This window comes from Hirundo rustica, chromosome 15 (assembly GCF_015227805.2).
Source record: "Hirundo rustica isolate bHirRus1 chromosome 15, bHirRus1.pri.v3, whole genome shotgun sequence".
In the NCBI taxonomy this organism is placed as follows: domain Eukaryota; kingdom Metazoa; phylum Chordata; class Aves; order Passeriformes; family Hirundinidae; genus Hirundo; species Hirundo rustica.
Window position 1 is genome coordinate 13410528 of NC_053464.1, and position 56830 is coordinate 13467357.

At 50.3% G+C, this 56830-nt stretch overlaps 6 protein-coding genes across 8 annotated transcripts; 3 read left to right on the forward strand and 3 right to left on the reverse strand.

The window, feature by feature from the left end:
* Positions 1 to 249: 249 nt before the first annotated feature.
* ARPC1B (actin related protein 2/3 complex subunit 1B) lies at positions 250 to 7080 on the forward strand. Of its 2 annotated transcripts, none has more exons than XM_040078922.2 (10): positions 250 to 449; positions 2642 to 2715; positions 3460 to 3564; positions 4127 to 4349; positions 4609 to 4716; positions 5005 to 5211; positions 5727 to 5802; positions 5885 to 6081; positions 6547 to 6637; positions 6785 to 7080. In XM_040078922.2, the coding sequence occupies exons 2-10, from the start codon at positions 2652 to 2654 to the stop codon at positions 6821 to 6823; spliced, it is 1110 nt and encodes a 369-aa protein (XP_039934856.1). In that variant the 5' UTR covers positions 250 to 449; positions 2642 to 2651; the 3' UTR covers positions 6824 to 7080. The 2 variants fall into 2 exon arrangements, with proteins under 2 accessions (XP_039934856.1, XP_039934857.1); XM_040078923.2 differs by lacking the exon at positions 250 to 449 and adding an exon at positions 2135 to 2271.
* Positions 7081 to 8297: 1217 nt separating this feature from the next.
* PDAP1 (PDGFA associated protein 1) lies at positions 8298 to 16567 on the reverse strand. Its single transcript, XM_040079549.2, has 6 exons — positions 16472 to 16567; positions 13315 to 13406; positions 11413 to 11520; positions 10933 to 11054; positions 9732 to 9883; positions 8298 to 9135 (listed from the first exon to the last, which is right to left on the reverse strand). Exons 1-6 carry the CDS (start codon positions 16479 to 16481, stop codon positions 9077 to 9079), a joined length of 543 nt encoding a protein of 180 aa, XP_039935483.1. The 5' UTR covers positions 16482 to 16567; the 3' UTR covers positions 8298 to 9076.
* A 132-nt stretch (positions 16568 to 16699) lies between these two features.
* On the forward strand, positions 16700 to 18855 carry BUD31 (BUD31 homolog). 2 transcript variants are annotated; one of them, XM_040078775.1, is made up of 5 exons: positions 16700 to 16804; positions 17208 to 17370; positions 17829 to 17951; positions 18141 to 18307; positions 18583 to 18855. In XM_040078775.1, exons 2-5 carry the CDS (start codon positions 17277 to 17279, stop codon positions 18631 to 18633), a joined length of 435 nt encoding a protein of 144 aa, XP_039934709.1. In that variant the 5' UTR covers positions 16700 to 16804; positions 17208 to 17276; the 3' UTR covers positions 18634 to 18855. The 2 variants fall into 2 exon arrangements, with proteins under 2 accessions (XP_039934709.1, XP_039934710.1); XM_040078776.2 differs by having other exon boundaries at positions 16729 to 16804; positions 17218 to 17370.
* Positions 18856 to 19295: 440 nt separating this feature from the next.
* On the reverse strand, positions 19296 to 23822 carry PTCD1 (pentatricopeptide repeat domain 1). Its single transcript, XM_040078773.1, has 8 exons — positions 23238 to 23822; positions 22572 to 22712; positions 22156 to 22374; positions 21745 to 21846; positions 20682 to 21428; positions 20333 to 20449; positions 19845 to 20027; positions 19296 to 19610 (listed from the first exon to the last, which is right to left on the reverse strand). The coding sequence occupies exons 1-8, from the start codon at positions 23694 to 23696 to the stop codon at positions 19431 to 19433; spliced, it is 2148 nt and encodes a 715-aa protein (XP_039934707.1). The 5' UTR covers positions 23697 to 23822; the 3' UTR covers positions 19296 to 19430.
* Positions 23823 to 24025: 203 nt separating this feature from the next.
* On the forward strand, positions 24026 to 29985 carry CPSF4 (cleavage and polyadenylation specific factor 4). Its single transcript, XM_040078774.2, has 8 exons — positions 24026 to 24247; positions 25166 to 25216; positions 25708 to 25860; positions 26026 to 26121; positions 26243 to 26336; positions 27036 to 27108; positions 27670 to 27762; positions 28936 to 29985. The coding sequence occupies exons 1-8, from the start codon at positions 24145 to 24147 to the stop codon at positions 29002 to 29004; spliced, it is 732 nt and encodes a 243-aa protein (XP_039934708.1). The 5' UTR covers positions 24026 to 24144; the 3' UTR covers positions 29005 to 29985.
* Positions 29986 to 30995: 1010 nt separating this feature from the next.
* ATP5MF (ATP synthase membrane subunit f) lies at positions 30996 to 32632 on the reverse strand. The gene is made up of 4 exons (XM_040078777.2): positions 32583 to 32632; positions 32386 to 32493; positions 31465 to 31581; positions 30996 to 31140 (listed from the first exon to the last, which is right to left on the reverse strand). Exons 1-4 carry the CDS (start codon positions 32596 to 32598, stop codon positions 31112 to 31114), a joined length of 270 nt encoding a protein of 89 aa, XP_039934711.2. The 5' UTR covers positions 32599 to 32632; the 3' UTR covers positions 30996 to 31111.
* Between the last annotated feature and the right edge of the window lie 24198 nt (positions 32633 to 56830).

Sequence of the window (56830 nt, forward strand, 5' to 3'; positions counted from 1 at the left end):
CTCACCCCGCGTGGGCTCCAGGCGCGGCTGTTCCCCGCTGCGGGCCAGCACAGGCACCGGGGAGTCCCCATCCCTCCGAAACGCATCGGGGCTGAGCAGCGCGCTCCGGGGATCCCTTCCGTTCTCCTGGCTGTGCCCTTCCCTGGAGCACCCAGGGAGCGTTGCCCACGTCCCGGAGCATCCCGGGGCCGCTCCACGTGCGGCGGTGCCGGAGCGGCCCGGCCCGCAGGCACAGGGGCAGGGCGGCCGCAGCGCTGCTCTGCGCTCCCCCAACGCCCACGTAAGGAAGTGGTTGCATTTCTCGGAGAGGAAAAGGGAAGTCGGGCTGCCTCGGCGGGGCAGGCACGGCTCCAGCCGCTCGCTCCGGGCTCCGTTCGTGTCGACTGCCCAGAGTCCATGAACGAGCCCCGCCGCCCAGGAACCGAGCCCAGCCCGCGCTGCCCCGCAAGGTAAGGACGGGCTCCGTCACCCTGCCGGGACCCGCGGCTGTCACCGCTCACAGCCTGCCCCAGGGTTCGGGGGGGTCCCCCGGGGTGGGCTCAGGGGGGTGCGGGCAGCCCCCCTTGTCCCCTGCCAGTTTCGCTGTCGCGTCTCCGATGTTTTGGGGTTTTCTCCCAGCTTTGTCAGCAAGTTTGAGTTGTTTTTTATTTTATTTTCCCCTCTTGCCGGCGGTCTGACAGTTCGGAGGGGGGTTGGAAAGAGTCCTCCCTTGGGGGTCCCGTCGGGGTTGGTGCCGGCAGAGGCAGAGCTGCCGCAATCTCTCCTCTCCTCGGGAATCAGCCGCTTCCCGCTTTGCCCGGTGCGAGGAAGAGGAGGGTCAGAGCCCCACCCTGGGACGGGGGTGTCCCCTCGGGGCCGGGCTGGCTCATGGGGTAACCCCCACCCTGGGGTGTCCCCAACCCGGCTGGCAGGAGCACGGGGGGGTGACACCGTCAGCTGCCGCAGGGAGCACAGGGGCTCCCGGGGGTCTCTCTTGGGGTCTTGGTGGTGCAGGGGCCCACCACAGTGTCCGGGGGAGCTTCAAGGAGTCCCAGCTCCCAGAAGGATCCTCACTGGGTGCAATCCCTCCTCCCGCCACCCCGCCAGGCTCGTCAAAACCCAAACTCCAGCTCCTCTGGTGTGCGGCTTCCTCCCGGGACTGGGAGGAGCCCCCGGCTCTGCCAAGGTTTGGTTATCTCCCCCGAGGATGTTTCCCAACTGCTTGGACTGGCCGGGGAGATAACGGAGCTGCTCCAGCTCCCAATCCCGCCCTGTCTGGCCTTCGGAAAATTCCCATTTTCCTCCCTCAAGAGCCCCTGGGTTGTGGGGGGGATGTGAGCACACCTCCTCTGCTGCTCTTCCCAGCTGGGGAAGGGGCGGCCGAGCCCCCGTGGGTCCCTCCAGGGCGGGAGCAGGACTCAGCCAGCGGGGCACCAGCAGGGAGCTGGCTGGTTTCCACCTGGAAAAAGAAAAGGTATCGCTGTTTTCTCAGTGTCCAAGCCAGACAGCCCCTCGCTGTGTCCTGCCTCCTGTCCCTCCTCCAGGGAGCCCTTTCAGCCGGGTGCCCATTTCAGCCCGATCCTTTTTCACACATTTTCCCTCTCCTGATCTCTTGCAATGCCGACAGCAGCGTTCCTGTCGCTGATGATTTTGTCTGTCCCTCGTGGTGCTGCTCCACCCTCAGGGCTCGAGGGTGGCCGCGGCTTTGTTCCCTCCTTGGGACACCCTGTGCTGCATCCCAGGGGGGTCTGTGGGGCTGCAGAGGGCAGCTGCCTCCTCTTCCATGCCGTGTCCTTGCCCAGGCTCGTGTCCTGCTGGAATCAGCGCTGGAATTCCTCCACACGCAGAAGGCAGGGGATGGAGCTCCTCAGATTTTCTTTTCCCCGGCCCAGGGATGGAGCTTTGCTAAGAGGGATTTTTTATTATTATTTTTTTTTTTTTCTCCTTCCCCTGTAACGTTTTTTAACTGCCAAAGAAAACGGGACGTGTTCAGGGAGTTCCCAAAATAGCCGAGAGCAGGCTGTGAGTAATTCCCGTCTGCCACGCCCTGGCGAGGTGTTTCCCTCCATCCCTGCGCTCCCGCAGGGCCGAGGGGCTGTGACGCTGCCGCTCCGAGCCCTTCCCGGTCCTGTGGCACCTGGAGGGGCCTTTGGGGCCAACTGCTCCATCCCAGCACAGCTGGGGACCAGCGGGAATGGTGGGAATTCAGCCAGGAGAGGGATTAGCCCTGGGGGCTGAGCACGGATGGGATGGAAGTGCCTCCATGGGGCTTTGCCTTTTCCTAAATGCGAGGTGCGGAAGGAGTGAGCGGATCTGGGGGTTGGGGTGGAGAGAGGAGGTGCTGCCCGTGGTGGGACCCCAGGGGTGCACAAGGGGCTGCTGGCACCAGGGTCCCTGTGTGCCCAGCCAGCTCCTGCCCAGCAAATTCCAGCCAGCTGGAGCGGGGTGACAGCAGGGTTTAGAAGTTCCTGGAAATGGACAGTCTCTGAGCTTGGAAATCCTCAGGAAAACCCTCTCCCCGGCAGAGGAGAGACATGGCAGGCTGCAGCACAGGACTGATCCCAGAGGGGAGGGATCATTCTGTGGGGCTGGGAGCTGGGATCTCGTCGCTGCGGCTGCGGCAGCGTGTCCTGACAGCCTGGGGGTCTCTCCCTGTCCCCAGCCCCTGAGCCATGGCCTACCACAGCTTCCTGCTGGAGCCCATCAGCTGCCATGCCTGGAACAAGGACCGCACCCGTGAGTACACCCAGAGCACCCCGAAATTGCCCAGGACATCCCCAGGCACTGTCCGGGCTGAGCACCCATCCCCGGGCTGGGTTTGGGGAAGCAGATGCTGCCAGGGGCAGATTTGGGGGGCTGGGACAGCCCATTCCTGTGTCCCCCGGTGCCAGTGCCGGGACAGAGCCTGGCACAGAGGTGCCACCACTGCGTCCTGCCCCGAGGCAGCGGCAGGGAGGGATGGACACGGAGCAGAGCCGGGTGATTCCCGGCCGATGGCATTTCCCGACCGCGGCCCGGGGGATGTGGGAGAACAAAAAGCGCTTTCTGTGCTGCGGCCGGAGCGCCGGGCGGGCGGGGCGGAATGGGGCTGGGTTTGGGAACTGTGCAGCCGCAGCCGTCCTGCTCCATCCCATCCCGTCCTGCTCCATCCCATCCCGTCCTGCTCCATCCCATCCCGTCCCGTCCTGCTCCATCCCATCCCGTCCTGCTCCATCCCATCCCGTCCTGCTCCATCCCGTCCCGTCCTGCTCCATCCCCTCCCTCCAGCCCCACGGGACCACACCGTAGGGAAGGGAGGACACTGGGCTGTGGGGCACGGGGCTCTCCTTTCCCATAGGGACAGTCTGCAGCATCAAGGCAGTGCAGGACCAGGGCTGGGGGCTCGGTGGGGAGCTGGAGCCCAGGAAGGGGTGGGTGGGTGCTGCTTGTCCCTGCCTGTGACCCAGGGGAGGGCTTCGCCCCGGCCACTGTCGCCCCCAGAGATCGCCCTGTGCCCCAACAACCATGAGGTTCACATCTACCGCAAGGATGGGGCCAAGTGGAGCAAAGTCCACGAGCTGAAGGAGCACAACGGGCAGGTGACGGGTGAGTCCTGGCCGGCAGAGGGGACAGGGACACGGGTGGGGTGTGGGGCTGTCCCAGAGCTGCTCCCAGCCCTGCTCCTGGCGCTGGTGCCCAGCAGATCGGGGTTGTGCAGGGGTGGAGGAGAAGGGAGCGGGCTGTGTCCAGCTGAAGGCAGCCGGGGGTGGGAGAGTTGGAGAGGGATGGGAAGGAGGGATGGAGGGATAAGAAGGGACATGAAAATAGAATGAGATGGATTGGGATGATGTGGGATGGATGGGATGGGGTAGGGTGGATGGATGGATGATGGATATATAGGAGAGATGGGCCGGGATGGAAGAGAACAGTGTGGGAGGCATGGGAAGGGATGGGGTGGAATGAAACGGATGAGAGAGATGGGCTGGGACAGGTGGCCATGGAATGCTTCGAGGTGGGAGGGATGGGAAGGGACGGTGTGGGGCCAAGAGGAACCGTGGAGCACAGACCACCCGGAACAAGCCTCAAACATCCCCCAGGCCTGAGTGCCACCTCCCCGCTCCCATTCCTGTGCCTCCCCGGGCCACCACCATCCCCCTCTGCCTTCCAGGCATCGACTGGGCCCCTGAGAGCAACCGGCTGGTGACGTGCGGGACCGACCGCAACGCCTACGTGTGGACCCTCAAGGGCAACGTGTGGAAGCCCACCCTGGTCATCCTGCGCATCAACCGCGCCGCCCGCTGCGTCAAGTGGTCCCCCAAGGAGAACAAGTTTGCCGTGGGCAGCGGCTCCCGCCTCATCTCCATCTGCTACTTCGAGCAGGAGAACGACTGGTGAGGCTCCGGCACGGCCCCCGTGGGTCTGTCCTGATGGATGGATGGATGGATGGATGGATGGGGAAATAAGAGACTTTAGGAGGTAGAGGGGTGGACTCCCCATGCCCAAGCTGCTGTTGCAGCAGCTGCCCTGGTGGCCCAGGGCAGCTCCTGGGGCACTTGGAGGCCTGACCAACATCAGCCAGCTCCCCAAAATCCCAGGGGGGCTCTGGGCATGGTGATGCTGCCCCTCTGCTGCCACCCCCTCTCCACACAGGTGGGTTTGCAAGCACATCAAGAAGCCCATCCGCTCGACGGTGCTCAGCCTGGACTGGCACCCCAACAACGTCCTCCTGGCCGCTGGCTCCTGTGACTTCAAGTGCAGGTGAGGAGCAGGGCGTGGGTCACTGGGGGGCCTCATGCAGGGGGAGCCCCGAGGATGGGCTGGGGGTCAGGCTTCACCCTGAGTGCTGTTTGGAGCAGGGAATGGAGCACAGGGGAGATGCAGGGAGATCTGGGGCTCCTCCCAGGGATACAGCACCCACGGGAGGTAAGGGGGCACCCCGCAGGCTCTGCCGGGGAAACCGAGTCACACAATTGAGGCAAGGGGCAGGGATGAATGTGGCACGGGTCCCGCATCCAGGGACACATGGCAAGGTTCTCCCTCTCCCAGGATCTTCTCAGCCTACATCAAGGAGGTGGAGGAGCGGCCCAGCCCCACGCCCTGGGGCTCCAAGATGCCCTTTGGGGAGCTGATGTTCGAGTCCAGCAGCAGCTGTGGGTGGGTGCACAGCATCTGCTTCTCGGCCAGCGGCTCCCGCGTGGCCTGGGTGAGCCATGACAGCACCCTGTGCCTCGCCGACGCCGGCAAGAAGATGGCGTAAGCAGGGCTGGGGACGGGAGGGGGCTCGGGGGGACTGGGGGTGGCAACAGGGGTTGACCCCCAAATCAACACGGGGATGGAGATATCTGGGTTGGGTTGGGCCAAGGACAATCCCAGAGTGTCCCTGCACGTGGGTGGAAGGGAGGTGGAAAGAGCTGGGTTAGCCCTGGAGCATCTCTGAGCATCTGAGTATCCCCTGAGCACCTCAGTACTGGGGTGGGGGAGGTAGAGTGGTTCAGCCCCAGGAGCTGGGATAGCCCTGGAGCAGCCCTGACCATCCGTGGAGTATCCCTGGAGTATCTCTGACCATCCCTGCGTATCTCCTCAGCATTCCTGTACATGGGTGTGGGACATAGAGGGCTCAGCCCCAGGAGCTGGGACACCCCCGGAACATCCCCAGGTCACCGTGGGTGGAGGAGGTGCTGTGTCCCCTTGTGGGTTCCGCCCGTGTGACGAGCTGTGCCGGCCTCAGCGCGGAGGCTGAAGCTCAGCTCTTTGTTCGCACCTCGCAGCGTCGCCTCCCTGTGCACCGAGACCCTGCCGCTGCTGGCTGTCACCTTCATCACTGAGAACAGCCTGGTGGCCGCGGTGAGTCCGGGCGGGGGCACGGGGTGCCTGCTGTGCCTGGAGCCGGCCGGGGGGTGCTGAGCACGGCAGGATTGTTCCCCAGGGCCACGACTGCTGCCCGATGCTGTTCACCTACGAGGAGAGCCAGGGCTCCCTGACCTTCGGGGGGAAGCTGGACGTGCCCAAGCAGAGCTCCCAGCGCGGCCTCACCGCCCGCGAGCGCTTCCAGAACCTGGACAAGAAAGCGAGCTCGGACACGGCCAACGCCAGCCTGGACACCCTGCACAAGAACAGCATCAGGTGTGGGCTAGGGCGGGGAGGGGACAGGCTTGGGGTCACCTCAGGGGCTGCCTTGGGGGTGATGATCCCTGAGCACCCCCTGGGTGTGCTGCTATCCAGCCCTGGAGCATCCTGGGATATTTCCAGAACATTCCTGAGCATCCCTGCAAGTGGGAGGGAGAGACTGAGGCTCCAGCACCAGGAGCTGCGACAGCCTGGGGTATCCCTGAGCTTCCCAGGGTATTCCCAAGCATCCCTGGGTATCCCCAGAGCATCATTGCATGTGGGAAGGGGAGACAGAGAGGTCTAGTCCCAAAAGCTGGGATGGTCCTGGAGCATTTTTGGAGCATCCCTGTCTATCCCCAGTGCCTTCTTGCACTGGTGGGGGGAGATGAAGGGGTCCAGCCCCACTCCCACCCCTGGCTGCCAGGCAGCTCCAAGGGCTCAGCACAGGTGCTGATTCCTGCTCCCTCCTTGCACCCACAGCCAGATCTCAGTGCTGACGGGCGGGAAGGACAAGTGCTCCCAGTTCTGCACCACGGGGATGGACGGGGGCATGAGCATCTGGGATGTCAAGGTAAGGAATCCACGTGGACCCCTCAGGCTGGGAGTACCCAGCGCTGAACCATCTTCCCTCCACTTCCTCCCTTTCAGTTCCCCAGTTCCTTCTTCCAGTTTCTTTGGGAAGCAACGAGCTGATGAACGCCCTCCTGTTTCCTTTCAGAGCCTGGAGTCGGCGCTGAAGGATCTCAAGATCAAATGAAGGAGCCATTAGGAAGGGCATCCCGGCTTCCAGCTGCCCCTGCTCTGCCGCCTGCCTGCTGCCCTCTGCCACCCCCTGTGCCACACAACCCGGCCACGATGCCACCAGTGCCTGTCCCCGCTGCCAGCCAGCCCTGGTGGCTGTTTCCAGACAAAGAAAACCATTTTTCTTACTATTTTTGTTACCATCCTTCCCGATGCTGGTCATACATTGCTTGGAGAAATAGCAAATAAAGGATTTTCCTGGATAAATCAAAATGGTTTTTTTTTCACTTTTTTAGAACAAGTTCAGTTCAAACACAGGTGTGGACAGGGCAGATCATGGTGCTCACCACAGGGAATGTCCCTTCCCTGCTTCAGCACCATTTCAAAACAGGGCTGGTGTTAGGGAAAAGGGAGGGCAGGGAGCACAGGTTTCCCATTCTCTGAATTCCCCGGTAAAGTCCTGTCAGGTGGGCAATTCCCAAACCTGGAGCCAGCTCAGAGACCTTGGCCTGCCCAACGAATCCTGTGCCTTTCCAGCCTCTAATCTCGGGAGCAGATCGGTCCCAACACCGCCCACGGCCTGGGAAGGGAGCACAGGCTGGCAGAGGGATGGTGACATTTGAGTTCTGCTCCAGCCCTGTTAGTGGGAGGTGTTACTCAGAGATTTTTCCATGTGTTCACAAGCCTCAGCCCTTTCCCCCTGTGGCTCTTACCCGGCTCTATCCCAGGCATCAGCCCAAAAACTCCCTCTGTCCTGCCCCAGGCAGCGCCCTGTGCTCCAAGGATCACCCAAACCTCCCGAGTCAGGCTGTCCCCACATCAGTTCCTCCCCCTCGGAGGTGACAGCGCAGGCACCTCTCCCGGCAGCACTTGCTCATCTTCCACAGCTCCTTGAGGATATTTCCTATCCCAAACCTTGGCTTTGAGCCAGCAGCTCAAGGTGACATTCCCTGGGCACAGTCCTGTGTCACACCCTGCTGCCCCAGCCCCTGCAGCCAGGTGTGGCCGGGGTGACACGGAACAAATTCCATTTGTCACCTTTCATCTCCACAGCTGCAACCCCTCTCCCAGTGACTCCCAGTGCTCCGAGCCCTGAGGCTGGATCTCCTCCAGCCTTCAGGAAGTGAGTTTGGGAAGCACTGGTGTCCCTGGCCAGGCTGGCAGCAGGAGTGCCAGACCCCCTGGGACACAGCAGGCTGGAGCATCTCCTCCCCGGAGCCATCTGAGGAGGTGACGGTGCGGTGACTGCCCTTCTGACAGGGGACTAGGCCAGACAGGGGCCTGAGGGGAATTGTTTCCTCCACCGTGGTAAACAGATTGTGCAAGACATCCATCAGAATCGGCAGGAAAAGCTTTTTCCCTCCAGGCTGTGTGAGCTGTCGGAGCTCCCGAACTCCACACCACAACCAGGAGCCCCCAGCTGCAGCTGAGCCTCCCGCAGGACCCCCCCAGCTGTGCCCTTCACACACACACACACGAGGCCACAGCAGTTCTGATAACTTACAGTTTAATCAGCCAAATATACAAGTTCTCTTGGTGGTTTTTAAACTTGATCAAGTTTTTTTTGTTTGGTTTTTTTTTTTTTTCTCCCATCTGGATCTGACACAATAAATGTTGTTTTTCTCCTTTAAACAAAGGATGATGTGGTTAAAAACTGGCACTATCCCTAATAAGGAGGAGAAAAAGAAAATGAAGAGGAGGGAAAAGGGGAGACTGGCTGCAAGAAAGGAGGGATGAATCCGGGAAGGAACGGCACTCCAGATGTCCATGAAGTCAGGCTCCCAGCTTATACTGCAACGCCCTGCAGCAAAAATTTGATGGGCTCTTTGCCAACTGGATTCCTCAGATACATTATCCTTTGGGATTTCACACCAAATCAGCTCCCCACCCCATGCCCCACCCCAAAACGACCCCACAATCTATTTTCTTGCCATCTAGTATTTGAAGCACCTCCCCTCCCACACAGCTCCCTCCCACCCTGCCCCCCTCCCACCGTCTACGAGTTCTTGATCCTAAAAACAGCAAAAACATTCATGTTTCCCAACTGTTACAGGGAATTGCTGTCCAGCACGGCTCTGCACTGCAGAGAGCAGCTGCCCCTAACCCCAAATGGAAATCTGTGCCAGGATGAGGACAAACACATCGTCAGTGTCTCTTGGAGGTGGAGGTGAGGTCGATGCTGCAGGACGCCCTGCGTGGCGACACGGCAGAGCTCCCAGCAGGACCAGGCACAGTTCCCTGGTGGTTCCTCCTCTTGCGTGGCCTGTGCTTACTTGTTAAGGGATAGTGACTGCAGTCTTTTGCCTGCCATGGCCGCTTCGTCTTTTGCTGGGGAGGAAAACAACAGTTCCATCACTTCATGGTGCACAGCAGGGACTGGGGGTGGATTGGCAGCCCCGGGGATCAGAATCCACCAGCTGGGAAATGGAAAAAATCCCACCCTTCCCACCAATTTCTTAGAGGTAAGAGAATATTGTATACAACTCCTCTTGTATGTTCCCTTCCATCCCAGGCCTCTTTCCAGGTGTCCACAAATCACCCTGATGCCCAAATTTCTCTGCGGAAGCCACCAAGGAGCCGTGTTCAGACTTCTGGCTCACACCCCCCAGGGAAAGGCCAGGAAGGGAAGGAGAGCTGTGAACTCCCTGGGCAGTTCAGATCCCCACATGCAGAGCAGATAAATCACCCAGCCCAAGGAGCCTGCTAAATCCCCAAACTGGAGCCAGCACTGCCTGGGAGGCAGGGGACAAGATGGATATCAAGGACAATTCCCTTCTCCCTTTCTCTGCTCCAGTGCAAGAACTTTATGAGAGGGAAACAGCTGAGCCTGGCTTTGCTGAGGGGAGCTGACGAGGGATGTGTGCCTCTTGGCACTGCAGACACAGCATGGAGAGGTAGGAGAAAATGATTAAGGATTCTCTAACCTTTTCTTTCTTCTTCTTTCTTCCTGGCAGCCTCTTCCCTTTGCTTCCGAATGATGGCTAATCGGGCAAGGTCTGCCTTGGCTTGCTCTGTTTTCCCAGCTAGGTGCATTTTCATGTATCTCTCTTTTGCCTTTTGCTTCTCTATTTCCTCTCTGCCCAAAGGAAACACACCAGTCACCAGAGTATCCAGGCAAGCCCATGGGAACAGGCAGAGTGGGGCTTTCCAACCATGAAAAACCCAAAAACTGCGGGTCCTTCACCCGTTTGCAAGCACAGTTTCTGTCTAGGGTTTGAAGAGGGTGAGGTGAGGGATTATGTCTACCTTCCTTCAGCTAAGTAAGGACAGGGACACACAAGGATGTCAAACAAAATTAGCCCCACACCACAAGAACTCTGACATGTTTTTCTCAGCCTTACCCTCAAAGCTGTCCTTCTGCTGAAGCAATCTATCCCAAATAAAAAAGATTAAACCTTCCATTCCAAACCTCACCTTTGTTAATTGAAAACAGAAGATTAAACCTTGATTTTCAGGTTATTCATCTGCCCAGATAAAAATTTCAGTACAGTATCTGGAATCTGGGAAACTGCTACCTGTCACCAGGGCACCTTCTGCAGAGGGATTAAAGTGGATCCAAGGTGACATCTGGTTAATGGATTTCTGTTCAGATTTTTGGCATAAAACTTCAGGAAAGGAATGGCCTAAATCCCTTTCACAGCAGTATAAATATATATATATAGATATAAAAAATATATTTCAGGGTTTCAGTTACATCTGATTTTTGGCATAAAACCTTAGGAAAGGAAATGCCTAAATCCCTTTCTCTCAGAGCACCAGGGCAGGCTGCCTGGCTCCAGGACAGCCACAGCTGCTCCCAGAGGACAAACAACTCCTGTGAACTTTCTAAGGAACCACATTTTGAAGCACATTGAGCCCAGTTTGCTGCTGCTCAGCTCCTGCTTTAGGCAGCAACACACTTTTAAGAGCCCCCCTGAAACACTGACAAAGGGCAGGGGAAACCTCCCTGCATCCAGCTGCTGGCAGCAGCAAGGCTGAAATTCCAGGGGTGCAGCAGGGAACACTCACCAAGGCTGAAATTCCAGGGGTGCAGCAGGGAACACTCACCAAGGCTGAAATTCCAGGGGTGCAGCAGGGAACACTCACCAAGGCTGAAATTCCAGGGGTGCAGCAGGGAACACTCACCTCTCTCGTCGTGAGAGCTCCTTGGGTCCATCCAGGTCCAGCTGAGTGACTTTTTTGGTTGTCTGAATGACACGGTTTGGGTTCTCTATGTCTATCAACCCCTCCACTCCTTTGCGCTTTTGCTGCGGGTCAAGAACAAGAGGGAGGTTGACGAGCTCTCACACCCAAACACTCTGCAAAGCACCCCAAAAACACAAGGCAAGGTTTTACTGGCTAGCAGTAAAACCATTTATGAATCGAGGCACCTTCAGGTGTTTTTTTTTTAAAAATCTTGTTGCCTTTGTATTCCATTTGTGAATATTCACAAGTTTTCATTCTGGAGGGCAAAATACTGTCAAGTGACTGGTTTTTTTGGCTTCTAGAAATAGTCCTATAAAATAGTCCTATAAAAACTCTAGGTAGCTCTGCTCAGAACCCAGAGTGTGCATCTTCCCCCCAGCCCAAGTATTAGGTGCATTAAGTGCCCTGAGAATGCAGTACCTGATAATCCTCATCATCTTCATCACTCTCATCTGAATCTAAAGATTTCTTCTCCTTTTTAGGGTCCCCTGTTGCTCCTTCGCCTCCTTCTTCTTGCTCCTCCTCTTCCTACAAAATCAGAGAAAATGTATGTCACTAAAAAATCCCAAAGCCAGCTCTTAAATGGGATTTTGGGAGGGATGAGAGACAGCTCTGAGCACTGCTGTTCCTGACAGGCCCCATCAAAAAACTCCCATCACCTCCAAACAACTCTGCTGTTCCCTCTAACAGGAAAATGACTGTAAAAACCCACTGGCACTTTATTTTCCCCAAATGAAAGCTCTTCAGAAGAATTTCGGCCTGGGTTTCCAGTGCACACTACCTCAGAGACTGGAAACTACATAGATGCAGCTTAGAGCTGGGTCCCATCCTGAGTGTGGATAAATAAAAACACCTAGAGGTGAAAATCGACAACCATCAACCAGAACATTATTATCCAAGGAATTACAACCCTTTAACACAGCTTCCACTAGTCAGAAGCCTGGGAATTAATTTCTGAATCATAAGAAGAACCAGTATGGGTGTGAACAGCTTGTTTTACCCTAATAACATCTCTCATCAAGCAACCAGCAAAGTGGACGAGCAAGGAACAGTAAGAAGAGAAATTTTGTTAATTGTGGGTGGTTCTTTTTAAGCTTCCTTAATAAATCTGTGTTAGATGTAACCATCGCTCTGTGATATGGATCATGACAAAAGATAAATCCTTCTCAAAGAGGAGTTCTCTGGTGTGCTGTGAAACAAGACACACATTTCAAGTGGGTCCTGCTTTTCTGTTCCATTTCCAGTCAGTATTTTTATTAACAACATGGAAGCAGAGAACACTTACACAGTTTGTGAATGACATCACACTGGTAGGAGTTGGAATTATTTTGGAAAACAGGAAGAGACTCGTAAGTGGTTTCAGAATTTGGAAATATGGCACGAAACCAAGAAGGTGGAATCAGAAACTAACCAAGAGGAGTCACACTTTGGAAGAAGAAATCCAACACAAAGCTGGAATATGTGGTTAAGCAGCAAACCAAACAATCATCCTGAGTTCCAGCTGGACAAAACATTAAAAAGGACTCAACACTATGGCTCAGAGCTGCTTGAGAGTCATCTCAGAGGTATTCACCAAGATTTCCTACACAGGCTGTAATCATCCTCCTGTGGTCAGTGCTGTGAGGCCTCTGTTGGAATTGTGTATTTGGGCTGAGGCAGCACTTTCAGAAAGTCACAGAAAAAATACTGGAGTGTCACCAGAGCTGTGATAAGTTGGAAATAAAGAGAGCAGGAGCCTCAAAAAGCAGCCAATGCTTTTATGACAGCAGCCAGGTCATGGTGGAAGTGGGGGGAGCTGTTACAGTCCAGTGCTGGGGCACAGAAACACCCACAAGAGGCCCCACACCAGAAAACTCTGTTATCTCTCCCTAGTCAGGGAAACAAGAAAATCATGTGTCCAGGAAGAAGTCAGAGGAGTTTGGTCCAAAAATCTACAATGGAAAGAGGGCAAGTACAGTAATTTCAACATATAATAACATGATGTGGCCCTTGTTCTCCAAAGCCAAGCTGCAGAACAAATGAGCTGACACTGGAGACTGGAATGATGAAATATGGGGAGAAGAGATCTCCAGAGCTGCTGTAATCAGCTCCCCCATCCTTTAACCTTCAAATGCTGCGCTGGGTGGTGTCCCAGGCCTCAGGAACCAGACTGGGTGACACCCTGGAGTCTCCCCAGCTGGAGATATTCGGGATCCATTCTGTGATCACTGCTGGAATGATCTGCAGCACTTGGCCAAGCTGCCATTGCTCCTGAACAGCGAATAACCAGGCTGGATAAGGCAGGAATTAGGACAGAAAGCACACAAAGGAGCAAACACATACCCTTGCCTTTTGCTTTTCTGCTTGGAGCTGGGCATCAATCTCCTCAGGACTCGTGTACTGCCTTGCTCGGCCTTTGTGGCCTCCTTTTCTACCTGCACAAAATAATAAAAGTAACAAATGGTTTAGTGGTAACCTCCAGAAAGGTCTGCTCCTCCTGCAGCACTCTCCGAATTTGAGGTGTGGATAGGACAAACCAAAACAGCTCCTGTGACAGACCCTGAACAACAAAACCCCCCCACTGGACGTGGTGAAATGCTCCAAGATTTTTAGGTGAGATGCTCAGAGAACTGGGATTATTGGTATCACCCTGCCCTGCCTGTGCTCGTGGCCTCTCCAATTCCCTTCCCAGGCTGGCAAGGGATGCTCAGCCCCACTGCAGATCCCAGTTTCCTGCACAGGAGGTGTTCCTGTGGTTACAACCAACATTGACAAGCTTGGCTCCTTAACCCCTCCCACTGCACCAGGAGAAAATAGGAAGCTAATTGGACAAAAGCTTTGGGAATTACAATGTGAGCTGAGGAAGTACTAAAAAGAGCCTCCTTGTTTTACTGCTTTATGAGGGAAAATACAAACAAGCTCTAGGAAGCAAGAAAGGGAGTCACTGTGGCTGGCACTGCCCCAAGTTCCAAATTATGTTATTAAAGAACTGCTGAAGCCATGAGTGCTCCCTTCAAGCCACTGCTCTGGTTATGTTCTTCCAGCCCAAAGAACTGGGAAGCAAGTTGGATAGAGCCAATGCACAGCCTCGAGTGAGGGAGACTGGCAAAAAGCAAACAACTCTGGCAAGGCAGCTCTCTGCCACTGCAGGAGTGCTGGAAGTCCCATGGAAGGAGCAGGAAACACTGATGAGGGATGATCCCTCCCTCCCTGGCACTGTGTGGGATCCATGGGACATCTCTGCTCTCTCACTGTGTGCTGTTGGACTGGGAGGCACTGGGAGCCTTAGAGACCCAATGTTTTCTGACCAATTCACCTGGCTCAGCACAGCCAGACTCTCACAATGCCTTAGTTCTGTCCCAAAACCCCGCTGTGAAGCTTTACAGAAACTCCCAAGATATTTTTCTGAAAGAAATGGGGAAATGCAGAGACCAAATTCTTCTCCCTGGATTCAGCTGGGGAAGCTCATGGGCTCTCAAACCCTAACACAACCAAAAGCTTTGGTGCAGCCAGGCAGGTGTTTGTCTGTTTGTCCGTTCCCAGCCATCCCACATGGGAACACCGACACCCCCTGGAAGGAGATCTGCCATGGGAATGCTCCTGGGGAGACATCACCTCACTGCCCAGCACATGACATCACCCCAAAGGGAACAACGGTGACATCTGTGACACACCAACCCCTAAATAACCAAACTCTGCTCCCAGCCTGGCCAGGGCCATGATCCTCTCCCAGCTGCTCCAGAATTCCACACTGGGCTCACGACCAAGGAACACAAACCACTCATTACTGCAAATAAACAGTGGTGATAAGCGGGAGAAGCTACTAAAGAGAAATTATTTTACATTAAAAGCCTAAAAAAGAAGCAAATGGAAGAATGAAGCCCATGGGAGCTCAGCACAGTGCAGGGACGGGGCTCTGCTCCCATAGGGAGATCAAACCTCACATCAGACACGGGGAGCTGCTCTGACACCTGCCCCTGACCAGCTCTGTGCCTCAGTTTTTCCATCTGAAAACAGGGATAATGCTTCTCTTCCACCTCTGTGAAGCACTTTTAAAACAAAATCGCCTGCAGATTTCACCTGCAGCAAATCCCAGTGATGCCCAGGCAGGCCCACATTCAAACACATCTGTCTTCAGCTTTAAACAGTCTAATTAAGGAATTTACATGAAAGGGAGGGGAATGGAATGATACTGACGTAATCTCTACTTTTTAAAATCAAAGTATCAGGGGAAAGAAAAAAAGAAATTAATCAGAAATAATCCTGTAAAAAATTATTAGTAGCTGGCTAATGCCCCTCTATTTTATACTAAGTGCCAAAATCCACTCTTCTGCCAACAATCGAACAACTCCCACTGACTTGAGGGGAAAACAAGCAAAGACCCCTCTTCTTCCAAAAAGGTTTGAGTCAGATATCTAAATCTGTACAATGAAATAAAGAGCAGGAAATCCTGAAGTTACACGGCACTTAAATACGAAAAATGGGGTTATAACCCACCACGGTTCTTCGCCTTCACAAAAACCACGTGAAAGCTTCAGCCCCATCTCCTATCACTGTGCAAATGGACCCAAAATGAAGTGCTTAAATAAAATCTAAGCAAGGAATCAGTTTGGTGCTAAAGGCTGGAAAACGCTGATGAAATAAAGCAGAGCCAACTGCAGGGAAGAGGAATGAGGAGGGCTGGTTTTTAACGTATGTGACCGGGGTTTGCAAGAGCCAATTATGCAGATGGTGCATGTGGAGAAGGTTCTGGGTGGATCCTGCTGAGCCGCGACAGCCCGGCAGTGCCTCATCCCCGCTCCTGAATCACACCAGGAGCAAGTCGATACCCGCTCCGGAACACCCAAAACGCGGCGCTGCCGGAGCCACATCAAAGGAGCCGCGTTTGGAGCCCCTGAACCCCCCCGGGGCCGGACCCCCCCTCCGCGGCCGCTGGGACCCCCCGAGATCCGGCCGGGATGGTCTCCAGGCCCCGCTGGGGCTGCACCCACCTCCCCGGGGCTCCGTGAGCCCCACGCCCCTTCCCAGAGGAGCCGGCCCCGGTTCCCGTTCCAGCGGGAGCACATGGAGCCCAGCGCGGCCCCACGGGAGGCCCGGACACCCCAGGGCGCTTTGGGGGGCACAGAACGGCCCGCGGCTCTGTGAGGGGCAGGGGGAACGCGCCGTCTTCTGGGGGCGAGGCACCCCCGGAGCCCCCGAGAACGGGGCGGGGGGAAAAGAGAACCCGAGACCCCCCCCCGAGCCCAAACCCAGCCGCGGGGGCAGCGCGGGGACCGCCGTCCGCCGCCGGCAAGGGGGAAAGGGACCCCCGCAGGCTCCCCCAAGGCCGGGGAGCGCGGACCCGCCGCGGCATCTTTTCAGCCGGGGGCGAACACGAGCCCTGCCCGCGCCGGGCCCGGGGCGCCCCACACACCCCCTCAGCCCCCTCCTCTCTGTCCCCCGTGTCCCCCCGCCGCCGTTCCCCGCGGGGGGACCCTCAGCCCGGCCCGGCCCCCACCACCTTTCGGCATCGCGGCGATGGCGGCGCGGCCCCCCCGGCCCGAGCGGCGCCCGGAACCGGAACCGGAACCGCCCCCAGCGCAGGCCCCGCGCCGGGCTGCCCTCAGCGCCGCCGCTCCCGCCGCCCGCGCCGCCCCTCCCGCTGCTCCGCACGGGCCGCGGCGAGCGCGGCCGGTTCTCCCCCGGTGCTTTCTCTGCTCTCTCGGGGCGGCGGAGCGGGCGGCGGGGAGCGTTTTGCTCAGGCAGCGCGCAGGGCAGCGCAAGGGGTGGGCCCAGGGGCGGTGCGGCGGAGAGCGGCCCGCGGGTGACGGCGGCGGCGCGACGGGAGCGGGCGGTGAGCGGGAGCGGGAGTGGGATCGGGATCAGGGCCGGGATAAGAGTAGGACCGGGAAAAGGGCAGGACCGGGATCGGGATCAGGACAGGAATCGGAACCAGCACTGGAATCGGAACCAGGACTCGCGGCCTCCCCTCACCCCGCCAGCGCCGGGTTCCGCTGTGGGGCTGTCGGGGCCGGGCCGGGCGGCCTCTGTGTCACCGGGCTCAGACCGGAGTTGTCACCTCGGAGAAGGAGTGGCTGCAGCTCTTTGCTGAGGAGAAAAACTGGCTTATCGTGCAGCAGTCGCAGAGCTTTCACCTCTTTGATGAGCTCCGTAAAGCTCATTTTTATCCTTGCAGTGGAAAACGGGAAGGGGGCACAGAAACCTTAGAAGTATACCTGACAGCTGTTTTCCTTTAGTTTTTCCCAGTGGTTCTGAGGGAGTGTTGGCAGTTCCCCTCGCCTTTTGGCCCTCTCGTTCCCGAGGCAATGCCCAAAGTGAAGAGGAGCAGGAAGCCTCCCCCGGATGGCTGGGAGCTGATCGAGCCCACGCTGGATGAGCTGGATCAGAAGATGAGAGAAGGTGAGTGCGTGTTCTTAGGGATGGGACCCCAAAACAAACTCACAAGAGCTGCTTCATGAATACAGGTTGACCTTTTTTGTGTCTGTGCCTCCAGCGGTGCTGCAGGTTGATCCTGGCCCCTGCTGGTCCCTAATTTTGGGGTTATGGAGCACAGAGCTTTGGTTACAGCTGATTTAGGGATGAAGCTCATAGGTGTGTGGAGGAACTGGTAGTTCTTCTCAATGTTGCTGTGGGCATGAAGTCACCCCTGATCCCAGTGTGGGTCATATCATCCCATTACCACTGGTTCTGTATCCTAAAGGAGCTGTTCCAGGTCAGGTCCCTCTCATTTGAGTCTCCTCCCATTAAACTCAGTCTTACCCCTATCACATATTAAAGTTATGAATGTTCTTGGAAGAGTTCATTGCAAAGTGATTGAGGGAAGCACTTGGTCACCGGGTGTTTGTGTTCCCTCCCAGCGGAGACGGAGCCGCACGAAGGGAAGAGGAAAGTGGAGTCCCTCTGGCCCATCTTCAGGATCCACCACCAGAAAACACGTTACATCTTTGATCTCTTCTACAAGAGGAAAGCAATCAGCAGAGGTGAGGAGGGCAGGGGAAAACTGGAGTGAGTGAGGTGTGCACCTGTGGATGCCACTGAACTGGGAGTCGGTGGGATCAGGTTTTTGGGGAAGGAGGGATGGCTTGGCAGCTGCCTGGCTTTCCCTGCTGGTTACTACAGCTGGTAACTCCTGATAGTGAGACTTGTGACTGTTGTCTGCTCCTCCCCAGAGCTCTATGAGTACTGCATCAAGGAGGGCTACGCTGACAAAAACCTGATTGCCAAGTGGAAGAAGCAGGGCTATGAGAACCTCTGCTGCCTGCGCTGCATCCAGACTCGGGACACCAACTTTGGGACCAACTGCATCTGCAGGGTCCCCAAAAGCAAGCTGGAAGTGGTGAGTCTCCAGCTTGTTCCTCTGTTCTGCAGTAGCTGTTCTGACTCCTGCCGGCTCAGGGACAGCAGTGGGGGTAGTGCTGTTCTTCCTGGTAATTTCTTCTGCCTTTGTTGGTAAAATTGGTGTCCAGTTGGTGCTAAAGTTAGTCAGCTTTGGCATTCATTTAAGGTTGTTAAAAGTATGGGAAATAACACCAAACTGTGGAAACCCTTCCCACCCACAGCCATTCCCTGCTGCTGTGGCTTGGCTGTAACACCCTCATGTTTATTTTTCAGGGCAGAATCATTGAGTGCACTCACTGTGGATGCAGAGGCTGCTCTGGGTGAAGCCTTTTGCCATCAGACTTGTTTTTTGAACTCTGAGGGACATCTTCCTCCTCCTCCTCAATGGACTATGAGTGCAATTACAGCCATTTTCTGTGATGGGATATTTCTGTAATATAATTAAAGCAGCAGCATGATCACCTGGATCGTGCATAAATGCGGGGTACTTTGGAGTAGGGTTTTGTGTAGCCATTTATTTTAAAATAAAGCTTGCCTTCCTGAGAATGCTGGTGAATTCCTGTGCCCCTCTTCTCCTGTTGGATGTGTTCTGGGTGCTTGAAGGTTGCTCTGCACCTTGTGAGCTGCTCTGGGATTTTTTCCCAGCTAAGTCCATTTAAAAGGCTATGTAGAAAGGAAATACAATTCCCAAATGTCCAGTCTGAGTTCTTCCCTGATCACATGCAGATAGAAGCTGCATTTCACTGGAATTCTCTGCTGAGGTTTGTAACCTGGAATTAATGCACAGATCCCTTCAGGAATGCCAGCAGTCTAGAGACTTAGAAATCACATGTGAAGTGACAGGACACAGACAAAACCAGCACTGGGCTAAACCCCTGTTAAATGTGATTTTGCTTCTTCCTTGTTTTGACCAGGGTTTGCTGAACTACAGCCCATCCAATCCTCAGCAGTTGAAGGAAATTCACTGAAAATATATTTGCTCCTCCTTAAAACAAAAGGAAATATTTTATTATGTAACTATTGCAAGAACTGGGGGTTGGGGATACACAAAGCAGCTTTACTATAAGCCAGTTTAAAGACACAAGTCATGCATCTTTCTTGTGCTGGAAGAACTTGAAACTTCAGGATCCTGCTCCCTTTTCCTGCACAGCCTGTGCCTCGCTGTCCTGCCCCCCAGGCTTTGCTGTCCTGTACTTGGCCCAGGGGTGGGGGGTCTCCTCTCCAGCCATAACTTTTAACCACCGGAAGTAGTAGCCACGGAAACCATCAATCTTCTCCAGGTATGGGTTTTTGTACTTATACTGCAAAGAGAAAACCAACAGAACAGGTTTCTATTAGGTGAGAGCTCACTTCAGCACCAGTCTGCAGGAGCTAGCAAAGATGCTGCCAAAGAAACAGCGATCAAGAAATCGTCAGCCAGACCAGACAAAGCCAAAGGACACTCAGGCAGACATTAAATCATCATTTTTATGGTTCCCCTCCCTTGTTGGTGTCCTTTGTGATGCCTTCACAGCCTGCCAGTCCTGGCTCCTTACCCTGTCAAATTTGGGAGGGTACCGTGCTGCGAACTCCAGCTGCCGGATGATCACTTCATTGGGAGGCACCTGGTTATTCCTCATGTCCCGCAGGATCTCCGTGAGGTAACTGTAATCCAGCTGCCTCACAGCACCAGCAATGAGGCTGCTGTAGATGTACTTGTTGGGAGTAATTCCAGACCTCTGGAAAGAGCAAATGCTACAGTTAAGTAAGTCCTGACTAGTGCAGGACTTGCAGAAGGAAAAGGCAGAGGCACTTTTTACACAAGGAGCACAGCTCATCACAGGATGTGTGAAGCAGCTTGTGCAGTGCCAGCACAAGGTAAGACAGACCACCTGAGCTCCAGCTACTCTGGAGCTGCATGTTCTTGGGAAGGAAACAAAACCACTCGCCACAAAAACCTCAGCAGTTCTTTTAAAAGCATTAAAATTTCACTTTGCCTGTTCCTGCAGCTCAGACCCCAAGCAACAGATTTTTCTTTAATTACCTTCAAATCCGAGAGCAGCTGCAGTCCATCCTGCTGTTTCTGGCAGGCAATTGCCAAGTTACAAAATGTCTGGAGGTTAGGTGACAGTCCCCTCTTCACCAGAGCTGGCAGCACACTCTGCAAGATACAAGCATTGTCACTTCCCAAAAATTCTCACTGTACCTTTCCAGACAGGGAGCTGGACATGTTAGAATAGAATCCATAGACATTTAGAAATGAACCCAAGCACCACCTTGTGGGAAATGGTGTGAGACCTGTTTCTGTTGTGGACAGAGAAATGGGTGTCAGCAAACAAGAGGCCTGAGACAAGGAGGTGGTGATGGGGCTGGTCCTGAGGTTTTTCTCTCACCTTTGCTCCCTCCAGGTCTCCCTGTTTACTTCTCTTCCTCATTAAAGTGTTGAAGAAAGTCACATCTACTTTTACTTTATGATCATCCAGCAGTGCCAGCAAAGAGGTCTCTGAGGGGCTTTGGGGTTCCACCAGCTCAGCCAGTAACGTGAACGTTTTAATGTTGGGCTCTGCATTGTCCTCTTTCATTTTGTTCAAGAATCCCTCCACATCCCCCATCAGAGCCAGTCTGTGGGATGGTGTGGCCACTGTCCCCAGGGAAACCACGGCCGTGTCAGCCATCCTGGAATCCAACAAGTTGGGCAGTTTGCAGAAAGGCAGCTTCTGGCTTTGGTGTGGCTGTTCCACCTCACTCTGGGCTCTCCTCATCAAGGCCCCAGTCCTGCTGTCAGCAACACTGGGGCTGTCAGGAGCAGCTGGTTCTGCTTCAACCCGAGCCACATCTTTATTTTGTTGCTGGATCTGTTCCTCAGGCTGCACCGAACTCTCCTGAAATAATTGCTTTTCCATAGCTTCCACATCCAGCTGGACAGCAGCACTCTCTGATCCCTTCTTCCTCTGATTTTTCACCTTTTCCTTCTGCCTGCCAGGTGGCAGCTTTAGCTGAGGTGAATGCTCAGGGGGACTGAGCAGGACTTTAGAGGCCACAGAGGGATTGCCGATCCCACAGTCCCTGGCTGCGCGCAGCATCAGGTTGTAGGTGTGGCTGTCAGCCTTTATTCCCAGTTTATTCATTTGTTGCCAAACCTGAAGAGGGGAAGATGGATATTAAATAACAGGAGCATCTCTAGCAGCCTGTAAGTACATCTGTTAATAGGATCTGTGTGAGAAGGAGTGAATTTACAGCGTGACAAGGACAGTGACCTTGAGCTGAAGAGCCCTGTGAGATGATCCAGGGATATTTAGCAGCGTCTGACATGTCCTGAGCAAAGCCTGGTTTTCAGAACTTGTGCTAGGAGGAGCTGAACTCCTCCCATTTCACCACCCCACTGCTTTCCATGTGTTCAGGTGATGAGTTACAACACAGCAGCACTTTCCCCCCTCTCAGAACACGAGGACAAACCTGCAAGGCAAATCGGAAGCCATTTTCGCTGTCTTTTATGCAGCTCATGAGAAGGAAGCTGAAGGTCTCAGCTGTGAGGACATGGCCCTTCTGCACGATTTCCTGAAAAGAGCAGAGAGAGCATTAAACTTCTCGGTTACCCCTTGTGGTGAAGCTCAAATACCACTGCCATCTTCTGGGGATACATGTAACAAGTTTTGGACACACTCAGTTTTAAAGCCAAAGCTGCCTCTTTTTAGGTAATTAAGCCTAGAGTTTGGTACATAAATTTCACTGTATGACAATAACGATCAACGAAATATAAACACATGATCTGTAATTATCTCTGCTAGAAATGAAATTAAATGCAGCATGACAGCTTCCAGGAGCTTTAACCAAAGCACAGAATAGGAGAAAAAGCATCCTATTTACCTTGAGAACATCCAAGCACATCCTGAGGTCTGAGCAGAGGGCACAGACCTTCAGCAGGGCGTGGTAGGTGATGAGGTTCAGCTCCTCGTTTTTGCTCTGCAGCTGCTGCCGCAGTTTCAGGGCGCTCTGCAGCCCCGAGTCCTTCCAGGGAGACTCAGCACAGGCATTGAACAGGGCTGTGTAAGTGGCCTCTGTGGGGATCAACCCTCGTTTCTTCATCTAAAGGAAGAGAAGAAGGATTTGAATTGGCCTTTTATAAAAGGACAGCTTGAATTTTTCAACTTGAGTTTTTGTTAAGTTTCAGGCTAAGAAGGTGCCAACATTAACACAAATGTGTTTTGGAGACCAAGTAACATGACAGAATGCTTGAAATGCTTTTAGCTTAGGAAATGCTTTGAGGAAGAAGTTAAACCTACATCATTGTAGAGCCTGAATGCCTTTTTCACGTAGCCAACCCTGCCACAGCCACCAATGAGAACAGTGTAATTGCCTTCTTCCGGCTGGACACGCTCCTCCTTCAGCATCTGCACCTCAAACAGCTCCAGAGCCTCTGCCAGCTACAAGGATGAGAAAAAAAATCCATCATGAGGCAGCAAGAGAATCAACTACAACAAATATTAATACATGCAGCTGTGGACAGACTGTAGTGCAAGTCCTACAAAGTGTGGGGTTCCTCACAAGAAGGCTTGAGAGGATCTTTGGACAAGGGCATGTGGTAATAGGACAGAGGGAGATGGCTTGAATCTGACAGAGAGGAGATTTAGGTTAGATATTGGGAAGAAACCTTTTACAGTGAGGGCATTAGCACAGGATGCCCAGAGCTGTGGCTGCCCCATCCCTGGAAGTGTCCAAGGCCAGGCTGGACAGGGCTTGGAAAACCTGGGATAGTGGAAGGTGTCCCTGCCATGACAGGGGGTGTAACTGGATGATCTTTATGGTCTCTTCCAACCCAAACTGTTTTATTATGATTCTACAAGAAATTCTTATTTTAATTCTTTCTGAAAAGCTACCAAGTGACAGACTGGTCAGAGCTGCATCTTTCATTAGTGCTATTAAAAACAAGAAAAGAGCTGGGCTCAAACCTTGTCCTCTTTGATGAGGGCCTTGCACCGTAGGAAGTACCAGTATGGAGTGTTCTTAGGGCCACGTCGAGGTTTTCTCTCTGGTTCTTCTTCTCCTTCTTCCCGAAGCTTTAAATCCTGAAAGCGCGCTGTCGTTTTGTGGTAATATTTTCGAGAGGAAAATTTATCAGACAGCGTCCCGAACTCCACACCTTCATCATCATCATCATCATCCTTCTGCTCCTCGGTAGCTCCAGCGGAGCTGCCAGCACTGGTATCTCTCGGGTCGCTGCCGGGCAGTTTACAGGAGGCTTGGGAGGAGCTGCACGTTCTCCAGCCCGGCAGAGCTGCCTGCCCTGGGGGCCGGGATAGGAGCGGCGCCTGCCCACATCCAACCACGGGGGCTGCGCACCGCGCCCGCAGCAGAGCGGGGGACGCGTAGCGGCACCAGCGGGGGACGAGGAGCCGCAAGGAGCCCATGATGTGCCCGCTGTCCGCGGAGGCGAGCCGGTGCGGGACGGGAGCGGGACCGAACGCGAACCCGGCACCCTGCGCTCACACCGCGCCCCCCTCACACCGCCCCTGAAAAGCGGCTCCTGCGCGCACGGAAGGGGCGTGTCCTCGGCGGCCTCTGATTGGCGGCTGCCCGCGCGCTGCCCGCCGGGCGGCGGCGGCCTGGGCGCTGATTGGCCGGAGCGCGCGCGCTGCCCGCCGGGCGGCCGTGCCCGCCGTGCGTCCCGTCATTCCGCGGGCGGGCGGCGCGGGGCAGCCACGGGGCTGCCGCCGCCGCCTCCCCTCACTGTAGGCGCTGCCGGCGCGGAGCGGAGCGGGCCGGGCCGGGCCCGCCCGGGCCCGCCCGGCCGCCGCCACCAACACCGCCACCATTCCGCCCCTACCTTCCCGTTGTCGGCGGCCCCCAGCTGCCACCATGCAAGAGCTCATCGCCAGCGTGGACCACATCACGTTCGACCTGGAGCTGGCCGTGGAGCAGCAGCTGGGGGCACAGCCGCTCCCCTTCCCTGGCATGGACAGTGCGTGTGGGCTCTCTCCGCGGGCTGCTGGGGCCGGGGCCGTGGGGCCGACGAGGGTGGAATGGGCAGGGTTGGGGTGCCTGGGAGGTTTCCAGGGATTTGAGCGTCTTCCTCAGGTCTTATCCATAGGTCACCCAACTTCTGCTTTCCCCGCGAGGTTTCTGTAGTAACCCAGATGTCTTTCTTTTCTGCATAGTGAAATCCGTAGTTACTGCCATCCAGGCTGGAAAATGAAAGTTGAGATGTTACCGTGAATAAACATCACTCTCCTTCACAGTACTTTATATTTCCTTTTTCGTTCCCTTTTGGTAGATGAGGCATTTCGATGGGAAGAGTAATCATCTTTAGGTATATCCGTGGCTGACTCTAAATCTTTTCCTTCAGTCACGGACTCGGGAGTCTCATAGATTGGTGAATTTTTCTGGCTGGGCTACTAAACTTGCGTTTAACTCCCTTTAATGTTCTTCTTTGTCAGGACCAGCAAGGGATAACGTGCTAATGGTTGTTTCAGGCAGTTCTGGTAAAGAAATATAAGACTTTTAATGCCATGACTACAGATACAGGGTTCAGGAGTTGGATTTCGATGATCCCTGTGGGTCCCACCCAGCTCAGGATATTCTGTGATATGACTGACTTAACAGCAGAGGAAAACCCAGTTGAGAACTAAAATAGCAAAAACAAAAACAAGCATCTCCAAATCTCTGCAAATTCCCCTTAGGTGTCCCTCAAGAAGAAAACAAATATTTTTAAGCCCCAGGCTTTAACAAGGAACTTCTGCAGGAAAGTAAATTCCCCAGACGAAAACATTACTTTCCTCTCGATGCTGGAGATCAGCTTTTCTTTCTAGGGCAGGAAATGTTGTAGAAGTTACCATGAAGCTTTGTTAAAATAAATAATGTTTCCTTTTTCTCTCCACAGAGTCGGGCGCAGCTGTCTGTGAGTTTTTTTTAAAGGCAGCATGTGGAAAAGGCAAGTTGTATGGAATATTGGAAAAGGCAATTATTGTCACAGGGTGGAAGGGTGAATACAGATTCCCCAGCACTGTTTATAGTGCTCTTGTTTTGTAAAGCTGAGGGGATAACTTAGATACGGGAGAAAACTGAAGGATGTTGGAATATCTGCATCAGTTGGGAAATTCTGGTATTTTTTAAGGGAGCTGGGAAGTAAATGAGCAAAGCTACTGTTAAAGGAAGGTTTGAATTCACCACAAGCAGACTTTGCTGTGGGTCTTCCTCTTAGTTGCTGTGGTTTGTAGTTGCCAGGATTAAGAGCTGGGGACTTTGTTGTGAAGCTCATCAGAGGGTAGTTTTGAAGCTGTTTTGAAGCTCCCTGTTTTTTGCTGTTATCACTCGAGGCTGAAATTATAGGTGATATCTTCTGAAACCCCCCCTTGCAGAGGGGTTGCTGTTGCCCTGTGTGACGTATTTCAATTGTTCTTTTTTTCCCTTCTCCTTCCACAGGAGGCATGTGCCCGTTCCGACACATCAGTGGGGAAAAGACAGTTGTTTGTAAACACTGGCTACGAGGACTGTGCAAAAAGGGAGACCAGTGCGAGTTCCTGCACGAGTATGACATGACCAAGATGCCCGAGTGTTACTTCTACTCCAAATTTGGTAAGTAGCTCCTGCTTAGCCTTCCTTGCAGGTGTGGGAGTCTGAAGAAGATACAGATGTTTGTAACAGCTCTGTGGGAGCTACGTAATCCAGGTAATATTTTGAGAGTTGTGTTGATCTCAAGCCTGCACAATTAACTGAGAAGTGCGTTTGCCTTTGGTACAGGGGAATGCAGTAACAAGGAATGTCCATTCTTGCACATTGACCCGGAGTCGAAGATCAAAGACTGTCCCTGGTATGACAGAGGCTTCTGTAAACACGGTACGTGCCTCCCACGGTTGGATATCAAGGGTGGAGTGTTTCTGTTCCATCTTTGCGTGATCTGCTGGTGGATGTGCTGGGATATGGATGCATGGATGAAGTGCTGAGCTTTGTGTTGCAGGTCCCCTGTGCAGACATCGGCACACTCGGAGAGTCATTTGTGTGAATTACCTGGTGGGATTCTGTCCAGAGGGGCCTGCCTGTAAATTCATGCAGTGAGTATACTCCAGGCCTACCCTGCACCCTTCTGTTTCCCCTGTGGTCTGGCACATGTCAAATGAGGGTGCTCCCGTGCTTCCCAATGGTTTGGAGATTTGCCACTCTTTAGTTGGGCCAAATTTTTACTGATGTGAGGACTGAGGAAGTATTTACAAGAGCATGTAGTGACAGGACAAGGGGGAATGGTTTCAAACTGAGAGTAGGTTTAGATTAGGCATTAGAAAAAAATTCTTCACTCCTAGGATGGGGAGACCCTGGCACAGGTTGCCCAGAGAAGCTGTGGCTGCCCCATCCCTGAAAATTTCCAAAATTTCCATCCAGTCTGGATGGAGCTTGGAGCAACCTGGGATAGTGCAAAGTGTTCCTGCCTGTGGCCGTGGGGGTTGGAACTGTATGAGCTTTGGATCCCTTCCCACCCAAACCAGTCTATGATATGGGGCAGGGCCTCTCCAGGGAGTTCCCAGTGAGACTGGCATGGTGGTTTGGTGCCATCAGTACAGTGGAATCACATGGATTTGTATTCCAGAGGGATATGCTACACGTATGTAAAGAGAAGTGGGGAGGGGGAGGTCTGTTTCCTATGAGCCAGATTTAACTGGCTGAATGTTTTGTTGTTTGGAGTTACTTGACTGAGCTGATGATAAAATGTTGGCATATGATTTGAGAATCAATTTTCTTGTTTCCATCTAAACCAGCCCTCGGTTTGAACTGCCAATGGGAACCACAGAGCAACCACCACTGCCTCAGCCAACACAAACACAGCAAAAGGTACCCAGATCCTCTGTCTCCCCACACAGCCTCCCTCAAACCTCTCCCACAATGAGAAAATAATTTAAAATAGAACAGGTTGTCAAGTGGTCAAAATTGGGCACCCAGGCTCCTGAGTCTGGAAGGGAGAATTAAGCAATGAGCAACCCTGAGTGCCATTACAGTGATGAAACCCCACAATTGTTCCAACTTCACACGGAGATCATGTCACAGAACACTCCCACGCTACACAGAAACACATCATATGTGGTTGTGCAGCAGTCTGCCAGGTTTTGTAATCAGGGTGACATCCCTCCGTGATGGCAATGATATTTTAGCAGCCTAAACCTACTCTCCAAATCTGCTTTCCAGAGAAAAACAGGATCACTGGGCTTTGTAAAGCTCAGTGCTTGATTTCTTCTCTCTGGTGCTCCAGCTGGCAGAGCACCCACACACAGATTTGGAGGAAAATTGATCATTTGACATATGGGGTGCTCTTTTCCCTTCTTAACAAAACAACAACCACAAAGATCTTTATCCTGGATGCACTTAACGAGTCAGAACTCTTCTCCTACCCAACAGAGGACACCCCAAGTCATTGGAGTCATGCAATCTCAAAATAACAACAGTGGGAACAGAGGACCCCGGCCGCTGGAGCAGGTCACCTGCTACAAGGTAATGCAGAGGGGAGGGCTGAGGAGGGAAGACAAAAGGCTTTTTCACAGTGTAAAAAGGTTCATGTATTCTGGGCTCTGCTCAGTAGACATTGTGTGGTGCCTGGATACAGCTGTGGGAATTGGCCTTGAGTTCTGAGGTCGCTGCCTTGCCGGTCCTGGACTTGCTGTGACAATGACAAATTCTGTAGGACTTTGCTGTCTGCTAATAAACAGGAAAACCCTGCCCCAAAGACTGAGACTGCCAAGCTGCCCATTTCAAAATAAGAGCTAGTAATAATTTTTTGTCTCATAAGCCAGTTTGCTAACACTGGTGGGTGTAGATTCTCTTCTCCGCTATTTCGTGGAAGATCATTGAAAGTAACAGAAATTAGGTTTGCAAAGCTTGCTCAGTATTTGAGCTGTAAGTGCACCCTGTGGCGTCAAACCAAGGAATGAGTTGTTCACTTTGGTTGGTCATTGAGGAGCACCAGGAAAATTTGGACACAATCAAGTTTCCATCTCCTGATTTTTCCACAAAAGCCTCAGTCACTAGAAAAAGACAAAGAATCTTCCTGTCCCTTTAGCCCTGACAGTTACAACATTTTACATGTCAACTCTGTGCCTTAGGTACTTGTTTGGGTGAAAATCCCTGTTATTGGACAGGGATATCAAATAGCCAAATCCATTTCAATGAAAACCTTTAATAGCTGGCTATTTTATCTGCAAGTAAATGGCAGATCTGGAGAAGGCTGTTGCACCAGATACTGGCATTTCTCAGTGTTTGAGTAGCTTTAAGATGCCAAATCATGAATCTCTGACTTTCTCAAGTTCAGAGGTGCTTTTCTCTATTTATGAAGATCAGGAGAGTCTCCATGGATATGGTGCCTATCACATGGAGTAGCCTGAGGAGCCTCAAATGTTGAAACGCTCCTTGTGTGCTGAGGGTTCTCTCCTTTGAAATGCCTTAGAATAACATGGCATCAGGTTACTCCCAGCATAGAAGCAGCTTTTACTCCAAGAAGTGGCAGCAGCCCATGAATCCCTCCTGACACCCTGTTTCGCTTCACCTGTTAAATGCTGCCTCTTCCACGTGTGGAAAAGCTTCCAAACGGCAGCAGTTGCTGGGTGCCTTAATAAAGGCAGCTAGGAGGAAAAAGCTGGAACTCTGCAATAATTCCTGTCTCTCTTTCAGTGTGGTGAAAAAGGTCATTATGCCAACAGATGCACCAAAGGACACCTGGCCTTTCTCAGTGGACAGTGAAGGAGCAGCAGGAAGGTGCAAGGGAGCTGTTACCACTGAGGAAAGGTTTCTGCCTAGCACAATGTCTGGAGCTATTAATCAGGTTGTTTTTTTAATGCCATTACTGAAAGAACTGGTCAGAGGCTGGCTGCTGCTAAGCAACATTTTTGTAATTGTCCCCAACTTTTTTAAGTTTTAACCTTTTTAAAATCGATTTTGGCCTCCGCTTGTTTTCATTGAGCCCTTATGAAAGGTAGATCTAAAAGCCAGTAGATAAACCAAGCCCTTACTGATGCAGCACTCCACGTAAACACATCTTAGGCCAGTGTTTATTTTCCTTCTGCCACTTCTCTTTGGAGAATCTGCAGCGTTTCAGCCCTCCCTGTGGAAGCAGGAAGACTGACTGGGAAAACTTAACACTTGCAATGCCGTCTCCTCAGTGAGGAAGCAGGGATTCTGCTGTCCTGTAGCTCTTCAAAAGCCAAGTCCTGTTTCCAGGTCAGCCTGGTGAGCTTGTGCTGGTGGCTGACGAAACCCCTCACGTACATCAGGCAGTAAAACCCGTGTCCACTTGCTTTGTTTCTGTGCTTCTTGCTGTACTGAAGGTTAGAAATCAATCTTCTGGGAGGAAACTGATCAAGGGGGAGAATAAATTGGCATCTCTCTGGTTAGCCAGACAATAAGGAACAATGATTATAGGAAGGCTGCATCTGTGCTCAGTTCCTACTTGAAGAAGGGAGGGAAACGAGCCTGGCTTGGAGTAGAAGAACCTTGTCCCAGCCCCCATCATCCAGCTCACACTGAGCAGGTATTCCCACACTCTAGAGACCAGGAAGTGGAGCTGTATATTCTAATGGAACACTGCTTTTAAAGGGTTGCTAGAGATTCCTTCTGAGAGCAGTTTGGTTTTTTTTTTTCAACCCAAACTCCATTTAGTTTGAGATGACTATTTCAAAAGGGCCAATGACAAAATAAGAATTAAAAGGAAAAAAATACCCACAATGTGAGCCTTATTGATTCTACACCATCTCTCTGTTTGCTGCCTGCCTTTATACTTTGATTTTATTGAGATGTACTGATGGCAAAAGCTGGCTGTGAATTTATTTTCTTTAAGAAGAAGGTAAATGTGGCTGGATTAAGAGAAGTGACCAGAGCCTGTATTGGTGTCAATGACTGCAATTATTTCACTGTGGAAGTTTCAAGTCTGAAGTCACAGACCATCAGACACTTTGATAACACTCTGTGCCCCCCTGAGCTGTGTGATCTGTTATGTAGCGTGATCTGTTATGTAGCTGGGCACGTGGAAAGGGGACTAAAACACTCCAGAGTCTGATCACTGCGTTTTTGGGCTTCAGTACCAGCTTTCCAACACTGAAAGCCTTCCTGTAACCACCCAAGCTCTTGGGAGATTGTTCACGGCCCTCAAGAAGGGGTTTTCACTCTCCCCTGCTGTTCAGACAAGGATGGTTCAGGTGGGCAGCAGTGCCCAGCTCCAGGTGCTGCTGTGACTGTGGGGCAGGAGGAAGCTCAGAGCTGGGGCCATACCCACAGATGCTCCTTTAAACTGCATTTAAGTCAAGAAGGAAAGTTTTCCTTATTTTGATGGATTAAAAGTCTGAAGCTTACTGCCACTCAGAATGACCTCCCAGCTTTGGCAGTGAAAGGAGGTAGAGTTTTGATGGAAATTTTGGGTTATCTGAGGCAGTGACAGGAGAGGTGCAGATTCGTCTCATGTCAGACAGTGCTCTGCAATGATGGAAAACTTCTTTCTAATCAAAACACATCCTCTCAGCCCCTTGTCCATCCTGTCCATAATGGCCAGGAAAAAGCAATCCAATTTTTATCAAACAGATCAGGAATCAGTTGCCAACAGTTCGCCCAGTTCATAATACAACCCAAGGAGCAGTTGCTTTCCCTTTGAACTCACCCTGAGGGTTGAAACTCTCAGAAGACAAATTTATTTGCATAGTACAATTAACAGCTCAATTAGGAGAGTGTCACCTCAGCAAATGTAAAGTGTATGCACTTTATTATTGGTCACAAGAGTACAGATTTAATATCCATAGTTCTGATGTCTTCTCTCAGGGCAGCTGTGCCAGGAGCTGCACCTTCACCTCCTGATGGTGTCTCAGTGGTACTTCCTCCTGCGGTCGTGCTCTGCAGCAAAGCACAGCGAGTTAACTGCTGAACTCACGAGAAAAAATACCCCACCACACCTGAAATTACAGGCAAGAAAGCACTCTGAAAAACCCCTGAGCATGTATTTGCTAAGTGCTGTCAGGTCAGACAGGCACAAAGGTCCAAACTTCCTTCATTGCCAAGAAAGTACTCAGCAACCATTCAAGTTTACTATGGCTAAAAGAAGTTTGTTCGCCAACAATCTTTCATTTTATTTCTAAAAGCAGCAGCAGATAATTGTTTTTATTCCCCAGGCAACTTTCCAAGCTGCCCTGCACCCACTCAGCCGTGGTTTTTACTTACTGACGTGACTGTAGCTCCACGCGTAGCTGAGGACAATATACCCAGCCAGCAGCATGGAGATACCCCCGAGGCCCCCCTTCCTCACGTTGATGTATTTGTTGTAGTATCTGTCATAACCTGTGGAGGAGGAAAATTTTTCAGAGCAGGTGTTATCCTGTGTGAGAGAAAGAAGCAGCCTGGATTCACAGAACTTCAGGAAACTGGTTCTACTGAGAACATCTGAAGGTCTCAGAAGGAAGTCTGAGAGGAGGCTAACCTGGGTGTTAGTTGAGCAAGGTGATCCCAAGGAAATAGCCTTAAGCCTTAAAAAAAAAAAGGGGGAAAAATTCTTTTCCTAAATATTATTGTGACTTTCATAAGCTCAAGCTGCTTTGGAATTATCTAACTCTTCCATACATTATATATATGCAGACATGTATTATCAAAGGCAGACACTTGCATTTGACATTTTGTGTTTAAATCTACCTGAATGACATTTGTACCTACAGCAAATGACATTGGTCCCAAGTGATCCATAAGAGCTCTGTTTCCTCTTTTACCATCTGTAGGGATCAACTGCCTTTTAATTATTTTTTGTTTACACGGGATGTTGTAAAGACCCCAAGATTTTCAGCCAACAGGTTCAGGATTAAGGCCACCCCATTTCCCCTTTATACAAGAAGGAATGCTGAGAACAAACATCCGGTGTATAAAGCCCACACGAGAAATAAATTTACAGATGGAAAAACGAGATGTTACAGGAGAAACAGCTCTGGAAGGCAAAACTTGCCATTGAACAGCCCCTTGCGCTGCCAGACACCCCCTCCCGCAGGCAACATCCACTCTGGCAGCGAGGGATTCTTGTGTGTTTCTTCCCCTGGTTCCGTCAGGAGAAGGAATCAGGAACTCGCACCCTCCGGGCCTCCGCCGCAGCCCCCTCACCTCTTCGCATGGCCCCCAGGATGCCGCGGGGAGTGAAGTCCCTCATGGCCAGCCAGCTGCCCAGCTGGCCCAGCTTCACGTCCATCAGCTTCATGTCCTTGAGGAGAACTGCGGCAGGGAGAGGGAAAGAGCCCGGTCAGCGCGGGGCTGAAGGAGGGATGGGGGCACCGCGGTCACCTTGATCCCCCCGCACTCACCCGGCGGCTGCGCCATCTTGATGTGCCCGGAAGGGACGGGTACGCGGGGGCTCATGGGAGGAGGGAAGGGCGGGAACGCGGGCGGCGGGCTGGGCGGGGCCGGCGCCATGTTGGGTGTGTCACGGCGCCATGTTGGGTGTGTCGCGGCCCCCTCAGGAGGGACCGTGGCGGTCCCGGTGTCGCCTTGAGCCCCTCCAGCCTGTCCTAGGGACAGGACAAGGAGTAATGGGTGCTAATTGGAAGTGGGGAAAATTTTGATTAGAAATACAGGAAAAAATCCCTCTCTGTGAGGATGGAAAAGCCCTGGCACAGGTTGTCCAGAAAAGCTGTGGCTGCCCATCCCTGGAAGTGTCCAAGGCTAGGTTGGACAGGGATCGGAGAAACGTGATCTTGTGGAAGGTGTCCCTACCCATAGCAGAGGGTTGGAACTAGATGATCTTTAAGGTCCTCACAATCCCTTAATATTCCATGATTCTGTGGTCTCCTCTCTGAGGTACAATTCCCCAGAGGGGGCTGCACACACTCCCCAGGTGCCACAGGCACTGACAACCTGGCAGAGGGCTGGGGCACCTGCGGGATTTTCCCTTCATTTCCAGTTCAGCATGTCCCTTCACCAGCTGCGTCTTTCCTCAGGGGATGATAAACAACTCCTGAGCATGTCCTTCAATCCCCCAGGGCAGCGCCTCACACCGTCCCACGTTACAGGGTGTCAGGTGCCCTCCTTGCAGTGCTTCAGATTGTGAGAAAATATAGACAAATTCACAAGTTGTCATCAGCATCTTCACACGTCTCCATCAGCAATCTTGCCGATGTCCCACAAATGAACCTTTTCCAGTGTGTTCTTAAGTTGCAGCTCTAACACAGTAAATGTGTGCTCACAGACAGTGTATACTGCACCATACATTGAAATTGTCACTTATTGTACTTTAAGATGTCCCTTTTCAGTGCCCCCCGAGGATTTTTCCCTGTGGGAATACGCTGTGTTCTACTCCAGCTCCTCTGGAAGTGTGTCAAAGGCAAAAGAAGAGGCTGGGCTGGGGTATACGGTGTAAATAAACACACATAACCAGGGCGGTGGAGCAGTTATTGTGCAGATAAAATATTAATTTTACCTTTCTGAATCAGGAATTGCAATCTATCCCGAGCTGGAAGGGACCCACAAGGATCAGAGTCGAACTCCTGGCCCTGCACAGAACAGCCTGTTTGGACAGAGCATTGACCAAACACTCCTGGAGCTCTGGCAGCCATGGGGCTGTGACCATTTTTTGGGGAGCCTGTTTAGTGCCCCACTACTGTCTGGGCAAAGAACCTTCTACTGATATTCTCCCTGAAATTCCTGCCATTCCCTTGAGTTCTCCCTGCTCCCAGGGAGCAGAGATTGGAGCTGCCCCTGTGCTGCCCCTTGGGAGGAGCTGCAGCCCCCGATGAATCTCCCCTCAATATCCCCCAGCAGAACAAACCAAGTGACCTCAACCACTCCTTATTTTGCTTCTTGCCCCATCTTCGTAGCCCTCCTTTTAATTGCTTTCTATCTCGTATTGCGGTGCCCAAAACTGCATCCGGAACTTGAGATCAGACTGCACCTGCTCAGAGTAGAACGAGAAAGGGCCACCCAGATTTATTCCCTTTCCCCCAGAGCCTTTCTGGGGGATTCGGGACCACCCTGAGCACACCTGCAGCCCTGGGTGGTGGCACCAGGTGTGACTCCAGCAGGTGTCACTCGCAGGCAGCGCCTGATGCTCCCCGTGTAGTGACCTCTAGAGGCTTCAAATCCTCTCGTGCAGGTTCATAGCAAGTGTCAGGGTTTGTTGTTGTTTATTGTGCTGAAGCTGAATAGCGAAGTGCTGCAGCGGTAAACAGGGAGCAGCCGTTCCCCCGCTGCTGCTGACGGGTCAAACAGCACCCCGGGATTCCTGGATATGAAATCTCCAACCCACAGAGGACTGGTAGAGCGGATCAGAGATAAAAACTAAATTAAGGACGCTGAAAGGAGCCCACAGGGCTCCTACATAAACACTAATCTCTGCAGCTTTTACTTCTCTTAGCTGGCAGAGTCTTGTTCCATACTCCTTCCTCCTGCCACTGCAGGATTCTTGGAGTCTGCAGGGCTGTGTTACCTGGTATTAAATGAGGCGAGGGACTTGTGCTGTCTGAAGATATATGGAACTGTGTCACACATCAGAGGCTGGTTTCCGTGTCTAGCCTCACCTTCTATTTTACCAAAATTAATTTATTTACATTAAGTACTTCTATAGAATAATATAGCATAACATAACAACAACAACCAAAAAAAAAAGAAAATCAGAAGGAATACATTGCTGCCTGATTTTTATCCCCCCCCTTATTAACAGAAAGTAAGATTAGGAAAGTATAGTGTGTCTGATCACCTGAAGAAGGGGTTCCAAATTTAGACCCTGCTCAATGAGTTTAAAATCCTCTTATTAAATTATCCTTTATTTTATTATTGGACTTTACCGGTAACTGTCATTTTATGGCTGAAGTGTCCCCTGATGAACTACTCTGTGCCCTTTTTACCGTACTTGCAGAAAATCGTGCTCCAAGCTTACTCCCCGCATTCTTGCAAGGCAACCTATTGTTTTAAATAGGATTACTCATGCAAGGCAGATTAATTCACCTACAGGAAGAAAGCCAGTGGCGGGGGCCTCGTTTTAAGGAGTTCCTGCAGAGTAGAGGAGCACATAAAGCTGCTCAAACTGCTTATAGCAAGATCTGGGGAAATTTGGATTGTTAGGGTAAGAGTGAAAATCCTTAATGAGGATCCATCTCCAATGCAGTAAGAGGCAGCAGTGACTCAAGCCTTGGCCTGAGCTGCCCATGCTGGCAGGGTGAGAGGAGCAGGGCTGTTCTCTTTATGCCACCTTAACCTGACCCAGCAGGAGGAGTGGAATGGTACAGATGTGCAGGAGGTTTTGCTGCACATTTCCTGCTTTTGACCTCTGCTGCTGGCCAAAACTCAGGGCCTTTTTGGTTGATCCAGATGGGAGGACATGTGACAAAGAAAGGTGCTTCTCATGTGTTTGTTTGCTTGCAAGAATTCTCGCAGCCCTGCTTTCCTGACCACAGAAAAACTCACACACTGGGAGCCAGTTGCCTTGCTTAGATCTCCAGACCTGTTCCAGGCAGCAATGTGATCCCAAATCCTTGTTTTCTGTTCAGGTCTTATATCAATGATTGTTCAGGCTCTTTGAAGTTTCCGTACTCTGTTTCCATGCTCTGTCTTTCTGTCTCTTCCTCCACCCGAATCATAGCAGCCACACATAACCTTCTTTTCTTTTCATATCCTACTCCAAACTGTCCTCCCAGAGCCTTCAGGTTCTTGAGCAATCTTGTATTGTGGGTGGCAATAGACTTAATGTCTCCTTCAGCTACCCTAAATAAAGGAATGCAGTTAAACCTACCAATTTCATGAAGGCTTAGTCCAACCTCTAAAAATAAAAGCCTAATGGAGTGTTGCCCTGAGGTTTTCATCTTAGTGAAAACCTCTCTAGAAAATGCTGTGAAGTTTGTAAATAATGGCATAGAAATAATAGAAGTAGAAATAGAAATAAATTCAAAAAACACAGAATATTTTGCAAAAGACGTCAATGGGTAAAAAAGAGATTTCCTTTCTCCACTAACAAGGGTAACACATAATATTGCAGCTTTTAGTTCAAAGATTCCGCTGTGGCCCAAAAAGTTAAATCACACTTCATCTGAGTTCCTGAAAAGGAGAAGTAAAAAGCAGAACAGCCTCCCTCAGAGGCTGGGATCATTTTTCCTGTTCCGTGTGCCACCTTTTGAAGACTCAGGGTCTCATCTGTGTGGTCAGTGTTCCTGTAGGAATATACAGACACAGTGTCTGCAGGTGTGGGAGGTAGCACAGAGTGGCCTTCAAGAAGGTCAAGAAACGAGGATTTACCTAAATGATCCGGTGCCCACTGAAACTGATGACAAAGCACCCAGTGCTTTTAATAAAGGATCAAACCTTCAGTGGTTTGTGGACCAGATACGGTTCTGAAACATGTGGTTTGGCACAGGATCCTCTTGGCTCCAAAGCACTCATTTCAATCTGATGAATTCCCACCAGCACAGGTTAAGGAGCTGCAGCCATCAAGGAGAAAGAGAAATCACGGGCTACCAGCTCTTGCAGAAGCTCAACAGAGAGATGCACATTCTATCAGCCAGTAATTTGGAGAAAAGTTATGGCCCCAGGTTGCTTCATCCAGTCAGTTATTTTTTAATTGTATGAACAGTCTGGTGTGGTGAGAGCAGAGCAGCTGCTGAGGTCTCAGCATCGTTCATCTAAAATTGTGCTTGCAGTGAAAACCAGACTCCAGTGTTGAATAGGATAAGAAAAGGGTGTGGAGTTTGAAATCTCTTCCATGGCCAGACTTCCTGAGGAAAATGGTGAATTGCCTTGCAGAGATAATAATACCTAGGGATTGACATGGCAAAAGCAGTTGAGAGAAAGAACCTGTGATTGCAAGCAGATTGCTTGCTCTGTGTTATTAGAGAGCCATTTTCCTTCATCAACCTCAAAACACTTTGCAGAGGAGATCACTTACCAATGATTAATAGTTTAGCATGTACATAGTTCTTTTCTCCTTCACAGCGCTTGAGTGTTGATGCATCTTTATGCTCCTCTGATAAAATGTGTACGTTAATGTTATGATGATCTTTTCAAGTGGTGAAATTTGAGCCCTGGGTTTAGGAGTGGGGAGGGGGAATTCCTTTGGTCCCGTCTTGCTGGCCTTTGCTTGTATCTGGTGTCAGTTGCAAAAGTACCTTATTTTATAAGCCTTTGATCAGCCTGGTGGTTAGCTAAATATATACCTGTGGGGAGATAATTACGTGCTATCAGTAGTAAAGTGTACTAAAATCATGTACGTTAATTAAAACACTTGCAAAACCAAAGCAGGAATTTTCACAGAGATAAATCTGCTGCAGCAACAGCTGTATTTGAGGCTGCTTCCTAGAGACAAACATGAAAATAAAACCAGGGACCAGTAAAACCCAGTTTCTTCATGCTATGAAGCGGAAAGTCATGTACCCACTGGGAATGGCATGGTGGTATCAGTCCAGAAGGGCAGGGTGATCTGCCTTCATTTGTGGGGGAAGATTGGTGTGATAAATTCCATCTTATCCACGTGTCTGTTTGGCTAAGTGTGAGTGGCCCAACAGGAGGGATGGACAAATGGGCCTCATATTATCAGGGGAGAATATGGACACTAATTAAATGATGTGACAGAGGCTTAAAATAAATCACCTTGTTACCATCTTTGAATCCACTCTCAGTTCCTCCAGCACAATCCTTGTACTTCTCCTCTCTTCCCACATTTATGTCTGATGAAAATAAATGTGGAAATTGTCTCTCTGACCTTCCCAGCTGAAGTAGCCGATGGCTGTTCTCTCTCTCCTACCTTGTTTCTTGGGAGAAGCTGTCATTGAGCCTTACTCAGACCAAAGACACTGGTGTCTTTGGGACATTATTGCCTCCAAAGCCCTGTGGCACCTGTTGATGTTGTTTCCTGCGGATCTGAGACCATGGCCAGTTTCAATCCAGCACATCTTCCCACTGAGAACTGGAAGGGTTTATATCCCAGACTTTCTCTTCCTGAAAGCTGCAGTCACTTCACCTGTGACAGCAAGGAGACACAAGGCTGGAGCCAAGAAGAGCAACGGAGCCAGTGAGATCTCAGGCTTGTAGCACCAGTGGGTGAGCTGAGCATCTTCTTGGAAGACACAAAGGAGTCAGAAGGTTTGTAGGGCTGCAGTGGGAGAGCCCCAGCTCAGCCCTCTCCAGCCAGTCGTGTCTCACCTCGTGTAGCCCAGGCCTTCCAGTGTGGTAGTTGCATATCTGGAGGGTTAGATGGAGGCTCCTTCTCTAATCCATACATGCAATTGCCATTGGACTTGTGGCTGTGTTGATCAGTGGTAAATAAGTTAGTGCTGCTCCATCTATCCCCTCATGTGTTTGTTTGCATCATTCTCTCCTGGCACATATCCCTGTGCTTTTGTTGTCACACTTTCTTACCAAAGCGATCCTTCGCATTCTCTCCCTAACTTGCCGCAGATCAAATTCTAGCTTTTTCCTAGGTAGTGAAAATGGCATAACAGATCTGTCTAACCAGGCTTGCCATGTTATCCTATGTGCTCCTAAAGGCGGGGTGAGAGGGAGATTCCTTCCTAAAGATCAGCTAAGAGTGGGATTTCAGCCATGAGACTCTGACATTCAAGCAGGGCACGTGGGCACCCCCCTTCCCTCTGCTACGCAGTGTGGACTGGGAGGGATCACAGGGACCAGCACAGGGGAGCCAAGCAGCATCAGGAAGCATTTAAATGCATTTCATTTCAGGGTGACCTTTAACAGGTGTGGATTTACGGATGGGAGAGGGAAGTAAGCAAGGGATTAAAGGGACTTTACCCTCCCTCCACTTTAAGCACCAGCTTGCACAACATTCCAGGACTGTGAGATGCAATTTGTGGCTGTGTGGCTTTATATCTTCTGCCTCCTGGGTTCTGGGCAGGGTCATGGTTCCCCCTGGGCTTTAGAACTGCTGGGGAATCCAGTGGAAGGCATTGTGCTGCCAGGTGCCTCAGACACAAACCTGGGGAGCGGGATGGGGGTGAAAAATCCCCCTCTTCTCTGCAAGAATTGGCATTTGACCTTTAGTGGAAGTGCACAGTTCAGGCAAACACAAGGTGTGTGATATATTCCCTGGGTGACTGTGCCTGGAGGTGTTCTCTTCTTGATCCAGTGCTGCTGTGTGCTGTTGAAAAGCTGCTTTCCTCTAACCCAGCGCCTGCTGCAGTTCAGTGATGGATTAAAGCAACTCTCCATTTTCCTTATCCCTCTCCAGGGGGAGTTGTAAAGTTTAATTAATTACATTTTGTAAAACATGATGAGATTCTTGGATGATAAATGCTACACAAATGTAGAGTATTTTTTAATGAGCACTGTATGATGGCTGCAACAAAATGCTTGTTTAATCAAACTGATCGGAGCTGCAAAAAAAATTCCTCACCCTGCTGCTATCAAACAGGAATCAAGTACTCTGTCTTTCATGGGCTATTGGTTTTGAAGATCCCAAGGCATTTTTCAAAACTTTAGCAAAATAAAAAGGCAAGGAGCGTATTTGTGTCTCTATGTTTTATAGATCTTTATGTGTGCAGTTTAGATTATATAACAAACCACTCGGTAACAGGGAAGGGGAAGACCAGAATGGTGTGGCTGGATGTCATGGCTTTGTGACAGGGTGTGTGTACCTGTCCCAGACTTACTGGGCCACCATCAGGCACCACACTGCTGGCACTGGTTATTTTGTGGTTTAAATGTGTTCCAATTGTAGTCATGTGAAATCGTCCAGGCTGCAGCATCTCTGGTTATCTCTCCTGTGCAAACAAGGATAAAATGAAGCCTGGGAATGTTGGTCTTCATTGCACATGCAATGTAAACCTTCCCAGGGAACCAGTAGTTTCCATGCTGGAAACTGCAGCCTGGTGTAAGGACAAGGAGGGTGCCATTTCTTTCTCTGGAATTCAGTCAGGAAAAGAAAGAGTAATTTCTCAAGCTAAAAGACCAGCCTTGGGCCACTTGGTGGGTAGAACTTCAGCCATACACTTCTTGTGGAAAGTACCTTCTCCTGTTACTAGAATGCTGAAGCATTCGATCACCAGCGAACAGAGGAGATATGACTTGAAGCAGCACTTAGAGCAGAGCCTGGAAGGAGCAATCTAAGATTTCCATCCTGTGATGACCCAGCCCAGTCCCACAGCCTTTGGGATCCCAGGATGCTCCCAGCAGAGGTTACTGTGGCTTCTGGCACTCGTGTTGCAGGCCCTCTGTACTTCATCCCCACTGCAGTTTCCTTAAAGCTGCTGCTTTCCAATATTTGCCTTTTCTGGACCTTTTATAATCTCTGCTGCTTTTGGCCAGATGGATTTTTCCTTAAGGGGAGAAGAACAGGAGGAGAATGGCCTTGATATAGATATTGTCTGGCTGTGCTGGGAAGGAAAACGAAGACAGAAGAAATGAGCTGTTGAACTCATGGTGTTATGAGAGGAATGAGTGAGACATTTTAGGGAATAACCAACCAATCAGCCAATCTCACAAGCAATTTGTCTTTCCTCATTAAAAGACAACACCATAGTGGGAGAAATGTAGAGCCATTCTTCAGAAGATTTATTGCCCTGTAGCATCTGCGCGAGAAAACTCTAAGTGCTGAGAAGAGCAGGAAATTTGAAGTAGATTGCACAACCTGTGATTCAACAAAGTTCTTAGATCTTCTGTGGAAAGAAAGTGCTGGGATTTCAGAGCTGGTTCTAGCTGGTAAGGCTTGCTCAGTTCTGGGAGAGGAACCAGAGCACATTTGGTTAAAGCTGATGGAGGCTTTCTTATTTACTGGTCTAGCTAATAAGAGTGTCTTAGAGTGCTGCTTTAACCAGAACAGATGGAAACACTTCCCAGAGCTTTGATGGATCTAACTGTGCCTATGATTAGTGAACCAAATACACTGATATGAGCTACTGCAGTTCAGTGGACCTCTGACAAGAGAGGGCTGCCTGTATTCCCTGCTGTGAACATATCTCTTTACAGCCCTCTGTATGTACAGCATTTTCTCAGAAACCAGCCTCAGGGACAATTATACATTAATAGCTACTTCTTTCAGAAGCAGCCAGCCCTGCTCCTGAGAAACAGCTATTTTCAGGCAGTCTTGTTCCTGTGGAACTGCTATTTTTAGTGAGTTCTATTTCTGAGGCCAAAAAAAGAAGAAGAAGCCATTTCTGTATCCCTCCACCATGGCCCAGACCCACTGGCTGTGGTTGACTTGCATTTCGCAATAAACATTTCCTCTTTACATCTCAGTAGCCTGAAGAAAGTGGTTCTCCAGCCATTACAGAAAGCAGCAATCTGAGCTGGGGATAATTACACAGGGAGGGCTTGTGGGAGGCAAACCCGTGCTCACATACTATAGATTCCATTAGAAGGAGTAGGGAGATGTAACAGGGCTCTCCTGGGAGATGCAGGACTTTTAGATACCTAATTTGGAAGTCCGTTCTGGTATCCATTTTCAACATCCCAAGAGTAATGATTAATCCTGTACTCCAGGTTTCACTGAATCAGTTTGTAGCTGTAGTAAATATGGGCTGAGCACGATAACGTCACTGGTGCTCTGGGTAGATGACTTGAGGCAAGAGGAGCTCAGGGTCCCTGGCCCTTAACTCACTGTGCACCCTCATCTGGCAGCGACTGCGACTCAGGAATCTGCCACGGAGATAAAAGAGGCTCTGTCAGAGCTGAGGAATGTGGTGTTTTGCAATATAAGTATCTCAAATGCTGAAGGCCCCATAAATGCACCCCAGCAGTGCCGTGTTCTCATTCCTGCAGCATCCCAACAGCTGGGACCCGGAGATCTTCCGTATGTTCTTGTGGCTGTGGCCTTTCAGGGGGCATTTGGTGGATGCAACCACATGAAAATTCCAATAATACCTTTTTGTTATTTGCGGGTTTCATGCAAATGTTGGTGTCCTGACACAAGGGTGAAGTGTGTCTCACAATGCTGAATCTGTCCTGAATTTCAGCAGTGCCTGTGCAAAGTTCATCTCAGGTGTCTTGTGATCTCTCCCCTACAGCTGCTTCTGCCTCTGATCAGTGTGTGGCTGCAGGTAAAAGGTTTAGATTAATTTTGTTGCCCAGAGAAGCTGAGGCTGCCCCATCCCTGGAAGTGTCCAAGGCTGGGCTGGATGGGCATTGGAGCAACCTGGGATAGTGGAAGGTGTCCCTGCCCGTGGCAGGGGGTGGGACGAGGTGAGCTTGAGGTCCCTCCCAACTCAACCCATTCTATGATTCTGTGAACAGTGACATCAGCAGAGAACATAGACTGGAACCACAGCTTGCAGGGTTGTATACACTGGTAGATCTTTTCTTGGCAGGGTGTTGCTTCCTGGCTTCAGCAGAATCAGCAGCTTTAGTCTTTGCACAGGGTCTCTGCAGTACTGAAAAAGCCCCGCCCGTCCTTGCTCCAGCCCCGTTTGCTCAGGGGCTGCTCTCGGAAGACACTGGGGGTGTGTGTGTGGTCTGAAGGTCACTCTTTCTCTGGAAGAGGCTCTTCTTTCCTGTCTGAATGAGAAGGAGAGGCTGTTGGCAGTTCAGCCTTGTAAGCAGTTTCCCTTCTTTTTTTGCAGGCAATACTGATGAACTTGGTCTCTAAGTGAAGATCATTTATCTTGTTTTTAACCCTCTGCAGGAGAGGAACTCGGTTGTGTTTGTCCTGCAAAACCAGACACTTCTCCCGCCCCTCTTTTTATAAAATATTCCTCCTATCCTCCCATGTACAGGAAAAGTCATTATCTCTGGACAGTTTCTTGAAACCCAATTGCCTTTATATTCTGGTCATAAGCAGAGCATTGTTCAAAGTGTGAGCGAATCGTGGCTGCTTTTATCACAACGAGAGACCATTATTGGCACTTTTCCCTTTTTACTGCTTCACTAGAGAAAGGCAGGCAAAAAATGGGACAGAAATCTAGGAAATGAAGGGTAATTTACAGTTCACAAAGGAGCAGTAAAAATTAATTAGCTGTCTGAGGATCCGTTCCGACCTGGGCTGTGGAGTTTGTGCCAGCTCTTTGCGTTGCATAAACTGGCTGTGCTGTGCGAGGCTGCTGAGATCAGTCTTGTGCTGTGAAATTAAGGCTCGTTGCTGAGGTAGAAGTCCTTCAGGGCATGCAAAATGTGTATGCACACCTAATTTGGTGTGCCAAAGAGACATGATGGTGCATATAACTCAGGTCATTACATGCTCAACTGGCTACTTAAGTTGTTCACTATTAGTTGTCACAGTAACTGCTCATGTAAATTACTGATGCAGTTATTCACATAATTTAGCACTGAGCTCCTTTGGAAATCCAGGGCTAATTCCTCCTCTTTTTCCGAGACGGTGTTTACATGAGTGAAACACACTTTACACACCATATCCATATGGTCCAAGTCCAGAAAGGGACAGAGCCCCAGAGGGATCAGAGAAGTGACAAGACACTGTCCCAGCTGGGCTCTGGGCCAGTTTGGTCCTGCTGTAGGATGCAGGAACTGAGCAACTCCAGCATCTTGCCAATCATGTTGCCAGCCCTCCAGTCAAGCCTGAGATCCCCACCTGGAGAAAGAACTTCAAAAATCAGAAATGTCCTAATTTGGATCCTTTTTTGGTACATAATTTTCAAAACTGTAATTTCCATTTGAGAACTATTTGTCCTGATCCTGAGCGTCAGCTGAACTATTTTTTTTTTTTTTTTTTTTTTTTTTTTTTCCCTGTAGTTTAATTTAGGCAGCAGATGCCATCAGAATGTTAATGCCTTCTTAATTCTCACCTACATGCTTTTATTCTTATTAATTTGTTATCTGGGGCTTTAATATTCTATTTTTTTCCTGCTTTGATCAGTTGAAATAATTTGATGGCAGCATTTCAACGGGGCTTGCACTAGGGAAGTGTGTAATGGCGCATCACCAATGTGTGTTGCTGTGTATCCTGCAGCGTGCTCAGCTGTCGTACTGACAGAGCAGGAATCATGTGATGGTTTTAGGTGATTATAGATGAGGCTGTGCTTATCCCTGCTGTGAACAACTGGAGGGGGAACAAGCTTTAAGGACAGATTCCCTGCTTTAGGATTTTGCCCGCTACAATCAAGGCTTGGCGATCCAGGAGCGTGATCCCTGTGGAAGTGCAACTGAGCTTGCATCCAACGTGCTTGGACGGCTGCCCGGCCACAGCGGATGCTTTCAGTCAGCACCCTTAAACCACTGCTATGGGGAGGCCACAGAGGTGCCCCCACAGCATTCCCTGTTCCCAGCTCAGGGGCTCAGGGGTGGCACTTCCTGACTGAGAGCCGTGGGGAGTGAGGCAGGGATCGTTCCCAGCGGGAGGAGGGCACCTCTCAGAACCAGAGGGCAGAGAAATGGAGGTGGGTGCGTTCTTTGGTGCTCCCCAGGTGATGCTGGGTCTGACTGCACGGGAGTGTCTCTGTCACTTGGGTGCAGGGAGGCAGCAGGTTTGGCTTCTGAGACAGATTTAGTGAACGTTACCTAGGAAAGGGTGCTCTGAGCTGTCTAGAAATAACAAAAATAAAGTTAAGGAATGATAGAGAGAATGAATGGTTTTACTAGTTTAATCAAAACACTTCTGAAAGGAAGAGGAAGGGAAGTGCCCAAGTCCCAGACAGTTTCTCAGACATTGTGGTTCCCTCTCTCCTGGCAGCAGAGAGAGGAGAGACCTCGACAAACTTTACTGGCTACTTTGGTACAGCCTCAACAGGCAAAGATGCCCTTGTGCCCATTAGAGGTTGGGAACGGCCCAAAATTACCTTCCCTGGGTAAATGAGTAAAGGGAGAGGGGAAGTATTTGACCCTTTACCGTATGACAAAACTCTGTTCTTAAAGCACTCAGACATGGGTTTGGGGTGGGCAGCAGGAAGGTTCTTTCATCACGACTGGAAGATACAGTGAGGTTTTTCCAGAGAGACTGTTCCCACCATGAGAGAAAAGACAGAAGAGAAGGAGAGGGATGACAACGAATCAACATTTAACTGTGTGGCTTCTCAAGCCCAGTTTCTACAGTGTCTTCCCACATGTGCATACTTAGTGCTCCCAGTTGGGTTTTTTACCCTTTTAACTCTTCAGTGTGTCCCACAAAATCTAATTCTGTGGGAATTGTTTGCAAATGCACTTTTTCCTAATGCCCCTGCCTCAGTTTTAGGAGACAGGAATAAGGATGAGACTTTGTGTTCTTGTTATTGTTGTTATTTGAGGAATGAAATAGAGAATGATAGAATCTCAGAATGGTGTGGACTGGAAGGTACCTTTAAGCTCATCTTGTTCCAATCCCTGCCATGGACACGGACACCTTCCACTATCCCAAGCTGCTCCAAGCCCTTTCCAACCTGATCTTGGACACTTCCAGGGATGGAGCAGCCACAGCTTCTCTGGGCAGCCTCTGCAGGGGCCTCACATATGTCTTGGGTTTTTCCTTTTCTGGGAAAAGCATGGGACCAGGTTCCATTTTATCCCTCCAATACTATTTGCAGGTACCAGGGGGTCAGAGCAAACATGTCTTTTTACTGAATATTACCTACAGCATGAGGGTGCATGAAGTTGCCAAAATCATATGGCTGGCTTTTAAAAGGTTTTAAGGAAGTTTTTAAAGGTGGCATTTGTATTCAAGCAAGCAGTGGCTGCTTTTGCACTCCCAGATATGTGTGAGTTGAGTCCCACTCCAGATGTGCCTTGTGCAGACTTCATGAGTAACTGGCTGCTCTGTGTGGAGTTCTATACTGGATCTGTGCTCCAAGCCAGGCAGATTCCAGCCAGTGCTGTGTGCTGGGAAGTGCTGATGGAGTTTGTTGGAGCACAGTGACTGCTGACCAGAGCTCACTCACGTCCAGGCAGCTTGAAGGGTGACTGAAATGGTAACAATCTTGTGAAGGAAAACCTCTGCATTCAGACCAAGGGCTGCATAAGGCAGGGGCCTGGGTAGCAACAGCTGCATCCAGCAGTTTGGTGGGAAAAATCTGAGCAGGGTGAAACTGTAGCTTTCATTTGGGCAGATGGAGTCCATCTGTTGACGTGATCAGGGATGGGACAGCATCCTCTGGAAAGCTGGGATTAAGATACACAAGCGGTGCATGCAAATTAGGCATCAGATTATGCACATGAGAAGCACAACGATCTTCTGGTATTTTGGTTGGATTCCAGGTTTGGATTTGGAGTCCTTTATTTCTGGTGCATGAAGGCAGCAGCTGATGTGCTGAGCCTCAAAAGATGCCTCTGCCTGCAATGTCCGGATTCCAGCAGGACCTGATGAAATGGCAGCACACAGCCTGCTCAAGCTGTTCCCCTTCCCTCTGTACTCCTTCCATGGGACAGTGGATCCTTCTGCAAACCATTCCCTGCTTGGACAGAGGTGCCAAAGGACCTTGTACAAGCTTTGCCCTGCCCATCACATGGGCAAGGCAGGCCCATTAAGAGGTGACAGCTTTCTGGCTGCTCTGAGGTGCTGCATGACACATCAGGTATTGTGTGTGGGACTAGAAGGGGTCAGTGAGAGCTATCTGAGTCATTTGTTACCCACCAAAGTAGGTGAGTGACTGCTGTCGTCCTTATCCTTTTAGAGAAGGATGCTCAAGCACAAACAGGTCGGGATATTTAGTGAAAGTCCTGAAGGAGGAAGTATCACAGCTCAGAAACGGTGCTTGGTCCCAAGCTCAGACAATTATTCTTCACTTGCTTCTCTCTGAAAATCATGTACTAAGCATTAGTGTTATTAAGGTTGGTCAGCTCATCCTGCATAAACGCCATAATGGGAATTTAGTGTTTTCCGCTGTTTTTTGGTTGTCCATGAATCAATCCCGGTTCACCAAATGGCTCCTGCTGTGTCTGCATGATGAGCTTCCTCTCTTGGTGTTCTGTGTGCTTGTTTCATCCAGTTCACATGGGGATTTTTTTTTTTTTCTGATTCTTGTTCAGGGGAACAAGCGTTGTTTTTAAAACAAAGAAACCCGAAATATTTGGTGCTAGCATTCCCTGGGGCTGCGTGGAAGGATTTGTTCTTTAGGCTTCCTGAATGGTTTCTTTGGTTTGCAGGAGCTCTCACACCAGAACAATGTTGTTATTTGTGTTGTTATTACATCCAGACACTGGCTCGGGCACCAGTGGTGCAGGTGCTGGACAAACACCCAAGAGCTGGGTGGTCTTTGTCCCAAGGAACTTAGGAGATCAAGGTTTGCAATGTGCTGCAAGTCAGATCTGTCCTCATCCTTCCAACTCCAGTGCTTTGTGAGAGGTGAAAATTAGAAAGAACAGATAGAGAAGGTCTGAGATGTGCGTCTGAGGTAATTCCACAATAATGGGGAATAGAGGAATACATGTACGTACCCTGGAAATATATACAAATGAGGGATTTGAAGAGACCTGCTGTCTGTTTGGGAGCAACTAGAATTCCTGCTAAATAAGACTCAGCAATTCATGTGACAACTAGGGTGGTCTTGATTTTTAACCAATAAAAGAACCAGCCTCTTGATCCTCAGCTTTTCTGCAGTATGTTTCTTTTTCTCCTTCCTTTTCCCAGCCAAATCCTCCAACATACCCAGAAAAGCCTGTTCTTTTCCCAGCTGGCTGCGTCTCAACGGGCAGAATCTGTGGCCCTCTCCCATTTCAGGCCCGTTTGACCTTGCCTTGTAACCAGATGTTTCACTGGAAAACGTACACTTGGGAGAGCCTGGGTTGCACTCAGCTGCTGGTGAACTCTGCCTCGGTCAAGCGGCTGTAAACAAAACCAGCCCAAGAAAAACAAAACCTTTTCTAAGCTGAGTTGGCCAAGGATGGAGCTAAATCCAGAGATGCAGATGGCCATTAGCATGTTGACAAGGCTGCAGAGAGAGGCTCATCTGCCATCCCCGTTCTTCCACCATGGGTTTCACTCAGCTAAAGGAATTTTTTTTTTTTTTTTTTTTTTTGAGATTACAAGCATTGTTCCTCTGATTCCCAGGAGTTTGGAGATACCTGACACACAGACCCTTTCCAGTGCTGCCCAAGGCACTGGACTGTTGCAGCTCTCCATTCATTTAAGAGAGCTTTTGGCCAAGAGTATTTAGAAAGTGATGGCTTGGTGGCCTGAAAGTCTCAGAAGTAGGACTCACAAGAACACCATAGCAAAATCATGCATTAGGGACATCCTTTCTTTTAGAGGTGTGTTGGGATGATCCCCCTGGAATTTTTAGACATGTTCTCTGCAGAAATGGCTCTGTCTTCTTCACTTGATCAGGAGAAGATGCGAGGAATGTCCTTTGGGGTTAAAGCAGGGGTTTAGATTGTCAGAATGTTGTTCTTCAAAACGGGGAAGTGGCCAACCCTTGGAGCTCCCATCTTGCACGAGATACAGTGGGAGGTTTGTTAGCTGAGATGTGGGGAGAGCCTCACTTCCACAGGGGCCTCTTTAACAGCATGGGCTCCCCTCATCCTGTTGTGAGAAGTTACAGGAATTGGGGCCAGCTTGGTTTGGACCTGGAGTCCAGATCTGAGGCAGCTTTTTCCATTTGTGTTGTGCTTGGCCAGGTTAGAGTATGGAGGCGAGATTTGCCCCATCATCTCTGAACAGAATCAGTTCCCAACCCAGAACCATTCTCCAGTGAAAGGGTGTATTATCCTGAGCTGAGATCTCTGGGAGAAGGATTGCTTGGCACACGGATCCCTGCTGTACCAGTGGGATGGATGCCTGTGACTGAGCACTGTACACACAGAATTCTGTTGATATCCACATCAGTGATTTCTCCTCCACAAGGGTCAGGCTTGCCTGTCCCTGAACATCTGCTACCACTCAGCAGACATCCACCACTGTGTTATTTATCCAATATTCAGTCTTTTTTCAGAAGAAAATTTGCCATCTCCTGCTCCTATTTGTATACTACTCCACTTTCTATAGCCAAGTACCAGCTTGCTGTAGGAAATGTCGAGGTTATGTGGCTACAGCCCATTGACAGTTTCTCCTCTGATCCATCTCTGGCCCCACAAATAATTTTTAATAACCAGAGTGCTCTTAATCCACTTCTAAAGTGAGCTAGATCTGTTTAACCTAATCTGAGTATTAAAACTGATCACAATGATATCCGAGCACCTGTGACTTCCTCAGACCAGCCAGAATTCAGGACTGAGAAGCCAATGGCCTTTCCTGTCTGTGCTGTAGTGACACATCCCTTCTGGGCTGATTGATACCTTCCAGAGATGGCATTAGGGTCAGTTACACCAAGGGAAGAAGTGATGAATGGGGCCACAGGGCAGATACTCCTTTCAGATTCCCAAATAAAAGGGTTTTCAGACTCTCCAGACCTTGGCTTCAGCATCCCAGGGAGCCATTCTTCTTTTGTAAGAGGCTCTGGGAGTTGGATTGCTCAGCCAGCTGGGCACAAGGAGAGAGCTGGAAAGAGGAAGGGATCTGCTAACACTATTTTGCCCTCTGTGCTTAGATTGACACTTTGCTATGTTTTAAACATCCGCTTCATCATTCCTGCTGCCCGATATCCCACTATGGCCCCAGCAAGAGCTATTTTAATCCCTCATCATTCATCAGGAGGCCCCTTCCTGTTCCCTTTCTATCTGCTCCTGCATGCATGTGTGTGCATCTCTCCGCCGAGAAATCCCCCCGGGGTGGCTGTTGTCGGAAAGGTCACTCAGGGATATTCACAAACAGCAGGTGTAAAATTAACAACTGGTGCAATTCCAATCATCTGGCAGGAAGGAAAACATTGGACAATAGGTAGAGCCAGGGTAAAGTTTCCAGCTGAGGGCTCATTGCCTGATATAGGATGGCAGATTGGTGGGCTGGGAACTCTCCTAGGAATGTGAAACTGATAGGGTATTAGCAGCCCCCCTGCCCCTCCAACACAATTGTTTTCAGCTTGCTCAAAAATATTTGGAAACGTTACTGAGCAGGACGTGTGGGCGAGAAGGCATCCTCCAGCCAATCAGCCGGGGAGATTCCAGCCCTCCCCTTGAATTTCAAGCTTTTGTTTTCCCTGATGGAAGGGAAGGTGAATCCTCCATGTTTAATTTAGGGATCTTAAAGCATTTTGGATGAGTTCCTACAGCACACTAACAAGTGGTGCTCTCAAGGATTGCAGAAATTGCGGAGAGATGGCAAGAGAGATGGGTGGATATACGATCGATACGGATTCTGACACCTTATCATTTTTGTGAGTGGAACTGATTTTAGCTGCATGAAACAATGGGAGTTTCACTCAGTAAGGGCATCTGGATGGCACAAATCTTCTGGAGGCGTGAATGGAATGGTAGATCCTGTTAGACCTTGACTAATGCCAGCAACCAGAACAGTGGCTTGAGTCGAGGAGCACAGGAGGAAGATTTACTGTGCTGTGGATGTGTGCAAGGAAAGCTGGCAGCCCTGAACACAGTGAAGACAGTGGGGAATTGCAAAGGTTGTTGAGAAGTTTGGTTTGAATGATGGTGAGCCAGTTGTTCTGCAAGTATTGAAGTGAGGGCTGTAACAATTCCCTGCACGGAGAAAGTTTGGAGAGAGGTTTTACCTAACACATGGCCTTTCCTCTGCTGGAGTTCAGCATGGAGTTCTGGCCTACATGGAGTAAAAGTAAATGTATGAGGTCATTGCACCTCACAAGCTCATGGGTGCCTACAGCTCTGTGGCTTCTTCAGTCGCCTCTGCCCCTCTCCTTCCCCACCCTCAAAGCTCTCAGCGTGACGTGACACCAGGAGCCCTTTGGCAAAATGTTACCACACCACAACCAGAACCGTTAGTCTCCAGTCCCGCTCCCACAGTGCCCATCCTCTGTGTAAACGGTTTGGTACAAGCTCTGTCCACCACAGCACAATTAATGCCGGAAAAGTTCTCTCGCGGGTCTCTGAGCCTGCGTCGGGATCCCGTTGCTCTCGCTTAGCTGGGATGGCGCACGTGGACTGTGCTGATGAGGGGTGCTGGGCTGAGAGGGGCCTGATAAGGCAGTGTAACCCTGACATACGTTGTCAGCAGTGCTGCCATGGCCAGCGAGAGCAGGGGGAGGACTGAAATTCTCCCGTTCAATTGGGCGAATTTGATACCTTCTCGTTCTTGTGTCCTCGTGGCTCGGCCACTTGACATTTCTAAACATTCTCAAGCAAGTTCACTGGAAAACTATCCCATGTCAGGAGCTGGTGATGTCAAGGCTAATAACAGTCCTGGGGTCAAATCCTTCTGATCCTTCAGGCAAGGACCTCAAGATTTGGCTCCAAGTCAACAACAAGGTCTGTCACGTCAATGATGGCTTATTATGAATCCTAGCGCGAGCCTTTCCCAAACAAAGTGCTTTCGTTTGGTTTTCCATGCAGGAAAAGGTTAGCAGTTTCCAAAGGCATGTCCTCGCTTCCTTGTGTGGAGTGGAGAGCAAAGCCAGTGAGCTTGGAACGGGCAACAGCACTTTGCCTTAGAGCAGGAGACAGAGGTAAAGCTTTATCTGGGAAATTCTCTTCCCGTTTGGAGTGGTACAAGATTATTGTTTTCATCTCTAGAGGTACTGGGAGTTTTTTCTCTGTCTCTGTCCGTCATGTGGATGTAACAATATCACTGGGCTGCCTTTGTTGATGTTACAATGGACCTCCGAAAGGCGAACGAGCGGCACTGGGAAATGCACGGCTGGATGTCGGGGAAGGAGATAGCAGGGATCGTACTGGCTCACGCTCGTGCTGCACGGAAAAAAGGAATTGTAAATTGACGTTCCCTTGGCTATTACTTTATAATCCTGGCACTGTGTTGAGAATTATACCACTGGAATGGTGTCCAAAATGAGAATTATAACCACTTCCTATTTTTAATTTCCTCTTAATAAGGGACACAGTTGTCATCGTCTGAACAATAACGACTCTGCTCTGCCGTTCCAGATGTCAGAGCATTATAAAGCATGGAATAACAAACACTGATGTCTCTCTACAGACCTTCCTTGTGAACTGAAAACTCTGGTGCCCCCCTGCAGACACACATACCCCACCAGGTACAAACCTGAGCGCTATGGGAAGTGCTGGACCTGCTTTTTTGTTGGCCTCATTTTGCAAGGGGGCATTTAAATCATGGAAAAGTAAAGTGATTTGCTCCTTGTCCCTTGGTGAGTCAGTGGCAGAGAACAGATTCAGCTGTTCACATCTCCCCATTTTTCTCTGTCAAATGCCCTTTTTTTTTGGCTGTATTTTAGGACAGGTTTGACATGAGGTTCCTAAATATGTAAGCTGGTGTTCAGAATTGCTGAGTCCTCACTAGTTGCCCTCCAGGCAGTACCCAAACAAGATATCCATGGGGAAAGCTCTCTGGTCTTGAATATCAGCAACTGCTAATAGTTATTTCTCTTTAGAGACTCATCTATGTTTTTCAGGTGGACTCCAGTTCTGCATGCTCATCCAAGGTGATGCACGCAGAATAAGCCCAACGCAATCAGCACAGGAGATACACCCAATTTCCTAAAGGTGACGATTTCTCAGCTATTTCCCTCCTAAAAACCCACCTGGTGATAAGAAGTGCTTTGGCTGGGAGGGTTTGAGCTCTGGTTGTCAAAACTCTTAGCTGAGGGAAAGCTGGTCCATGTGATTGGCTGAGTGACCCTGTGCTTCCAAAAAACTCCTGACTCTGAAGAAAGTGGGTTGCTCATTTTGCAAAGCACATATCTCCTGCTGGCTTCAAGGAAGTTTAAGTAGGATCTTGTTCCACTGAAGGTCAGATTTCACATATCTCTTGAGATCTTAGAACCAGGGTGCTTCTGAAGGAGAAGCAGAAAGGAGGAGACTATCTGGGGTTAGGAACATCTGAGCAAAACTGCATTTTACAGCTCACACAGCAATTCCAATTATCCAGCACTTAGGCATTGGGGAAGATTCAGATAAGAGGTCTCAGATTTAGCTCCTTTCTTCTCTTTGCAAGTTAATGTGCTTTTTTTTTTTTTTTTTTTTTTTTTTTTTTTTTTAAGCAGACAATCAAATCTATGATAGCAAATTTCAAATTAAAAGGAAAAAATTGTCTCTGCAGAGAATGGAAAGAACCATTTTGGTTCTAGGGTGTTTTGTGATCCACCTGAAGTACGGGTAGCTGTCATTGCACACACATTAAACAGAAGCTGGTGAGCTTCTTGAAGGAGTAGCTGAATAGAATCCTGTGGGTTTTTTTAATAAAATTATTTCACTGCACGTTACATACTAAACTGAGCTGCTGTTATGCTTCCATCAGGCTATTTATACACTGTGACAGTGCAGGAACCTCGTTTTTGACTTGCGCCTTAAATTTGAAAAGAGTCAGTAGAAAAGCATATAGTTCTTTCAATCCTATGAAAACATTCACAAAAGCTCTTCTCCAGAGCCCCGTCCATTTCTTCTCCATTGCAAGGGGCCGGATTTCCAAAGGAAGAGCTGCCATCACCAAGCTGATAGGAGCTGTCTCCCTTCCTTCCCTGGAGTATTTGTACAGGTCAGTCTCTCTCTTCTCCTGACAGATCCCTCAAAGGAGAGCTTCCCAATTTTCCATCTCTCCTCACTGCACAGCTTCCCACAAACAGCTTCTCAGTCCTCTCAGTGCTCGTAGATCAGTAGCATATAGCAAAGATTTATGGAGCACGTGCAGCCTATACACTAATCCGACAGCACTGTGTGGAGGCTTGTATTTATTTTCTGGGATGGATAATCATCCTCTTTTGAAGAGCTTCTTCCTGAACACCTTGCTCCTAGAAGGCCATCACTCCAATCCAATGCGATTCTAACAAGAGCTATGGCTCAGAACCCTGTTATCCTTCTGTGTGGTGCCCGTGTCTTTCTCACCCCTTCTGGCTACTTCTGCTCACCTGGATACGCCAGCAAAACCTGCAGAGTTCCGACAGCTGGTGTGCGGGTCAGACAGCAGGAAAGCTCTGCTTCTCAGAGCCTTTCCTATCTACTCCAGAGCTGACTGCATCTCTGCCCCTGCCTGCCCTTTGTGTTACACTGTGGAGTGGAGAGGAGCAGTCCTCTGGATCCAACGCTCTCCCTACCCTTCTTTTTCTGCACAAGTTAACTCCCAGGCCTTGCTGCTTCTGCTCCAGCCCCTTCTGAGCGTGCTCTCATTAAGACCCCAGAGGGAGGAGGTGATGCTCTGAAATTGTCTTAATTGCTCTTGTTTATGCTGGTTACGATGGCAATAAGTTGCCATGCAGAGGAGGCTTTATTCAGATGTGCAGGTTCTCCATTGTTCCCTGCTCTGAAGGATTGTCTGTAGGCAGCTCCAAGTCATTTACAACAATAGATTAATATGAAGATCAGTTATCCTGGGTGACTCACAGTCACACACATGCGAGACCCGCCAATCGCTGTGACCTGCCGCTGGATTTGAGGGGAGGTTGAATGTTGCTGGCATGTTCTTGCAGGATGCTGAGGAGATAATGCTCTGCACTTGCACAGCTCCTGCTCTCCAGGAGCTTCCCAAACATGAATGGAGAATGCTCTCTTTCTAGGGCAGGCAATGACTCTTACACTTGCTGGAAAGCATGGAACTGGGGCAGAGTGTGTCTTTTGTCCAGTGTAAGTTAACAAGTGCCAAATCATGAGAGGGGATTTTAGCCCCTGACCTCTCTTCCAGGCACTCTATCACCCAGGCCCTGAGGAGTTTCTTTCATGCATGTTGTGTGCTGTGTCCCATTTATCACCCTTGGACACCTCTGTCTCACAGGTTCCTGTCCAGACCTCTGCAGTTCAGTGTCTGGATTTTTATTTGGCACGGGAGACAACGCTGAGACACCTCAGTGATGGGTTTGTCCCTTCTGTCAGACTGTTCACACTTAGAGCCTGTGCTGGGACCAACTGCACTGGACTAGGAGCACTTTGCTTTCCGTTCTTACTTTCCTGGATAACCCCAGCCTGCATCTCACTCTACCTCACTGATCCACCCCTTGACTCAAGAGGGGTGTGTGCCAATTTCCCCCCTAAATCCTTGTCTCAGGATTCTCATAGGAATCCTATGTCCCCTGTGTTCTGTCCTTCACCCTGGACCCACCATTCTCCTTCCACGTGCCAGGCACTCCACACATCCCCTGTCTCCCTCATCCATCACTCTCCCTGCTGTCAGGGACACATCATTCCCCCATCTTCCCTTTCCCCCATGCTGGGTGAAACAGGAGATGCCCGCTCCTATTTTTTCCCTGTTTGGGAGATACATTATTTAACAGCAGGGAACACAGGCAGAGCTGCGAGGGAGGTTGTGCTAGAAGGGATTAACAACTGTCATCAACCTGCTCTTGACTCTAAAGTCCATTACAGAGCCGGGTCAAGCTGTTGAAACTCCTCACCAGATTCCTATTTGCTGCCTATTTTCAGTCCTTGGATGCTGACAACAACCCCATAATTTCCAGTGTCAGGTTTGGTTCTCCGTGTTACCATATTGCACGAACTCCAGCAGGCAGACAAGTGCAGAAATACTTTCCAGCTGAGTATGAAAAATTGCCTCGCTCAGTCCATAAGTAATGTGCCTTGTTGAGCTGGGCTAATTTTCCTCCCTGTACAAAATAGTGAGGTTTCTGCATAATTTTGTGCATTACAAAAACACCAGATCTCAAGGGCTCCGCGGTGGGCCAGGCCCCAAATGTGTTGCAGAGCAATTACCGAGTCTTCACCTGCCTCAAGCTGAATAAAACCTTGAGGGAGCAGCTGAGGACCTGACCCCTGCTTTTCCATATTCATACAAACAGGAGTGAGTTGTACTGGGTCAGCAAAGGGCTGATTCAGGATCATGATACCAAAAGAAGGTACCGAGAATAGACTAGGAAGCCTTTTCTTCCACAAATATGTATTTCATGTAGAAACATAACTTAGGCAAATGGTTAGAAGTTCTGTGTAATTAGTAACCCTCACTGGATTTCTCTTCCACAAACTTTTCCAGGTTCTTAAGTTCATATATATTTTTAGCCTTTTCAGCATCCTGTGGCAAGGAGTTCCTTAGCTTAACCACGTCTCCTTTCTTTTGAACCTGAGATCCCCCCCTTCCTGGGAGGTTTTGAACCACCCACCTTTCACAGTGGTACACATTCACAAAGATCCTGAATTAGTCATATATTTAGTGTTAATTTGTTTTCTAATATCTCCTTCCCTTTGAATCCACCATCTGCTGCAAATCTGCCCTGCAGCATAAGTCACCATTCTGGAAGGGGAAACACGAAAGAACTGGAAGCTCTTGGAGCGAAATAGTGCAAAGCACCTGCATGAGGCACCAGTGGTCACCTTGAAGCAGCTCCCTTGGAGTCACCACGTGCTGCCATCACTAGACGGTGACATCTCCCAAGCTTTGGAGCAGGCTTGGCTGTGGATCCAGAAGAGGGCAATGGTGACACATCCTCACCGAGGCTCCCAGCACCAAATCCACTGAGGGCAGCCACTGCAGGAATGGAGCCAACAGCCTGACCACCTTGGCTAGTGGAACTGCCTGTTCCTGGCTGTTCCGTGGCAAGCAGATTGAAGTGGGAGGCAGCTTTCAGCTACTGTCTCAGGTCAGATGGGACTGTCAGTCAATTGTTAATTATGACTCTTCTTCTTACTAATTTCTCTAACTTCTATCACCATGGCAGCTAACTGCCGTGGAAAGACTCAGCCAGAAAAAGGAGAAGACAACCAAACTTTTCATAGCAGGGGAACAGGAACGAGCTACAGAGGAAAGGGGGTGGAGGAAGAGATCTGTAAATTGTTTTCCAGGAGAGTCTAA

Excerpts from the sequence above, each read along its gene's own strand:
- PDAP1 (XM_040079549.2), bottom strand. Across the intron at positions 11,055-11,412 it reads AAGATGATGAGGATTATCAG|CAAAAGCGCAAAGGAGTGGA; the intron begins GTACTGCATTCT and ends CTTGACCCGCAG. Across the intron at positions 9,136-9,731 it reads GAAAGAAGAAGAAAGAAAAG|CAAAAGACGAAGCGGCCATG; the intron begins GTTAGAGAATCC and ends TTTCCTCCCCAG.
- CPSF4 (XM_040078774.2), top strand. The coding sequence starts at position 24,145 with ATGCAAGAGCTCATCGCCAGCGTGGACCACATCACGTTCGACCTGGAG. Across the intron at positions 24,248-25,165 it reads CCCCTTCCCTGGCATGGACA|AGTCGGGCGCAGCTGTCTGT; the intron begins GTGCGTGTGGGC and ends TTCTCTCCACAG. Across the intron at positions 25,217-25,707 it reads AAAGGCAGCATGTGGAAAAG|GAGGCATGTGCCCGTTCCGA; the intron begins GCAAGTTGTATG and ends CTCCTTCCACAG.
- BUD31 (XM_040078775.1), top strand. The coding sequence starts at position 17,277 with ATGCCCAAAGTGAAGAGGAGCAGGAAGCCTCCCCCGGATGGCTGGGAG. Across the intron at positions 17,371-17,828 it reads GGATCAGAAGATGAGAGAAG|CGGAGACGGAGCCGCACGAA; the intron begins GTGAGTGCGTGT and ends GTTCCCTCCCAG. Across the intron at positions 18,308-18,582 it reads CCAAAAGCAAGCTGGAAGTG|GGCAGAATCATTGAGTGCAC; the intron begins GTGAGTCTCCAG and ends TTTATTTTTCAG.
- ATP5MF (XM_040078777.2), bottom strand. Across the intron at positions 31,582-32,385 it reads CCTGGGGGCCATGCGAAGAG|GTTATGACAGATACTACAAC; the intron begins GTGAGGGGGCTG and ends CCTCCTCCACAG. Across the intron at positions 31,141-31,464 it reads GTGGAGCTACAGTCACGTCA|AGCACGACCGCAGGAGGAAG; the intron begins GTAAGTAAAAAC and ends GCTTTGCTGCAG.
- ARPC1B (XM_040078922.2), top strand. The coding sequence starts at position 2,652 with ATGGCCTACCACAGCTTCCTGCTGGAGCCCATCAGCTGCCATGCCTGG. Across the intron at positions 6,082-6,546 it reads CTGCACAAGAACAGCATCAG|CCAGATCTCAGTGCTGACGG; the intron begins GTGTGGGCTAGG and ends TTGCACCCACAG. Across the intron at positions 6,638-6,784 it reads TGAGCATCTGGGATGTCAAG|AGCCTGGAGTCGGCGCTGAA; the intron begins GTAAGGAATCCA and ends GTTTCCTTTCAG.
- PTCD1 (XM_040078773.1), bottom strand. The coding sequence starts at position 23,696 with ATGGGCTCCTTGCGGCTCCTCGTCCCCCGCTGGTGCCGCTACGCGTCC. Across the intron at positions 21,429-21,744 it reads GCTTCCGATTTGCCTTGCAG|GTTTGGCAACAAATGAATAA; the intron begins GTTTGTCCTCGT and ends TCCCCTCTTCAG. Across the intron at positions 20,450-20,681 it reads GAGACCTGGAGGGAGCAAAG|AGTGTGCTGCCAGCTCTGGT; the intron begins GTGAGAGAAAAA and ends TGTATCTTGCAG.